General features: G+C 47.3%; 1 long non-coding RNA gene and 2 pseudogenes across 1 annotated transcript; 1 reads left to right on the top strand and 2 right to left on the bottom strand.

Moving 5' to 3' along the window:
* The first annotated feature begins 17,449 nt into the window (after positions 1–17,449).
* On the top strand, positions 17,450–20,688 carry LOC149349195 (uncharacterized). The gene is made up of 3 exons (XR_016289392.1): positions 17,450–17,514; positions 18,610–18,721; positions 20,601–20,688. It is a non-coding gene; the product is annotated as an uncharacterized LOC149349195 (long non-coding RNA).
* Positions 20,689–29,242: 8,554 nt separating this feature from the next.
* LOC149349194 (uncharacterized) lies at positions 29,243–30,162 on the bottom strand (annotated as a pseudogene).
* Positions 30,163–39,536: 9,374 nt separating this feature from the next.
* Positions 39,537–42,186, bottom strand: LOC149349193 (uncharacterized; annotated as a pseudogene).
* Between the last annotated feature and the right edge of the window lie 29,903 nt (positions 42,187–72,089).

Genomic DNA, 72,089 nt, shown 5'->3' with positions numbered 1-72,089 from the left:
TGTTCCTTGACATCTCTGGACATATTAAGCCACCAAAAGCGCTCCGACACTCGTGCGTAGGTTTTGCTGCGACCAAGGTGACCAGCCGTGGGAGCGTCGTGTAGGCCGCGCAAGATTTGCGACCGCAGTGTTGCCGGCACCACTGGCAACCACACGGGTGGTCGACCACGGAACCACTTCACATGACACAAGAGGTTATCCTTCATTTGATAGACCCGGCGCAGTTTGCGGAGACCTGCGCCGACGGCGGTGCCAAGGGGGTGGATTATGGCAGCAACGTCGGGATCCTGCGCTTGCGCAGTCCTGAGGTCCGACAAAGCCGTCACGGAACAAGGGTGGCGGGAAAGGAAATCGGCATCCTGATGTGCAGAGCCGCGCCGATGCACTATGGTGAAATCATACTCTTGAAGTTGCAGGGACCAGCGTGCAATCTTGGCATTTAAGTGTTTGGCAGACTGCAGCCAAGTCAGAGCGCTATTGTCCGTGGCGATGGTAAAGTGACGGCCGTACAAGTAGGGACGGAACTTGTCGACGGCCCAGACAACGGCGAGGCACTCGAGTTCTGAAGAGTGGCGGCGGCGCTCAACGTCGGAAAGCTGGCGGCTGGCATAAGCTAGGACTTTATGGTCACCGGACTCGTCTTCCTGCAGAAGGACAGCGCCGAGCCCATCTTGGCTGGCATCCGTATGGAGGACGATGGGGGCTGATTCGTTGTAATGGGCCAACGTAGGAGGCTAGAGGAGCGCGTGCTTGACGTCAAGGAACGCGAGCTGTTGGGCCGGTGTCCAACTCCACGCTGCATTATTCTTCAGTAGGGCGGTCAACGGAGCGCTTCGCCTGGCAAAGTTGGGTATAAAACGACGGAAGTATGAAGCAAATCCGAGGAAACTTTTGAGCTCCTTGGCAGTAGTGGGAGCTTCGTAAACCGTAAGCGCTTTTAGCTTCTCCGGGTCGGGACGGATGCCATGCCGGCTCACAACGTGACCCAAGTACGTGACCTCTGCGAAACCGAAGAAACATTTCTTTGGTTTTAAGCGAAGCCCAGGAGAGGTAAGGGCTTCGAGGACGAGTTTGAGTCGCCTTTGGTGTTCATCAAACGTGGCCGCATAGACAATGACGTCATCCAGGTAGACCAGTGCCATAGTCCACTTCATATGGCCTAAGACGCGGTCCATGAGGCGCTGAAAGGTGGCTGGAGCATTTGAGAGACCGAAGGGCATACGGTTGAATTGGTAGAGGCCGTCGGGAGTCACGAATGCCGTCTTTTCCACATCATCGGGGTGAACAGGCACCTGCCAGTAGCCCGAGAGCAGATCTAGGGTGGAAAAATAACGGGCCCCCTTCAGGCGGTCAAGTGCATCGTCGAGGCGGGGCAGCGGGTACACGTCGAGACGAGTGATAGCGTTCAACTTGCGGTAATCAACGCAGAAGCGGAGTGTTCCATCCTTCTTGCGCACAAGGACGACAGGGGAGGACCAAGGGCTACAAGAAGGGGCGATGATTCCCTGGTCAAGCATGTCGCAAACGTGCTGCTGGATGACTCTCCGTTCAGCTGGCGCGACACGGCGAGGTTGGTGATGAATAGGCCCACGGTTTTCGGTGTTGATCCGGTGTTGGGCCCAGGAAGTGCACCCGAGTTCACTGGCGCTTAGAGCAAGGCAACTGCGATGCTCGAGCAGCAAGGCCTTCAGAGAGGCGAGCTCCGTGCAGGTCAGGGTGGGCCCAAAGTTAAATCCGTCCCATGATAGGACCGCCGGCACTGGAGTGTGGTGAGATGCGGGAGGTGGTTGGTTCGAAACCCACCGCCGGACACCCACCGGTAAAAATGGGTACAAGCGTCCCCCGGCCTGGCGCTCGGCTTCCTTTAGGGGTAAACGCTTGGGAGAAGCTCCGTAAACCCCGCTGTGCCCCTTGCGGGCCAAGCCCTGTTTCGAACAACCTCGCAGCCTGCTAAAGGTGGTAGGTACCCCTCGGCCAACGCGGTGCGAACGCGAGCAAAGCCCCAACGCTGGCACTGGGCGTACGCACGCCCTAGCGCAATGGCCTTTCACTCTACGTGAGGAGAAAGAAAGCCCTATCTGCAGGGAAAACCTCCCTCAGCGCCACGGTGTTGTACACACACACACCGTCCTGCAGTTCTACCCACAGAACGCCCAACTCTCGCACTGTTCCGCTGGCTCACCGCAGCCGTGGCCATGTGTTTGAGCGCTGGCCTCGGCTTCGGGAGGTCGGGGGTTCGATCCCCGCGGCCGCCGGTCTACCCAGCCGGTGAAACCAATGGGAACAGGCGGTCCCCCGGCCATAGCGCTCGGCTTTCCAGGGGTGCGCCGCATGGGAAAGGTAGCCTGTGCCTCAAAATCCCGTCGAACGTGTGGGCAAGGAACGACTGAAGTGGTGGAACCCCACAGTCGGAGCTCAACTCAGCTTGCAGTCAGCCTCAGCTGCAGACAGACTCCAGGGCTCGAGGAATGCGATGTGTTCGCAGAGAAACCTGGTAGAAGTGTACAGATGTGCCGTAGCACGTACAGTCCTGAGACCCTTCCGAGGAGGAAGGATGCCATTGAGCATTGCGCAGCGGTATTCGGTCACTACCGCGTGCGGCTCCCGCGGCTCACACGGCCCATAGGCGGGTGTGCGTGACGGGCGGCACACAAAGAAAGGCACAGAGAGGCGCAGGAGACCCAGACACAACCAGCCGCGGCGGCTCTCTTTCGTTCTCTACCTCTCGCGCTAGCGCCGCGCGCTCTCCCCTCGCGCTCGCCCCGCGCCTCTTCTTTATTTGTATACCACAGCGCGCTCTTGGTTAGAGTAGGTAGTATGCCGTTACAATATTTCTCCAAGCTGAAAGAAACAGAAATTGGTGCAACAGAGGGTTAATATGATTCCTTCTTCTTTAAAGTTACTCTGCCAGTGATCCTACGCACCTGGTTTGCATCATGTCATTGTGAACATGCGTCACGGATTGATATATGGTCGGCTGCAATTTCCACATTGGCAGCAATACCGTGGTCAAACGTCAAGGAAATCTCAAGACCACTTTTCTGTTGGAAAAAACATGATGCAAAATTGTATTGCTGTAGAAATACCCTCTCATAGGATAACTCACATCGTCGGCTGGTGACATAACAGCATCTTCATCTCCATGGAGTTCAGCTGAATAGGTTGTCCTGCAAGGTGACACCAAAGGTGTCGATCAACCACACCATCCAGAATAGCATGCGTAAATTTCGACACTTTAATCTTGAAATATAATATGAGCACGTTTCATAATGGTAATAAAGTTTTCAAAGATTTCTCATCCCTTAAAATTTGCCTAGAACAATGTTCTGTTTCTGAATTATGGCTTTAATATTAAGTTATTTTTATTAGTACTTTTATTTTATACAGCTCATACTGTTAGTGAAATTTCTGGGCATGACTAAGGGTTTCAAGCAATCTAACAGTGAACAAAGTACAGAGTAATGTGCCTACAGAGGAATGTGTCGCAAGGACCGCTACTGTTTACAGAGGGCTGCGTTCCTACCGGACTGGCCGTAAATCACATTGCAGGCTAAGCGCAACAGCACGTCTAGTAGTGAGATTTCACTGCCGAAAGCTCCTTTTTAACGTGCACTTATGATGTAAAGCTGCAATGAAGTGAAGTAGCAGTCACTGACCATAGTCGAAAAAAGAAAGAAAGACGTTTCGAAACCCATACGGGTTTCTTGTTCACAGTGAGCAGGACAAGAGCGGTGGCGAATTTATATCCGGAGAATGTGACGTAAAGATCGGGCGTAGATGCCTGGCATGGGTCCAGCGTTCTTGTTTAATGTTGCTTGTGTTGTCTGGATGAATAGCGATTCCAGCAGAAGGCGCGTCGTCAGGTTTCTCTCCTTAGATAAGATGGAGGCATTGCCCCAGTCAATCTGGTGGCCAGTGTCGTGAGCATGACCCGCCAGCGCATTTGTGGCATGCTTTTCGTTTTTCACATCACGTTGGTGGTCCTTTATGCGTCTTGAGAACTTCCCTGTCTCACCGATGTAGGCATGATTGCAGTTCAGGCACGGTATTTTGTAGACGACTCCTGGAAACTGCTCATTTGGTAGTCGGTCTTTCACATTCATTAGCTGATTCCGCAGCTTGCTGACAGGCATGTGGGCCACGCGCAAGTCGTATTTTGAGAACACACGAGACAGCGCTTCGCTGATACCAGGCATGTATGGAATGCCTGCTCGTGTTCGATACGTCCTACAATCAGTGGTAGCTGGATGTTAAGCTCGTTCTTGTATCTTTGATATGAAGCGGCTCGGATAACCGTTGGCTGACAGTTCTTCGTGCACTCTTTTTAACTCCTTTTCTAGATCTTCTTGGCCGTTGCAGACACGTCTCGCACGTTTGGTCAGTGATGTGACGACGGAGGCTTTGTGCGCAACTGGATGATTTGAATGAAAATTTAAGTACTGGGCTGTGTGCGTAGGTTTTCTGTACACAGAGAACGAAAGGCGATTGTCCCTCCGCTCGACCAGGACATCCAAGAAGGGAAGGCGGTTTTCTTGCTCAAACTCGGCCGTGAACTTCAAGCTTGGTTCGACACTGTTTAGTTCATGTAGAAACCGCGACGCGTCCTCTTTCCTTAATATGCAAAAACAGTCGTCGACATACCGGTAGAAGACCTTGGGTGCTGGAGTGAAAGCATTCAATACCTTGTCCTCTAGTGCTTCCATGACGAGGTTTGCTGTGGTGACCGATATGGAAGCGCCCATCGCAGTGCCTTGGGTCTGTTTGTAGAATTTTGAATTAAAGGAAAAATACGTATTGCTTAGGCAGAACCGTAGCAGTGTGCTCAGCTCTGGAACGTCGAAGGGCGTACGACTTGCCAGATTGCAGTCCTTCTCGTTGGAGAAGGAAGAAAGGAGAAGGAAGCGTTGGAGAAGGACTGCAATCTGGCAAGTCGTACGCCCTTCGACGTTCCAGAGCTGAGCACACTGCTACGGTTCTGCCTAAGCAATACGTATTTTTCCTTTAATTCAAAATTCTACAAACAGACCCAAGGCACTGCGATGGGCGCTTCCATATCGGTCACCACAGCAAACCTCGTCATGGAAGCACTAGAGGACAAGGTATTGAATGCTTTCACTCCAGCACCAAAGGTCTTCTACCGGTATGTCGACGACTGTTTTTGCATATTAAGAAAAGAGGACGCGTCGCGGTTTCTACATGAACTAAACAGTGTCGAACCAAGCTTGAAGTTCACGGCCGAGTTTGAGCAAGAAAACCGCCTTCCCTTCTTGGATGTCCTGGTCGAGCGGAGGGACAATCGCCTTTCGTTCTCTGTGTACAGAAAACCTACGCACACAGCCCAGTACTTAAATTTTCATTCAAATCATCCAGTTGCGCACAAAGCCTCCGTCGTCACATCACTGACCAAACGTGCGACACGTGTCTGCAAAGGCCAAGAAGATCTAGAAAAGGAGTTAAAAAGAGTGCACGAAGAACTGTCAGCCAACGGTTATCCGAGCCGCTTCATATCAAAGATACAAGAACGAGCTTAACATCCAGCTACCACTGATTGTAGGACGTATCGAACACGAGCAGGCATTCCATACATGCCTGGTATCAGCGAAGCGCTGTCTCGTGTGTTCTCAAAATACGACTTGCGCGTGGCCCACATGCCTGTCAGCAAGCTGCGGAATCAGCTAATGAATGTGAAAGACCGACTACCAAATGAGCAGTTTCCAGGAGTCGTCTACAAAATACCGTGCCTGAACTGCAATCATGCCTACATCGGTGAGACAGGGAAGTTCTCAAGACGCATAAAGGACCACCAACGTGATGTGAAAAACGAAAAGCATGCCACAAATGCGCTGGCGGGTCATGCTCACGACACTGGCCACCAGATTGACTGGGGCAATGCCTCCATCTTATCTAAGGAGAGAAACCTGACGACGCGCCTTCTGCTGGAATCGCTATTCATCCAGACAACACAAGCAACATTAAACAAGAACGCTGGACCCATGCCAGGCATCTACGCCCGATCTTTACGTCACATTCTCCGGATATAAATTCGCCACCGCTCTTGTCCTGCTCACTGTGAACAAGAAACCCGTATGGGTTTCGAAACGTCTTTCTTTCTTTTTTCGACTATGGTCAGTGACTTCCCTTCATTGCATCACCATGCCTGACCAGACGGATTTCCGTCGAACTCTTGACTACATGCTATGCACTTATCCCTCCCCTCCTTTCTTTCTTGAGAGACTTCAACCTGCACTCTTCCCCTGAGGCAGCGCACAAGCGTATCTTTATAGCACCACCGTAAATTAAGTTGTTGCCTTTGCACCAAGCATTCTGAAGAAATGTTAATACAGACCCGCAGCGGTGGCTCAATGGTTAGAGCGCTCGGCTACTCAGTCGCAGTTCCCGGTTTCTAATCTGGCCGCGGTGGCCGCTTTTCGATGGAGGCTGTTATACCGCCAGCGCCCAGCCGGAGGCAAGCAGACGCAGACACGGCTGGCGGGGAATGAGCCGTTTATTCTAGCAGCACAGGCTAATATATAGCGAAAGGTGGAGAGGGGGTTCGGGGAAACAGGAAAGTAGAATGGCTATCGCTCGAGCCATCGACGAAACGCAAACTGGGGAAAAGGGGGTGTACAACTTGGCAGATACGCGATGCACAACAGAGGCGAAACGCAAAAACGCCCGCGCGGTGTGCGATGCCAGCGCACGTAAAGATCCCCAGGTGGTAAACATTAATCCCGAGCCCTCTACTATGACATCTCTTCCTTTCTTCTCTCATTCCACAGGTACTGCGCAAGATACTGCGCCATTTCCTTTCCTCAAAAACCAATTCTCAATTTTTAAAAATCATCACACATTGTCATCTTAATACAAGAGCTGAGTACTCACTTCGCGCGCTCCAGTAGGTTGCTCAGCAGCAACAGCCTTAGGTGGGCCTTTCGTTGGAGCGGCGTCGCAACGAAGCCGTCGGCGTTTGGTTGTGACATTTACGAGAGGACTGGGCGCACTTTTGAAGACACTCTGGTCAAAGTGCAGGGAGCAGACCCTGCGCGCAGTTAGGCTCGGCGCCCCAAGGGCCTCTAACCACAGTCTCCGTTGCTCGCCGCAAGCCGGGAAGCGGTGAAACGAAACTCCCCCAGAATCTTCGGTGCTCATGCAGCCTGGCGCTGCGCACCGCCTCTTAGACATCGCATCGCCTCTCAGACATCGCACGCACACGTAAAGAACCACGTATCCGTGAGCGATCAAAAAAGAAAACGACGATAAGGAAGAGCGAACTGCGGAGGAACCTAACTGAGCAGCGGGGATGGATGAAAAGGGAGAGCTCAGAAGCGTGAATGCATAGATCAATCACCTCAGATACTTTTGAAATGCATAGAGAAATATGTGACCTCTACTGATGGAAGCGCTTGAAGCAAATAATAGATCAGCGCAGGTGAAGTCACTTGCATTTGATTGATTTTTAAATATGTCTTTATCGGCAACAAACGAGCGCTCACGAAGATAAAACAGCCTTTGTTTATTTTTATTTCAATACCTTGCAAAAAGTTAACTTGTAAAGCACAGGGTGTAAGTTCAGCCAATCACTGAGCCAGCGCCCAACTGAAAATTTAACGTCATATCCGCTGACAAAAATTGCCGTTGTATGCCGCACGCGTCAGTGCAAAATGTCGATTTCTGGGTCTGAATACAATATTAAGCGTTACAATTTCGCCTTTCTTACTGGTCGTTGCAGCATCAATATTGCCGCGTCTACAACAATAGCCGCTCGGCGGCTGTTCGGCACGCAGCTCGTGCGCCACGCGGTTCGCTGCTGAAGAAGACTAAGCTCGACGTTCCATCCTGGCCGTCTCGGCGTGCGCTGGCATCATCTCGGGGTTGGCGTTCCTCTGCCGTCTGGACGCGGCGCTACCTGTACCAACTGCTACGTGACACTGGTGGAGGTTGCGGGCTCGACGTCCCATGTCCAACACCTCTTCAGACAGCCGCTCATCGAGTCCCGACCAGCTACCCCTTGTCTGCACGCCCGTTCACCGCAGCAGCCGCCGCCTCCTGGGACTGGTTCCAGAGTTTGGTCTCCTCCCAAAAGAGGCACGCACTCATCGACCTGGTGAGCATACCATCATGGGCGCCGGGATCGTGCGCGACGCCTCCTGGACACTCGCGTCCAAAAGCCTAATGAGGCCGTTGCCATGTTCGCCGAGGACGTGACCCGTCTTTGTCGGCGCGCTGACCCAGATATGGCGGAATCCGCGAAGCTCCGCCACCTGATGCAAGGTGTGAAGGACCAACTCTTCGCTGGTTTGGTCCGGAATCCCCCGCAGACGGTAGCCGACTTCATCAAAGAGGCGACCGCCATTGAGCGGGCCTTGCATCAACGCTGCCGCCGAAATGGCTCCTTGTGCGGTGAGCCAAGCGCCAGTGCGGCTTCTTTGAGCGTGTCCAGCGACAATGCGTCGCTGCGTGAGCTCATACGCGCGGTGGTCCGTGAAGAGCTGCAGAAACTGACCCTTGCCTCGTCTGATCCGACGGCTGCGGCTCTTACCGAGGTTGTGCGCGGCGAGATTCGCCAAGCATTTTTACCGCCTCCTCCAGTCATGCCGGAGCCACGCCCCATGAGCTACGCCGTGGCTCTCCGTTCCGAATTGCCACCTGTGCAACGCTTGCCGTACCACCCACCGCCGCCAACCGCTCCACCACCGTCATTCTACCAGCGGCCTCAGCGAGGACCTGTCATGCGTCCACCGGTCCGGAAGGCGGCTGTTTGGCGCACTTCTGATCAGCAGCCGCTCTGTTACCATTGCGGCGAAGCCGGCCACTTGTATCGCCGTTGCCCATACCGTGAAATCGGCCTCCGGGGTTTCCCACGTGACGCTCCTTGTCCCCGTTTCGGTGAGCGACCCCACGAAATAGAGGAGTACCTTGCTGCCCATGACACCACCTCTAACCGCCGACCCCGATCTCCGTCTCCCGCACGCATCACGTCGCCCAGCCGCCAGGCTTTCTCAGATGGACTGCGGGGCCGCTCTCCAAGCCCGCGCCGGGGAAACTGAAAGCGGCGACCTCAGGGGGGAAGGTTGCTGACAGCGGATATAACGAAGACCCCCGAACGCCGCCGGAGCGCGATGCCGAGATCCCGATGCCGCCGCAGGACGATTCTGTGAACCCGAGTTTCCCTGACACCGACGCAGTTAGCGCCGACCTCCGCATTCACGTTGACGGGCACCCAGTGATTGCTTTAGTCGATACAGGCGCGGACTTTTCGATAATAAGAAAGCACATCGCGGATCGCCTCAGCAAGGTAAAGACAGCCTGGGATGGACCTCAAATTCGTACTGCTGGCGGTCACCTCATGACGCCTGTCGGAAGATGCACTGCTCGAGTCACCATTGCAAATTCTGCTTTTGTTGGCGCTTTTGTTGTTCTGCCGCAGTGCTGCAAAGACCTGATCCTCGGAATGGACTTCTTGCGTGAGCATGGTGCCATCATAAACCTTCCTGATCGTCTGGTAACATTTTCGACCCCTGGAACGATTTCAGCCGACACCGAACCACGCAGAGTAGCCCTGCGCATAATCGACGCCGATGTGACCGTGCCTCCGCGATCCTGTGCCCTCGTTACCGTCATTTGTGACGACCGGTGCAGTGCTGACGGCGTAGCAGACCAGAACACTGCGCTTGTGCTCTCTCGTGGGGTCTGCATCGCCAGAGGTATCGTCACGCTACGGAACGGCCTGGCAGATGTCCTTCTAACGAATTTCGGGACCGAACGGCAACACATCGCCAAGGGCACTGCGGTCGCATACTTCGAGGGCATCGCCGAAATTAACGACTGCCTTGCCCTCCAGAGCGAAACGTCCAATTCTTGCACACCTCAGCTGATCCTCGACGTGAACCCAGGCTTACCCCCAGCCGATAGGGAGAGCCTAGTCGGCCTACTGCATCAGTTCCAAGACTGTTTCTCGTCTACGTCGGCAGTCAAACAGACGCCTCTCGCTAAGCACCGCATCATTACGGACTAGAGTACCCGACCAATTCGGCAAAACCCATACCGTGTCTCACTGCGGGAGTGTGAAGCCATAGCTGAGCAAGTCAAAGAGATGCTGCAGGATGGTGTTATTCAGCCGTCGAGGAGCCCGTGGGCTTCGCCTGTGGTTTTGGTTAAGAAGAAGGATGGTAGTCTGCGATTTTGCGTTGACTACCGGAAGCTTAACCAGGTTACCAAGAAAGACATCTACCCGTTACCACGCATTGACGACTCTCTTGACCGGTTGCGGCACGCGCGCTACTTTTCTTCGCTGGACTTAAAATGTGGTTACTGGCAGATCGAAGTTGACGAGCGGGATCGCGAGAAGACAGCGTTCGTGACGCCGGATGGCCTTTATGAGTTCATGGTCCTTCCTTTCAGTTTGTGTTCAGCTCCGGCAACATTTCAGAGAATGATGGACGCTGTTTTGTCGGGCCTGAAATGGCAGACGTGCTTGGTATACCTAGACGACGGTGTTGTATTTTCGCCAACGTTCGAAGAACACCTCCAGCGCCTCTTGACCGTGCTACAGGCTATACGATCTGCCGGCTGGCGTTGAAGCCCGAGAAATGCCACTTTGGTTATGAGAAGCTCCTTTTCCTGGGCCATGTCGTCAGCCATCGTGGAGTCCGGCCGGATCCTGCTAAAACAGCTGCCGTCGCCAACTTTCCCACTCCTTCGGACAAGAAAACGGTCCGGCGTTTTTTGGGCCTTTGCGCATATTACCGGCGGTTCATTGCCAACTTTTCCCGACTTGCTGCACCGTTGACGCATCTTACAAGAGAGGACGTCCCATTCACGTGGACAGAACAGCAGCAGCAGGCATTTGATGAATTACGGCGACGCTTGCAAACCACGCCTGTCCTTGGTCATTTCGTTTCTCGTGCGGAGACTCTCGTCCACACAGATGCCAGCAACGTGGGTCTCGGTGCTGTACTCGTCCAGTGGCAGGACGGCGCTGAGCGCGTAATAGCATACGCCAGCCGCACTCTGTCTCGTGCTGAATCTAATTATTCCACGACCGAAAAAGAATGCCTTGCCGTGGTATGGGCTGTGACAAAATTTCGACCTTACCTGTACGGCCGACATTTTCAAGTTGTAACCGACCACCACTCTCTGCTGGTTGACGAACTTACGGGATCCCTCTGGCCGCCTTGCGCGTTGGAGCTTACGCCTTCAGGAGTTTGACATGTACATCGTCTATAAATCAGGGCGCCAGCACGACGATGCCGACTGCTTGTCCAGATATCCAGTCGAGGCTGCGCGCGACGACGACGAACCGGACTTCCCTCTCATTGCAGCCGTAGACGCAGCGACTATTTCCAGTCAGCAACGTGAGGACCCGGCGCTGAAACCTCTCATCGACTTCCTGGAAGCACGTACCGAGGAGGTTCCCCAGTCCTTCGCAAGAACCCAGTCCTCCTTTTGTCTGCGCAACAACGTGCTGTACAAAGCCAACTTTTCTCCAACCGGAAGCGACTACCTCCTCGTCGTTCCAGCGAATCTCCGTGAAGAAATCTTGCAGGCGTGTCACGACGAGCCCACCGCAGGCCACCTCGGCTACGCCCGCACTCTGGCTCGGATCAAAAAGAGCTATTACTGGCCTAAGCTTGCGGCGACTGTACGACACTATGTGCGCACGTGCCGCAATTGTCAACGACGAAAAACACCCCCTGTCAAGCCAGCTGGACTTTTACATCCCGTTCAAGTGCCCAGACTCCCGTTTGAGCAAGTTGGCATATACCTTCTCGGCCCTTTTCCAACTTCATCGTCGGGAAACCGGTGGATTATCGTCGCCACTGATTACCTTACGCGCTACGCTGAAACCAAGGCCCTCCAGCGCGGCACAGCAGCCGAGGCTGCGAAATTTTTCGTGGAACGCATCGTCCTCCGGCATGGCGCTCCAGGACTAATTATCACGGATAGAGGCACCGCTTTCACTGCCAAACTCTTGGAATCCCTCATGCGGCTGAGTGGCACTACTCACAGGAAAACAACCGCCTACGATCCCCAGACGAATGGCCTGACCGAGCGCCTCAACAAAACTCTCGTCGACATGCTGTCCATGTATGTTGACGTTGAGCATCGATCTTGGGACGATATCCTGCCATATATTACTTTCGCGTATAACACGGCTCAACAGGAAACCACGCGGAGGACGCCCTTCTGTCTGTTGTATGGCCGCGAAGTGTCGACAATGTTGGAAGCAATGCTGCCCCATGATGGCCGCGACCCCGACGTTGGCGCCGAGGAGTTCACGCTTCGCGCAGAAGAAGCTCGACAACTTGCAAGATAGCGCATCCTGAACCAACAAGACCGTGACGCCCGACGTTACAACCACCGCCACAGACTGATGACGTTCGCCCCGGACGACAAAGTGTGGGTATGGACCCCCATTCGACGCCATGGCCTTTCCGAAAAACTGCTCAAGCAGTATTTCGGCCCCTACCGAGTTCTCCGTCAGCTAAGCGACGTAACCTATGAAATTCTCCCTGATGGGGCTTCCCGGACTACTCGCCGTCAGCAGAGACCAGAGATTGTTCATGTAGTGCGGATGAAGCCCTATTTTTCGCGAGACATTCAGTGACTAAGTGCTGTGCGTTACTCTGCTTTTTTTTGTTTCTTTCTCCCTATTTCTTATTAAAGCATCGGGCCGATGCTCTTTCCGAGAGGGAGGGTAATGCCGCGTCTACAACGATAGCCGCTCGGCGGCTGTTCGGCACGCAGCTCGTGCGCCACGCGGTTCGCTGCTGAAGAAGACTAAGCTCGACGTTCCATCCTGGCCGTCTCGGCGTGCGCTGGCATCATCTCGGTGTTGGCGTTCCTCTGCCGTCTGGACGGGGCGCTACCTGTACCAACTGCTACGTGACAATATGCACCACCCACCACAAATAAAGAATAAAAACTATATGCTTAATCTACGTCGTGGTGCCCCTTTAATATCAGTTTGTAAATTTTTAGGACAAATTTGGCTGACTAGTTCCTCAGACTGAGCATATGTCGCATTAATAGTGGTATCAGGGTTTCCATAGAAGATCAGATTACAACGGCGTGATCGGTTTTCAGAATCATCAATGCGAGCTTCTAACTCTGAAACAAGGCGAGTTGTTTCAGTTGAGGTCGTTTTCAGGGTTTCTATGTCTTGGCGTAGGGACAGGAGGGTCTGACAGTGGACCTCTAAATCGGTCATGCGCTTGTTAAGGTTGTCTATTGTTTTGTATGTTGTTGTCAGCTGTACTTTCAGGTCCTTTATCTCTTCTACAAGTAGCGCTTCGCCTACGATTAGTTTTGCAATTCGGTCAGGACAGTGTCTAGGTTAGTAGGGCCAGCATTTATTTCTACATCACTGGTTAGGATTAGTAGAAGGCGGACAACATGGTCACATTCAGAAGCAATACCGACACAACACTGTGGTCTCAGCAGCTGTACCAAGAAGCAATTCCTCGGTTTTTTGTATAGAGTACGTATGTTTAACTGACCTGCATGGCGAAAGGGAAGCGGTTAGCAAACTGCGCCGTGGCACATTCTCCGAGCCAAAAAAGCTGTGTCGACGGTGGCTCTTCTTTAATAGCTGGCGGATTGGCAGGGCTTGAAGGCGATGAGTCTTTCCAGGGCAGTTTGAGGACAGGCATCTCACGTTCCAGCAGTAAGACTGACGGAAATGGCAATGAGTTGAAACTGGGGAAGGGGTGGCATATGGCCGCCCCATCTTCGTGGCATTGAGGCCCGTCTTGACGAGGCACCCGGAGATACACAAGCCAGGGCGGGAATCAGCAGGTTGCTGATTAGACAGATGACGATCTGCATGGCGCAAGGGAAGCGGTTAGCAAACTGCGCCGTGGCACAGTCTCCGAGCTCATCTGTTGCACTCAAGAAACTTTCTATTCATTGCTTCACTTTGAGGTGTTTTCGAAGAGAATGGTTTAAGAGAGTAGTTATTCTGAGTGTGAACAACAGAATTGTATTAGCAAAAAACAAGGAATGAATACATCGATTGATTCAACCCGTGTGTTGTGCTGTAGAAACTTTCGATTCATTAATTGAATTTGCGCTGTTTTCGATCTGGTTGGTTTAAGAGGTAGTTATTCTGAGTGTGAACAGCAGAGTTGTATTAGAAGGAAAGAATTAATGAATACTTGGATTGAATGCTCCATGTGTTGTGCTCCAGGAACTTCCGATTCGTTAATTGTCTTTCCGCTGTTTTGTATGCCATTGCTTTAAGAAAATAGTTATTCTTAGTGTGAACAGCAGACCTCTATTAGAAGAAAAGAATTAATGAATACTTCGATTTATTGCTCCGTGTGTTGTGCTGCAGGATCTTTGGACTCATTGTCTTTCCGGTGTTTTGTATGCGATTGCTTTGAGAACATTTATTGTTAGTGTTTTGGGATGTCGTTTCTGCTCAAGGACGAATCCCAACATAAAAGCGGAACAACTGCACTCTAAGAAAAAAGGGTGTAAGAAGGGTGCATCTTCACGACTTATGCTATCTGAAGGCGCATGGACTAACGATGCACTTTGCAGAGTGCATCGTTACACCCGTGTGGAGGTGGTGGAGGACGTTAGTCTCTTTCAGAAAACTTACCCCCTTTTTTACTCTTCAAACCAGCTGTGTTCCCTCTGCGCGAAGACGCTGTACAGCAAAGTATGCAGCCCTCACCGCCTCCCCTCCCTCTCGAAGATGGCCCTCTCCCGAAAGCGGGGTGGCGGGGTTATTTTGAGGACAATAGTTAAAAGCTATGCTGGCTCACGCTCCCCCACTGCATTGATCCTTTCACCCGCGCTGGCGACACTGACCGCGCCTCCTCGCTTCTTCAAGGGACCAGAAGCTATTTCTTCGAAGAACACGTACAGCGATCTTCTGCCCATCTCCGCCTGACATGGTCGGCAATAATGGCGGACGAAGCGGCTTGGCGGATGCACAGAACGTTACTGAAAAAAGGTGCATTGGCCGCGATCGGCCACGACAACCATCACGCATGCCAACATGCTCTTGGTTGCTAACGACCAAAATAATCACTAATATTCGGTGCATGTGCTTTCATACTCAGAGATTGGATATCATTTTAAAAAAGAAGTAAGTCAGCAAAGACAGATGGCATGATCGGTGCTGTGTTACTCCTCTGACCAATCGCAGCTCTGAACGAAATCAACAGTTTAGCGCTTCAACACACCAGAGGCATGAAAACTATTGCACTTATAATTTCGGCTTGTGGTTAAGCTTTTATTAAAGAGGTAATAAAAGCTTTAAAAGGAACAGTTTTGCTTCACAGCCAGCGTAAGCTCTATTAGTCCGCGCTTCATTTTCTAATAGCGTACGATAAGTACCAGGGCGGTTAATTCCCTCCGTACAATTTCGAATAACGTGCACTGCTTTTCGAATAACCCCTCGTTGTGGCACATGTTCCTGAGCAAATAACAGACGAATAACAGAAAGGGTTCAGGTTAACATGCATACAAGTTAATAAATCAAAATCAGACGAACGAGCGAGATTGTTGACGCTGTAATTTTATGTTAGCTGAAGATGCAATGTAACGCAAATCCCGAATAAATTGCACTCTCATATTTCTGCTCCATTTCAACAACAAAAAAGAGCCCTACTCGCTGATAAACGCGTGATCTTCACCACTAATACTGACAACGCTGAAAAACAAAAATGCAAGAAACTAGGGAAGGAATAATTCTGCATCTGAACTGAGTTGTGAACGTGGCCTGACCATTCCATATATATAGGTACATTTTTGTTTAGAGCACTTTTACCAAGACACGAGCCAGGCCTCAGAGTCGCACTTTTGCTGGTCTACTATGAGATCACCAGCATTTGTACATCTGCTCAGAAACTCCTCAACGCAGTGTAAAAGACATTTCTGCGTTTCCTTTCCATCAAGTGTACGGATCCTTTCTCTCGGCACAAGATAGCGAAGCCCATAGTAATCAGTTTTCGAGATAGCTGCATTTCCTGATCATGTTTTGGAGCGTACACGTGTTTCACATAGAAGCAATTCAATTTCAGCTTATTTTAAATTGATAAACAGGGAGCGAGATGACCAACGCGATTTAAGTCTATTCGAACTTCTCTTGCGTATGAAATTGTGCTGCACGCCTACAAGAGCAGAAATTAGCTTAAACTCAGTGTACGTGTGCGTAACTTTTAGCTTTTAGGTTGTTCCGCGCAGCTTTAATGCAGTCAAGTATAGTACTGATATTCAGAAATGAAGTTGACTGCCTCCAATTTTTTTTTTCGAACTGTAGCGCTATGGAAGCATCGAATTCCGCAACAAACCGGGTGCCAGAGGAAACAGTAATCAAGGCGCTTATATTGAGGCAGTGCATTGTGAATTCTTATGGAATGGTTCATGCGTCAGGAAATAACTCTTTCTTTTAGAGGCTAATGATAAGCACTAAACAGTACATTGCACTAGATAGACGCAGCCCGAAGACCCAAGCTCGAAAATAAATGAAACTACGGTGTATAAACTGGCAAGTTTTCCTTCATCATCGTAAGTTGCTTCGGATGACTGAGACTTTTGTCTTGTACGCACAAATAAAACTGAGCTAAAGGACACATTGTATCGCACTGACGAACCAATCTTTAACAAAAGCATAAATCCAGCGGTGGCAACTGCCTATATTGAATAAAATGAAAGCGCGTATAATAGTGCTTGCTGGCATAGCGCTGGCAGTGCTCCATTTCTGCTCTGTTGACCCATTTTGAAAATATTTTGAGAACTTCGCGAACACTGGAACGATGAGAGGTGAGAACTGCTGCATCAGCAGTTGTCGACTGTCGTTTGAAGCCCTCTTCTGCGCCATCTTCCTCAAATGTTCAAATGTTGTGAATCCCCTTTGTTTGCCTGACGCTTCTGATCACTCGATGCGGCTTTATTAAATCAATATTTCTACAGCTGTATCTATTTCGATTGAGTTAAACTATTTCTGAACAGAGCGGTTTTTCTTTCTTCGGATTCTCCTCACACGTGCGGCCCCATAAGCACAAAAGAAAGTTGAAATTTCTCGCAGCAATATCACGCGGCAATATCAGTATTTAAAACTGTTACTGTGCCTGACATTGAATCAATAATGCTGCAGCATTTACATCGCTTTTTTAGCCGGTTCTATGACTGATCTAGAAGTACAGGAAGGGCAGTTTATTGATATATATTTCGCAGTGCCTTCTGTACGCGGTAGTAAATGAGAGCTGACGAGAACTTCCGAATGATGCTCGTAACTTTAAGCTGCAGCTGCTCTGAAAACTATTCTGTTGCATACGCCACACATTTACGGCAGCATCTGCGTAATTCATACTGCGTAATAGCTGGCTGCATTAAAAGCTTCAAAGGGATACTGCAAGGACTGACAAGACGAGTCTCGCCGCGCTCGTTGTCTCCGATAACAGAAGAGTTGTGCGCACGCCGAAAGCGCGGAAAAAAAGAACATTGCCGGTCGTCTCTTCAACGCCAAGTATTTGTCCCTGCTCACGACCATTCAGTAAGGTAAGTCCAAGCCGCAGTCTCCGTTCAGAAAGGGGCGAGTAAATTAGGGTGCGCGCTTCTGTGGCACGTACTGCGCGCAGTGCTCACATCTACTGCAGCACTGTATATGTGATTCTTATTGGACCATAATCCCTTTATAATTTTAGCGCTGCAAGGCAACTCCTTCTGCGTGGCCGCTTTCTTTTTTTTTTTTTGCGAATGGACGGCGTCAATTTTTTTTTCTTTATCACGGACTAGCAAGCAAACGATAAAACAGTAAACGTGAAATTTATTTGTGCATAGGCACGAAATTAGCAGCTCATTTGTGCTCTGCGCTTCCTGGCATGCGGCTGTTTTCGCTTACACCTTACAATATTTTTGCTAACCCAGAATGTGACTTATCATGCCAGCAGTTTTACTGCATTCGAATGGCAAGATGCGCTTGCTAATGGTGTTAAGTTGATATGTAACTGGCTCTTCACTCAGGCTGAGAACTAATAGAGAAAAGTGAACTTGTTTAGTTCTTTTTACTAGTGAAAAGGTCGGGGCTAGTTGGTGGCCAAACATTAGCTCACAAAAGCGTACAGTCTATGTCACCTCTTTTTGTGCTCTTGTATTCTCTTGTGAAAGAGGGAGACTTTAGGTTTGATGTCGCTCTAAGAGGTTGAATAGAAGAATACGCTAGTATCTAAGCTTTTCTGTTTAGAACAATAAGGATTTTGGTTGCACTGCTGTAATCTGTCAACGAAAAAAAAATTCTGTAATGAATACTGTCAATCTCGTAAGCAGTAGCAGTATAGTTCTTTCTTTTTTCTGCAGTGGCTGTTAGAAAATATGTTAATTATGTTAGGCACTTAGTGGCAATTCACTGGTAATAGGCCATTGTGCTGTGGAAGTTTGTGTAGGCTTACTGTGCCAGTGCATTGCATCAATTATGCCTCTTATAAATATGTGGCAAGTGCTGTAATGGATAAAATTTGGAATAAAAAGTTGTTTGTTATTTTCAAAATATTCCTGTAGTTTTTTGAGCATGTGTGCTGCCATTACGTGGTTTAATGAACATATAAGTTATCACTAACCATTACACTAACGCTATAAATGACGCCTCTATTGCAGTGCACCTGGGAGAAGGAGGGATGCAAAGGTGCACAACCATTGTCACTCCTAGCACCGAAGTTCAGCCTGGATTCTTCAAAACCGTACAAGTGGCCGGGACTAGATGTGTGTGGTATGTATGTTTTTATGTAATTGGGACATTGTTGCAAGTTCATCATCACTTGATGTCCATCCGTGAACATAGTATGCTATGTTGCACAGCTGCAGCCATTCTATTACAGAGATTTTAGAGCTTTTCAATGTTTTCGAGGACTTAGTTCTGGAAGAATTTCTGAATAATGGTTTGATTAATTGTGACCACTTTTTATGGCATGAAGTATAAATGCAGTTTTTTTTCTGCAAAAGTAGGCTGGACTTCAGCAAAGATTTCATATTGAATTAGTTTGAGAGGCGCTGCCTACAATCCATGTTGCTGACGTCAGAAAAAAATGACACAATTATGGTAATGCTTGGCATGGTGGCATGCTACCAAGCTAATATGACTAGCACCGTTTATGCATGTGAAGCTTAATGTGATATGCAGCTACGTGAGGCTGTTAATCTTCTTTGCACTGTTCACACTTTCTTTTTGAGTAGGAAGGTGCTGTTCACTGATCTGAATAATTTCCAACTACTCACATGAATCCATATTAGTTTTATTTCACATCGGAGTGAACTTAAAATTTAATTAAGCTCACGTTCCCTGCATGTGACAGCAGATATGGAAGGCAACTGTTTTAATAGCCATTCTTGAATGCTGTCAGTCAGTGTTTACAATTTCATTATGCTAAGCATCTGAAAAGATGTGTAAAGGTAACATTCTATTGTGCCAGCAAAATGTAATTCATGAGAATTACTGCTGCTGCATATCCTGCAAGCATTGGATGAAGCAGCACTGTCTAAATAAAAAGACGAGATTTGTAATTTCCTCAAGCAAAAATAGTGCTTTAGAAGGAGACTGTTCTATGCTGCTTGTGTAGTTAATGTAGTCTGTCAGTGAAGGCCAGTCCATAACCAAAGCTTCTTGCACAGGCATAATGTAGAGGTGTAGTATGAAACAGGCTATGAACGTGAATAAAAAGTATCTGTATTATAATGTGGTCCAAATAATTTTTTGGGTATGACGTTACCTCATGCATGGAGACAATTCTTTAGATGTGTAAGTTGCCCTTGCTGTTATTTCACATTTAGCCGAAAGCTTTTCTTTGTTTTCCAGGAGTGGTACACTAAGATTTATAGTGCATAGCCTTTGTGCATAGGCCTTTCACCAGGTATTTAAACTGTATCGAAAGGCTGTGACAATAGAATGCACCCAAAAATGCCATCACAGGGACAAGCTTCCTGCTGTTTGCTAATTGGAAATGAATTCACAGGTAATATATGCAGGGAAAATTACAGTTGGAAGTATCACTCATTGGTGCTCAGATAATCACCTACACTTCCCTTTTAGGAAGAAAATTCACTGTATGGGCAACAAAACATATAATGGCATCAGAGACCAGAGACATATTGTTAGCAAGGGCTGCATGAAACCTTAACCACTCTAGATATGGAGAAATAAAAACACGAGAATGGAGGGAAGGGTTTGTTAAACGGCATTTCATTTTAGTATCACCTTTTAGTAGCTTCCATTTCGTGCACATGTTTTTCTGTTTCTCGATATGACCCTCTTCTTAGTCTGGCATCCGGGATGCCTACAGCCTGACCGTGCAGCTGGGCACAATAGTCTGGATTTTTCCTGAGAAGCCAGTGTGCTTGTGATAATGTCAGCATATGTGAGTGATTAAGTAGCTGCCATTTAGGACATGTTTTGTTTTTCCTGCATATCTTTTCTGATTTTGGTTCTCAATAATAAACAGAAGCCTGCACTTGTGGCATTGTTTTCATGCATTTCCATTTATCCCTGCCTTTTGTGTGGTTTACACTTTTAGACCTGAATTAACTAAGCCCATGGTCAGGTCGTCTGAGCTTTGTGGTTGCAAAATTCATTATATGTTTTCTTCTCTGTGCAGGTCAAATACATGGTACATACTGCCTCCACCTGTATGAAGAAGACTGCCAGGGTCATTGCTGTAATATGGTGTAGCATTTGGCAAAATAAATATGACGGTATGTTTCTTTCTCCCATTCGTTTATGAATTCTTTGTGTACATTCTGCAGTAGTACCTGCACCTGAACACACAATGACACAGACCATCTCACATGAAAGATCCGTCGCAACATTTTGACACTGCCTGCACTTCCAGAAAGACTCGGGCTTCTACCATATGGGTCAACTTTAGTTCTGCATTCAGTAGGCAGGTTTACGCTACAGAAGGGTAATAATGCTCTCGTGTGGACAGTATAAATACACCACCGAGTAGTGCATAGATACCCCTTGCAGTAGGGCATTACTTTGTACCACTAGAAGGGTAACTTTATCCATCATGTAAGGGTATAAGCTTGCACCACAGGGGTGCAAACTTTGCTCTGTTTATGACGGTATAAGTTTAGTCTTTGACAAAGTAACTTTGCACTTCTATACGTAGCATAAATTTACCTGCTAAAGGTGCAAACTTGCACCTTGCATGCTAGGATATGTTTATGCTTTCCTCAGGCTAACATTTACCCCTTTTAGAACGGCGTAATGTTATACCTAACTGGTTTAAAGTTACTCTTCTTATGTCAGTGCAAGTTTAGGCTATTAGAGCGTAACATTACTCTATGTGCGAGAGCATAAATACTTAGTCTCCAAGAAACAGCGTAACCTTACCCCCAAAAAGGTGTCAGCTCAGCGACAAGTGTTTTACCCCTCAAAAAGACTAAGATCACACTTTTTTTTCTTAGAGTGTGTTTTCTCGATTAGTGGTGGCAGCGGACGAGCATACCAACGCTACGCTCGTCTTAGTAGCAGAAGGAAAAGGCCGCCCTTCCCAGCCGGGCAGCCTGTTTTTCTAGCTACTGTTGGCGACGCATGCCTCGGGTGACGCAGCCAAGGCGCGGTGTTTTATCGGTAATGCAGTCCAGAGTGTAGCCGTGTTATGCTGGGCCGGTTGATAACAAGGCCGTGGCTGCGCGGAAATATGCGCAGAGTGTGTCTGCCCCATACTCCCCCACCCCCCCACCCCCCGCGTAGTGGGGAGCCCTCAGGGCTGGTAAAATCTGTACAGCGTACCCGACGTTCATAGTGTGTAGTGACAAAAGCTGGCTGCGACGTCGAGGGTCGTGGATGGACGCCTGTGGGTGCACTGGTATTTCCTGGTTCGACGAAATCAATGTGGGCTGGCTTCAACCTGTTGATAGAGATGCGGACGTCGTTCCCGTTAACGCGCAGGGTGAAGGTTTTTTCGTCGCGACGGAGAACTGGGTAGGGTCCGCTGTAAGGTGGCTAGAAGGGCCTGTGGATGGTGTCGTCGAGGAGAAAAGTGTGCGTGGACGTTGCGAGATCCTTGAAGACAAAAGGGGCAGTCTTACAGTGGTGAGCTGCGGGTGATGGGCGGAGGGCAGCGATGGTGCGTCGGAGCCGGGCGACGAAATCGGTGGGATCTGTCATAGCAGTAGTGGATGGCGGTGCAGCAAGAAATTCGCTTGGGAGACGGAGTGGTTCCCCGTAGACGAGCTCTGCGGGTGTAGCCTGAATGTCCGGCTTGAAGGTGGCGCAAAGACCTAGGGCGACGGCTGGGATGGCTTCGAGATAGGTTGGGTTCGGGCGGCACATGATGGCTGCTTTGAACTGTCGGTGGAAACGCTTGATCATCCGGTTGGCGCAGGGGTGGTAGCTGGTGGTCCTTGAGCGCTCGAACCCAATGGCCTTCCCGAGGAGCCTGAAAAGGTGCGATTCGAACTGTCGGCCTTGGTCGATTGTGACGCGGCGACGGGCCTGAAGCGAGCAACCAAGCCAGCGAAGAAGTCTGAGGCGACGTGTTCCGCAGTGATTCCCTCGAGGGGCCATGCTTCAAGCCATCGGGTATACCGATCGATGGCGATGAGGCCGTAGCGATAGGGTCCAGCTGGGGTAAAGGGCCCTATGATAGCAAGGTGGACGTGTTGAATCCGACCAGAGGGCTGGGGGAATGCTCCCAGTGGTGAAGTGGCATGCCTGGTGACCTTAGCGCGCTGGCATTGAATGCAGGAGCGCGCCCAGGGGCGACAATCCCGCAGCATGGAGGGACAGATATAGCGGTCGGCCACAACCCAGGCAGCACAACAACATTGGCCGAACGTCGCGCAAGTGTTGGCAAAACATGGCACGAACATCGGTCCTACACTGGCATTTGGGCCGAGCGCTACCACTTCACACATTGGCCTTACTTTCATGCCAGTTTTGGGCCAACGCTCGGCCGATCTAGCGGCCAACGCAGTCCCGATGTTCGTTCTGCAGCATGGACCAGCAAAGGTCTCATACTGGCATCCAACTTTCAAACATTGGTAGCCAAGTTTCAAACATTGGTAGCCAGCTTTCGAATAATGGTTTGCAGCTTTCGAATATTGGCATCCAGCTTTCGAATAATGGTTTCCAGCTTTCGAATAATGGCATCCAGCTTTCGAACGCTGGCACATGCAATTAACCCACTCGCCAATGACCGGCACTGTGGATAGATGTACATACATAACATTCTACCTAGCAAATATTCATAAATGAGGGTGCGAAAGAATTCCAGAAAAAAGACCCGTTTATTGCTTTGAGTTACAAGAATCACGCTTCTAGCGCACACAGGATGGTTTGCGCTACCACCAGCCACCCTGGGGAGTAAAGAAAAGGGGCCCAAGAGCATGGTGGCAGAGGCTGTGGGAAAACAATTTATTTTCAAGTTTGGTGAGTGCCGATCAGGTTGGACAAAGCATCTCGGCAAGCTGCTGCGGCACGGCTAAGGCATCCAAAAAGCGCTCAACGGAGCTGTCCTCCAGTGAACTGATCAGTCATATCCGAAGTAATCGTTGCACTCCACTTGCAAGGGGGCTGCTGGACTGCATTCAAACAAATTCCTCGTCCAGTTCTTGCACGATGGCCTCACGAAGTGCCAAGCCTGCAAAGAGATGCATGATGTCATGGTAAGTTCAATTATGGCCATCACAGAACAAAAACAAACATAACAAAGATAACACTGAATTTTGTGAAACACAGTAATCGTGAAGACACTAGCAACATATTTTACAGGATAATTTTTAATTTATTCTTAAGAACCAGCCCCACATTAGTTGCACAAAGTGGAATTTAATTTACTAAACTTCCCTTACACCAAATGGTTTAATTTAGTTTAATGCGTCGTGTCGCACTCCCAGTAAATATACTCAATGCGAGATAAGGAAATTAATGTGATATTGAAAACAGATTAATGTATTATTTTGTTTTAATATCAAAACTTGTGTCTCTAAGTTGCGAGGTAATTTTTTATTCCAGTAAATATGCACAGGTTGTAGCGTCTCTTCCACATGGACGTCAAAACAACATTTTTGATTAGTTTTATTTAATAGGGTCAAAAATGCGGCTTGCGACTTTTGACCAAATACGCTGAACGCAAGGAACTCAGGGCACCTTTGTTTTACCTTAGTTGCTTCGCATGCATGCTATAGTTGGATTCGAAACTGCAACTTGAAAACCACGCAAAAATACTAGTCTGATAGTCCAGAGTAATGCCCTTTTTCATTGCGAGAGAACTTGGGCAAAAGCTTTAACCAGTAATTGCGGATTTTCTATTGAGTCTGCAAGAGTAGAAGGCAAAAAGAAACACTACGGAAGTATTACACATATCCTTACCAACTAGTCTGCAGTGGAAAATTAATTAAGCGGTTCTGATTTCCGTCGTGCATAAGCGGTAAAGGACATATTCCCGAATGCATCCTATCTCAATTCATATGAGTTCAAACCCGCTGTTAGCCAAAGTAGTGAATCTTTAGTGAGTTCATCTCACCAAAGACGAAAAATTAAATTCTCACCATTCGGCCACAATTCCACAGCGCACGACGTCAAGCAAGCCATTTCGCAATGAGAGTGGGTACACAGAAGTCGTCCTCGTGCTTTTTGGCTCGCTCTCTTCTCCTGCCGAAAAAATAAAGGCGCATGTAGTCAAAGCAACATTTACTACAAAAACCACTTTAACTTCCAGACGTATATCAAGATAAAAGAGTTTTAGTACTTACAAAAGATCTTGCAGGCGGTACGAACAGCGTCGGAGCTCTCCTAATATATGAGTGTGGCTTTTCGCGTGCGCAGACTATGAACGGTGCTAGCTCGAGTGTGCATGCATTTTCGTCGCGTTGGTTTGCACGTGGTTGAGCTCCGCCGTGCAGTCAAGAATGTCTTATTGTGATGAGTCGCGCGGTTCCAAGACGAGCAGTGCAGACGATGGTGTGGGGGGGTGGGGGGTTGGCTGGAGGGGAGAGAGGAATTTTCCTTTACACAGGTTTTGCGGATCCGAGAAAAGTCCTCGAGCTGAAAGGTGGAGACAGGGAGGTGGAGGAACAGCGAAGCGCGTAGCTGCGCGCGAGGGAAAACAGGTTTGAGAAAGTGACAACCAGAAAGAAAAAATAGCGCTTCGCGGGGTGGGGTGTTAGCCCGCTACCTGGAAAACGGCACGGCCGGGAGAACAGGTGGGGAGATATTGGACTTGAAGACTTGAAAGAGAAAGGGAAAGAGGCCAAAACACGTGAAAAGGGTTTGGAATTTTTGGAGAATGAGTCACATGGCCACAGGCAGTACAGAAAGGAATATCTACAAGAGAGAAGTGGATGGGAAACCTTCAAGATGCATTTCGCCAAAACGACTTGAGACACTCGCGTATTTTGTGGGGCCGTATGATGTGGCTTCTGTTAGTTCAAGATAGCTTAAAATGTTACCACATAATAACAAAAATATAAAGCAAAAAAAAATATCCAAGCAGAATGCGCGCTCTTTCATAGTTTCATGTACCGTACATGCGCCAAACAAGCTAGGTTAACATGCGTCTAACGCCAGTTGTCAGTCCATTTATTCAGTGGTCGTCGAAGAATCCTCAAATTGTTTGTTGGTGTGGAAGTTTCGCGCAAAAAAGCAAAAACAAACAAAGGCATGTTGAATTGTGGTTCGCAACTACTTTCGACGGTTTTCATCAATAAAGGTCATGTTCGAAAGAAAAAAAAACTTGCGAGTAAATATGCAAGGACGTGAGCAAGAGCTATATTGCCCCCAATGCAAATTACGCAACAGAAGAATAAAATGGTCAAAAACAACAATTTCCAACACAACGATTTGCAGAAAAGGAAGGAAATAGCAAATCAGAAAACACGGGAAAGGCGCAATCACAGGGCACGACGTAGGGAAGCGTAGGAATCGCTTAGCACGTGTCCGCGTGCATTTATGAAGCACCCGCCTAATATTTCACGAGCGCAACGCATAATTCAAAATTACGAGGCGACTGCTTCGTTTCTGGACGTTGCCAAAACTGAGCACAATTTCGGTTTAGCGAATGCACTTGCGCTAATCTATTACGTTTGTATCGCGATCTCCCTGAAGCAGACACCAGCTGCGCACTGCGGCAGTGAATTCCTAGAGCGAATAAAAAAAAGTGATTTTTTATTCCAAAAATTTAATAAAATGAAACTTATTTGATTTTTGTTGAAGGCACCTGTTCACAATTTTTGTTGAAGGCGTCTCGGGTGTAATCAGAACGTTAATTCTGATCAACAGGACTTCGATCGCAATTCTAAACGTATTATTGCTGCTCACTGCGCAACCAGAGTGCAGTTTTTCCAACGGAATCATGGGTAGCTTTGCTCACAAACTGCAAAAGTGTTCGGTTAAAATATAATAATAAATAAAACCAAATCTTTGAACTCGCATGTTTTAGCGCGTTCGAAAATTATGAACTGCCGATATGGTACTCGACAATAAAATTAATTTTGAACCCATTTTAATGGATGACACAATGTTTACCAACGTTTGCCAGTATACTTTGAACACTGGATAAGCGGTGGTAATCCTAGGCCAATATAGCCAGCTCCCGGAAATGGCATAGCCAATTCTGGCAAAGAGTGGAACAACACTGGCTAACATGGCCCATGATAGCCATGATTCGATGATGGCACAGCCAGCAATGGCAAACAGTGGGGCAATCCTGGCTAACCTGGCCCATGATAGCCAGGATCTAATGAGGGCTCAGCCAATACTGGTAAAGCGACGGACAACCAGGGCCATTGTTGGATGTGCTAAGGAGTGGCACAACCAATATCGGATGCTCACTGGCAACTCTGGGCCTAGTTAGGGCCACGCTTTGCCAGTGGATTTCCAATATTGGCCCGCCGTCGTGTGCTACCTGGGAAGGCGTCTAGAGGCGCGTATGCCTGGATAGCTGAGATTATGCAGCTGGTTGAAGAGGCCATGGTGACGGGAAAGGGGCACGTAACGCCGGCGTCGTGCTGGTGATATGTCGCAGTATATAGTCGTTGTCGATCCAGGTATGGGGACTTGTTGCAGCTGTAGTAATGACACGCCCTTACGAAGTTCTTGCAGTTCGACGTCCGTTGTCTGAACCTCGGCGAGGACGTCAGCTGATAGCTGCCACACGTGAAAGCGCGTCGGCGACCACGTTGTCCTTCCCGCTGACATGTTGGATGTCGGTGGTAAACTGGGCAGTGAACGAGAGCTGGTTCTGCTGGACCGGTGGGAGTTTGTCGCGGCGTTCAGAGAATACGTAGGTCAGAGGTTTATGGTCGGTGTAGACAGTGCAGTACTGTACTTCGAGAATGTGGCGGAAATGTTGAACCGCTTCGTATATCGCCAGAAGTTCTCTGTAGTAAGCTGGCGAACTCGACGGGGCGGGGGTCGTGGTTTCATTGGTGGCACTTACCGCAGGAGGCGTCTTTTTCCGAGCTGAGAGTTTCTTGGAGAAGGACGCCAAGGGATGCCAGGTGTTGTCTGCGCGTTGCATAAGGGCGGCGCCGACGGCGAAGTTAGAAGCGTCCGTAAAGAGCCCCAAGAGAGCGTCTGGCACGGGATAGCCCTGCTGAAAAAAAAGTTCTATGATGCAATAACCTCATAGAGGCTTCATCATAGAATATCATACAATTTGAATGATACATCATACATTTTGTATGATATTCTATGCATCTCTATGATGATTGTATGATTTTACAGAAATGTACGACATTTGTATGATAATTTTCTATGATTTGTATGATAAGTCTATGATATTTGTATGATAAACTGTATGAGTTTATTGCATCAGACAACGTTTTTCAGCAGGGAGGAGAGAAGCATGGCGGTGCAGGGAGCAGCTTTGCATTTATCGAAAGTTGCGTTAAAGCCGGTGTCCACGTGGCGGGTTGGTTTCCTCGTAGACCAGCCAAGGCATCAAGGAGGGGAGCCTGGTAGTCGGGTGCGTGTGGCAAGAAACGCCTGTAAAAATTCAGCATGCGAAGGAAACGTCAAAGGTCTTTAGCGGTCGTTGGTTGGGGGTAATTTTGCAGGTCTGAGATGCGCTGAGGCAAAGGTCGAGTTCCCTCTGATCAAACTTCATGGCCGAGGAATTTGACGACTGAAGAGCCGAGCGTGCTCTTTGGGACATTGACGAGTAGGCCGTCGTCATCGAAGCGTTCGATAAGTAGACGAAGGTGCGTGTGCCGTTCGTCGGCGCTACGGGAAAAGACCAATAGTCGTGAAGATAGACGAAGCAGAAGTTGAGGCCGCAGACGACTTCGTCGATGAAGCTTTGAAAGGTTTGTCCAGCGTTCCGCAGGCCAAAGCTCACGAAGGGAAACTCGAACAAGCCAAAAGGAGCAACGAATGCGGTTTTCGCGACGTCGTCCGGGTTGACGGGTATCTGCGTGTAGGCCTTCACCATGTCTAGCACGGAGAAAACGTGGCAGATATAAATCCGATGGGCGAAGTCCTGTATATGTTGGACGGGGTACCTCTCCGGAATGGTGCGGGCGTTGAGGGCACGGTAGTCCCCACAGGGCCGCCAGCCTTCGGTCTTCTTGGGGCAAGGTGAAGTGTCGAGCCTATGGGCCGTGGGAGCGGCGGGCGATTCCCTCATAGAGCATGACTTCGAACTCTGTTTTGGCTATGCGCATGCGGTCCGGGGCAAGGCGACGGGCGTGACAGAAAACCGGGGGGCCTGGGGTGGACTGGATGCAGTGCAAAGTGGTGCAGTGGTGCACTGCACATCACTTGGCAACCCGCTAGGGCGCGTCAAACCGGGAAATTCGGCGAGGATGGCGTGGTACGGTGATTGATTTTCGACACCGAGTACTTTGATCCTTGGCTGGTGGGCAGTCGTTGGCTGTCCTGGCGAAGAATGCCCCGTTGTCGCGTCGATGAGACGGTCGTGGCGGCAATCCGGAAGGACGTTGTAGTGCGCCAAAAAGTCTGAGCCAATGATTGGCTCGATGACGTCGGCGATGACAAAATTCCAATGAAGGCCATGGCGTAGGTTTCTAAACTCGACTTGCAGACGGAGCGAGCCGTAAGTCTTGACTGTGGACCTGTTTCCCGCGCTGAGCTCGAAAGACGTAGGAAGACGGGTACATTGAAGGTGGGCTCGTGGGGAGCAGCAGATGTCGGAGCCGCTGTCGACAAGAAAGCGCTGCTTTGTATTTTGGTCGGTGAGGAATATGCGATGGCCTCCAGTTTGGCAGCTCGCAGCCGTGTCTACGAGCAGCCGCGTGCGCTTCCCTGATGTGCAGCGGAGCAGGGTGGTCAATATTGTCGTGCTCTGTCTGTGAAGCTTCGATGGTAGTGGCACCGGTCGTCGTCACCAGGCTGCTGCCACCGGGTGGTGTTACGGTTACGGCTTTGCAGGTGGCGCGTCGGCAAGTGTTGATCCAGGCGTCGTTGAACGGAGCTGAACTGTCGATTGATATCGTCGATGCGGCGCGCAAGCTCTGTGGTGTTCAGCGATTCGGCGACAGCCTGGACGGCGGGCGACAGCTGCAGCAAAGAGACCTCGATGACGCGATGAGCGATCTCGGCAAGATGGTCGAGAGGTAGCGTCAGCTGTGCCTGCAGAATTGCCTCGACGTGCGGTGGAAGTCGTTGAAGCCAAAGTGCTCGCAGTAAGGAATCCTGGACTGCCATGTTTCCCGCGAGAGCACGCATGTGGCGGAGGAGCTGCGAAGGCTTGCGTTCGGCAAGTTCTGCGGACTGTAGTTGTCGCACCTTCTGGTCCTCCGAGAGTGATAGGCGGCAGATGAGTTCCATCTTGAGGTGTCCATAAAGGATGGCCGTAGGTGGCTTGCAAGGATATCCCGGACCTGGTTGGCGTAGCGGGCATCGAGGTGGGCGACAACATGATTATAGCGGGTCCGGTAGGGAGTGATGTGTGCGAGGGAGAACTGGGCCTCGACTTGGGCGAACCATACCTCGGGCGAGTCAGCCCAAAACGGCGGAAGCATGCCAGCGACACGCCAGAAGTCATGCGGGGCAACGTGCAGGATGCCGTCGACCGAGGTTTTGACGTCCTCGGCGGAGCCGGCGGGATGCTGCTGCACGGAAACATTGAGTTGGCCGTGCTGTTCCGGAAGCTGTTGCTCTTGCTCATTCATGGCGATGCGTTCTTGTTCGTTGTCCAGGTCACGAGATGCGGGGTGTCGTTTCTGCTGAAGGACGAATACCAACATAAAAACGAAAAACTGTGTATTCGATTAGAGGTGGCAGCGGAGAGCACACCAACACTACGATCGTCTTAGTAGCGGAAGGAAAAAAATTGGCGGGGGCTTAGCTTTGGTTAAGCCTGGTAGGTTGCGAAAGTGAGCGCAGCGCCTTTAACGGAAGGAACGCGGCGCGCCGCGCCTAAAGAAAGAACGCAGTGCGCCGCGTCTACTGCCTACAGGACGAATCCGGTTGGGTAGCCTATCTTTCTCCTCGCTTATGATGTCGCACCACCTGTTAGACCGCAGCGCACCTAGTGGGAGAAGCGCGTGACGCCCGGCGTGGCTACGAGCAACGCTACGCTGAAGAGCTGACTTGGTAGCCCATCTTTCGCCTCGCTTATGACGTAACACCCCCTGTTAGACCACTGCGCACCTAGTGGGAGAAGCGAAAAAGAAGAAATGAATGCATCGATTGACTGACCACGTATGTTGCATTGCAGCAACTTTCGGTTCATTAATTATTTTTTCAGTGTTTAGATGCGATTGGTTCAAGAAAGTAGTTATTCTGAAAGGGAACAGTAGACTTATATTAGCAAAAAAGAAGGAATGAAGACTTCCATTGATTACTCCGTGGGTTGTGCCGCTGTAACTTTCGATTTATTGTCTTTCCAGTGGTTTGCATGCAGTTGCTTTAAGAAAATGGTTATTCATACTATGAACAGCACACTTGTATTACAAGAAAAGAAGGTGTGGCGTGATGGCCCTTGCCGGAAGCCAAGCGCGGCCGGGCAGCGGGCAGGAAGGAACTGTGGACTGGCCCCGATCCCGGCACGATAACAACCCTTTATTTCACGCAAGCAGCATCTTTATATAGCAAGCACTCATGTGACAAGGGACGTCACGGACAGACAACGTTTCAGGCATCCGATAACGCAGACACATGACACCCGGCACAGGCGCTATCAGCACATCTCCACTTTTCTCTGAAAAGATACACGGCATTTGCAACGAAACTTAGCACTGCAGCCAAGAAAGGATGAACACTTTTTCATGGCAGTAACCAGTGCTCAAAACAAAATAACGGTCAGTTACTGAACCCATATCGGTCTGGCGGTCGGGCATGACGGCCAAATCACGTTCTATATCCAGGAGGGTCAGTCCGTGGCAAGGGAGTATTAGATGGATCGGCAGGTGCCTTGTTTTTAGGTGGATCAGTTTCCCGTTCCATTTCTACCCGACTATCATATGCCTGCTGAAACTCATAGCTACCTCCTTTTCGGTTTGGTTTGGTTTATTGGGGTTTAACGTCCCAAAGCGGCTGAGGCTATGAGAGACGCCGTAGTGAAGGGGTCCGGAAATTTCGACCACCTGGGGTTCTTTAACGTGCACTGACATCGCACAGCACACGGGCCTCTAGAATTTCGCCTTAAAGAAATTCAACCGCCGCGGCCGGGATCGAACCCGCGTCTTTCGGGTCAGCAGCCGAGCGCCGTAACCACTGAGCCACCGCGGCGGGGCACGTCCTTTTTCCTCGCAGTCATTCTGCTGGGAAACAAAGTGAGCCGGGAATTTCCTGTTCCTTTCTAAAACTACACCCGTAGAAGTTCTAAGTACATACGACCTCGGACGTTGTGCAAGACGTAAGACTCGCGCTTTCACTTTGCAGTCTGTCACCCATACTACCGCTCCTGGTTTGAGGACTGGCAGCGGAAGAACCCTATGGCGACTATTGAAGTACCTACGCTGCCGCTGTCTGATAGTTACATCGCGATCTCTGAACTTTTTCAGGCTTACCCTCTGGGGCAGAAGGCTCTTGGAAGGGACAGGGACTGTTGTGCGTAGCCGCCTGCCCGCCAGAAGCTCTGCAGGCCTTTTTCCCAGGGGCCCTGGCGTGTCCCTGTGCCCTAGCAGCGAAAGATAGGGGTCCTTAGCTTTTATAATCAGCCGTTTAATGCTCTGGACCATCTTTATACTTCCCTATTTGCCTGGGGGTATCTGGGGCTCGTCGTCACAGTGCGGAAGCCATACTCGCGAGCAAAGGACTGAAATTCCTGAGATACAAATTGTGTTCCATTATCCGACATGACACCCTCTGGTATGCCATGTCTTGCGAAGAAACTTTAGAGGTGCAGAATGACAGTGACACTTTTTGTCGAAGATAGCAAGGCTACCTCTGGGTATCTAGAAAAATATTCTACGACCACCAAATACCATTTTCCCTCAATATGGCAGAGATTAACATCTAGCTTTTGCCAAGGACGCTGTGGAGTGGTTGTCGGAATCATTGGTTCCCACTTTTGTTGCCTGCGCTCCGCGTACACTGGGAAATCGGTCACCAAAGCTCTGAGTTGGCAACTCAACCCAGGCCGCCATACGGACTCTGGCTCGAGCTCTGCATTTCTTAATTCCTTGGTGACTCTCGTCCAAGCGCATCAAGACCTCTGCGCGTAAGTTTTGTGGATCATCAGCCGCACACTTTTGACTAGCATGCCTTCAGCGACTGTCAGCGTTGCTCTTTCTTGCCAGTATGGACGCAAGACCATCGACAGCGATGAGAACTTGAGCCAGCCTTGCAGGCTGAAATTTACGAGAGCTTGACAGACTTCATCGGCTACTTGTTCAGCTTTGACTCGTTCAAAAAGGCTGGCCTCGACGGCATTTGTCAAATAGCCCGAAACGAATTTGGCGACTTCGCCAATATTGAGCGCATGAGCATCAATTTGTTTTTCCTGAATCGGTGCTCGCAGCCGGAACGGCGGGGAGCTCGCCTAGCCAGTCAGCAGCCCAGGCGCTGAATCACAAGCACTGTGCTCCCGCGGCGCCCCGGCAAGCCACCGCAGCCACGATCGTCATGAAATTTGCGAACCACCTCAACCTCGGCAACACTTTATTCCCTGTGCTCTGTCGGTCCGTCATGGATTCCGCCCGCCTAACCAAGACTGAACGTGACAATACCTACATCAAACTCCGCACCTCGCAAAACATCCTGGCCATCGATACCCACCGCCCAGCCGCTGCTGACAAGCTGCTCCAACTCAAGCAAGTTTCACTGAACAACACGCAGTACGAAGTCACCTCGTACGTAGCTAACGACCCCCTTAACGCCCGTGGTGTTATACACGGCATCACCATGGACTTTACCGAAGACGACTTTGCCGCTAACCTTCGTGTTGACGGCACCCGACTCCTAAGCGCCCGCCGTCTAGGACGTACCAACACACTTCTGCTCACCGTCGAAGGGCCCCGTCTACCACGCTATGCCGTCTTCTACAGCGGAGTGTACCGCGTCTACCCGCAAAAGCCGCACAGCAAACAATGCACGCATTGTCACGCCATAGGACACCGTGCCAACGTCTGTCCTAACAAGCCTAGCCTTGTTCGGTGCTCGATTTGCAGCCAACCGTTTCCTCGTGACCAAGACCCAACGACTACCCCACACGAATGTGAACCAGACTGCTGGAACTGCAAGGGCGACCACACACCGTCTCATCCTGAATGCCCCGCAAGGAAAGACGCCGACGCTGCAGTCCTAAAGTGGCACCGCGCCCAACGACGCCATCGCGCCCGCGCCGCCCCTCCACCCCCTAAAGCCGACGCGACCAACTGGCCGCCCCTGCCTACCTCGAACCGCTACGAGGCCCTTCAGCTCTCCTGCAGCAGCAGCAGCAACAGCCCGGGGCACGAGACCGCGCAAAGAAGTCAATCTCGAACCAAGCCCTCTGCCAAGCGGCCACCGTCCACCACTTCTGGTGCGGCAACCAGCACCTCCACCTCCTCTACTAAACCGCAAGCTTCCGTGATGCAGTCACAGACTCCACCAAGTCACCAGGTGAGCGGTGCATCTCCCACATCCATTGCACCCCCTCCCCCGTCCTTCCAAAACCGGTTTTACTCACGTACCTCCACACCTACTCCACTTTCATCCCTCCCTACCGACAACGCTATTGCTCTCATACAGCAATCCCTTGCTCCCGTCCTATTGGCCTTACAACAACTGACGGCTCGCGTCGAGCAACTAGAGCACCATCTCCTCTCCCTCGCGTCCTCTGCCCCACCCTCTCCCGACGCAGACTCCAATGCTCCCCCTCGAAAGCGCGCAAGCGCCCCTCTAGTGCCTCACCTCGACACAATGGAGGAAGACCGGCATGATGAGTGATATCATGCGACACAGATCCCCACCCCAAAACCCTCTAATTATTTGGCAGTGGAACTGCCGCGGTTTTCGTCGCAAGAAAAATGCCCTCTTGCAACACATGCGGATTACTGGCGTTAACCCAGACGTCATCGCACTGGAGGAAATGCACGGTGCCTTTTCTCTGCCAGGTTACGACCATTTTACTCAGCCAAGTATAGTCATGAAGAGAAAAGGACATCAAACGCCCCCTCCTCCGCCGATTTTGACGGTTACATACATACGGCGCACGATACCCACCATTCAGGAAGATACATCCCACCTCAACTCCGGGACGAAAGAGCATGTCCTGACACACTCCACCTATCAGGGTCACCGTATCACGATTTTAAACTGCTACTGGACTCCCTCCGACTCCAAAACCAGCATCCCACCTTTGCATACGGCCCTTCCTGCCTCTAATGTCCCTACTACTTTCGTCCTTCTTGGTGACTTCAACTGCCCACACCCTGCATGGGGATACGACCGTACTTCAGTCTCCGGACGAAAACTCGACCGCTTCGCCAATATTCATCACCTCACCCTCCTGAATGACACGTTCATGCCTACACGTCTAGGATGTGGAGCACAATCCGACACAAACCCCGACCTCGCATGGATTCGCAGCGATCTCCGCGCTTCTTGGAGTAATACGGGTGACACGATGGGGAGTGATCACTGTATTCTTCAGATAACGCTCACGTCCCAGCGACCCTCCAGACCACCCGGAACACATATACCTCCCACTATGCTCGTAGACTGGCCAAAGGCTCGGCCGGCCCTCGACTCCTTATCAGTCTCACTCGAGGATCCCGAAAAATGGTGTAGCGCCATTATGGAGACCGTCTCCCAACACACCAAACATATCCACCGATCTCCCGACTATCCATACATTGACACACACCTACTTGGGCTATGGAAACAACGTCGCCGGGCCATAAAAGCTTGGCGCAACTGTAGATCTAGCCACGCATTGAAAAGAAAAGTTGCTGAACTAACGCAAGCAGCCCAAGAATACGCTGACGAACTAGCCACGAACAATTGGCTTCAGCTCTGTGATGACATGGTCGAGAGACTCCACACTCCAAAAGTCTGGCACATTATGCGCACCCTACTTGGACAGGGTAAACCTCGTAACACACTTCAAAAGCTACAGTTGGCCCTCTCCGTCTCACAAGAAGAGCTGGTTGAGCAAATCCGAAATCAATTTTACCCATCCTCTACTTCTCCTGCCAGCTCCCCGTCATACCCTTACACCGAAGAAGAAGCAGACGAACAAGGAATGAATTCCGACTTTACATTCGCCGAACTTCAGGCTGCTCTACGCTCCATTAAGCGAAACACAGCACCCGGCCCAGATAAAATTACCTATGGTATACTCCGTAATCTCCCCGATTCAAAACTAGACGAACTTATTCAGATTATTAATACTGTTTGGCGCTCCGTGAAAATTCCCGCTGCATGGAAAGAGGCACACGTAATTATGATTCCGAAACCAGGAAAATCCTCTGCGCTCATCACTAACCTCCGACCTATATCCATGACTTCTTGCCTAGGGAAGCTGATGGAGAAGATGGCCCTTACCCGCCTCGAATGGCACCTGCATACCAATCGCTGTCTTGCTCCCACTATGGTCGGATTCTGCGCCCACGTATGCACACAAGACATTGGACAGCAAATCTATGAGGATTTGTACGCCTTCCCAAGCAGCGCACAGCTTCGAGTTTTGACCGGCGTGGATATCAAAAAGGCTTTTGATAATGTCGCCCACTCCGCAATTCTCACCAACCTGGCAGACACTCGCCCTGGGGTCCGCATGTTCAACTACATCAAAGACTTTCTTACAGACAGGACCCTCCGAATCATTGGCCCCGACGGCACACCTTCCGCCCCCTTTCCCCTCACCGCAGGTACACCACAGGGATACATGCTTTCACCTATGCTTTTCAACTTGGCAATGAAAGAACTGCCCCGAAAACTCGCTGAAATTCCTGGCCTACGCCACGCTATATATGCGGATGATATCTCTCTCTGGTCTACCACAGGAAACGCCGGGGAACTAGAATCCACTTTGCAGCAAGGCCTCGACGTCGTCATGCACGCCGCATAGGTATGAGTTGTTCCGCCGAAAAGTCGGAATACATCGTGGTTTCTAACGCTCCTCAAAAAACCGCTTCTTCCTACCGCGAACTCATTCAATTCTCTCTCGCGCAAACCCCTATTCCCCGACAGAGCCACATCAAGATCCTTGGCTTCATTTTTCAACAAGATGGCAAGTGCAACGTGTGGCTTAGCCAACTCCTGCAACAACTGAACCAAATTCGCCACATGCTGTCCCGCATATCTCGTCAAAAGCATGGACTCAGAGAACACGAACTCCGTCGAGTTATAGAAGCACTCGTTTATTCGAGGGTCATGTACGCCTACCCCTATCAACGCCTCACATCCTCTCAAGTAAGCAAACTGGAAGCCTCTCTGCGTCGCTTCACTCGATTAGCCATGGGAGTTCCCATCTACGCCGCAAATGCTCTGATCGCAGACGCCGCCATTTTCAACTCCCTCGAAGAACGCGCAGCAGCACACCACCGAGCCCAGATACACCGTCTCTCTACCTCCGAGCAAGGCAGAGACCTCCTCAGCCGTTTCGGACACACCATTTCCCAACTACCACCGCTTCAACCATCTGCTCCCCTGTGGAAAAGCCTCCCGCGTCTTACTGTAAAACCCATTCCACGCCACATGTCTCCAATGATAAATCCCGGGCGGCGTGAAGCACTGGCGAACCATTTACCCGTACTGGGCCACGACACTTACTATACCGATGCCCATATCATCGAGCACCAAGTAGTTACTGCAGTAGTCGGCCCTCGAAGCACCTCCACACATCTCCACACAGGAGTGCCCTCCTCAACCGACGCAGAAACTCTGGCCATAGCAGAGGCGATTACGCTTCACGACCACCTGTCCTCCACCATCACCATACGTGCAGACTCTCAGGCTGCCATACGCTCATTCGAATCTCAAAAACTCCCTCCCCATATCCTAGACACTTTGCTGCAATACCTAACAGCCCACCCTACGCTCCATGTCCGCCTTGAATGGATTCCTGGTCATCAAGGTATACCGGAGAATGAGCTTGCTCATGCTCTGGCCCGTGAAAAAATACCACCGGGCCCTCCGACTGCCTGGCCAGCCCATTATAATCCCAAGGCAGACAGCGCTACACACCGACAGGACCGCCGCGAACACCTTCGCAATTTGCGGCACATGCGACGAACCCTTCCGTCACCCTCCCATTTCCTTTGCCGTGCTGACGCCACTCTAATTCGACAGGCACAGACTAACTCCCTTCCCTGCGAACTGTATTCCCACTATATCCTTCATAAACCGGGCAAACCCGCCTGTCTCGTGTGCGGAGAGCATCCCTCCAACATTCATACATATTGGTTATGCCCCCGCGCAACTAACTTTCCCACCATACCTTCCTCGCATACCTTGCCTCCCCCCTTTCACCTCACGTGGGCCCGATGGACCGCTCCACCAACCTCTCTGCAGCCCACCCTCTGGCCGCTCCTCGCCGCCCACATCCGACGCATCCAAGGGACACGTGGCCCTACTCTGCCACCGCCGATAAATAGCGCCCACCAAACGGGCAACTAAGAAGGCTCGGACTTGAGCTGAAAAATAAAAGTTATCTCTCTCTCTCCTGAATCGGGGCTCTAGACAATACATCTGCAGTAACGAGGCTCTTACCCGGGACATGCACAACCGCAAAGCTGAACCGCATAAGCCTCATGCGAAAGCGCTGAATACGAGGTGGCAAAACATCCAAAGGAGGTTTTCCCAACAACGTTACAAGTGTTTCGTGGTCGGTTTCAAACAAAATTTAAAGACCTTTGATGTAACCTACGAATCGTTCTGCCGCCCAAGTCATAGTCAACTCTTCCTTCTCAATCTGACAGTATCTAGTTTCGGCAGGCGTGAACGAGCGTGACGCAAATGCAACAGGTCTTTTTTCACTCTTTGGTTGAACTTGTATCAATACAGCCCCAAACCGAATAATGACGTGTCAGCGGAAAGAATCGTAGGGTACTTTACATCATAGTTAGCCATGACGCGCGTCGAGAAGGTAACGTCTTTGACGTACGACAGCGCTTGCTCTTGGGCTGGTCCCCACGTCCATTCGGAACCCTTCAAAAGCAAGTGGCGTAAAGGCGCCGTTTTCGAAGCCAAGTCTGGTATGAATCTTGCCAGATGATTAGCCATACCGAGCAGCCGTCGAACGTCAGACACGTTAGCTGGCGTCGCCAGTTCTTTGATAGCACGAACTTTTTCAGGATCTGGCTTGATGCCATCTCTACTAAGCACATAGCCAAGAAATTTTATCTCAGTTACCCCAAAGGAACACTTTTCTTTGTTTAGCGTAACGCCGGCACTAGCGAGACGATCTAAAGTTAGACGCAGGCGCTCGTCATGTTGAGCCTTGTCGTAGGCAAAAATGAGCACATCATCCATCAGCTTTATCGCGCCTGGGATTCCTTCAAGTATCTGCGACCTTTTCTTCTGAAAGATCTCGGGTGTTGACGTTATTCCCAACGGCAGTCTCTGAAAACAGTATCGACCAACTGGCGGTATGAACGTAGTTAACAACTGGCTTTCGGGCGACAACTTAAGTTGAAAGAAGCCAGAGTTGGCGTCCAACTTCGAAAACACAGAGGCACCACCTAAAAGACCGAGGCTATCATCCACTGTCGGCTTGACACAGGGCTCGCGAAGTACACTTTTGTTTAATTGCGTCAAGTCAACGCAAATTCGAACCGCTACAGATGGTTTGAGCACTGGCACAATTCCTGCACACCATTCTGTTGGTTCATCTACTTTGCGGATCACGCCATCTCGCTCCATACGCTCGAGCTCCTGCTTAACTCGGTCACGCAAGGGTAACGCTATGCGACGCTTAACATGAATTGCAAAAGGTATCGAGTTCAGCTTTAGTCTAATTTTGTATTGTCCTTTTACAGCTCCTAGACCACTGAAAAGCTGCGGGTAGGAAGCTTCGATGGCTCTTGAGCTACTGACCGAGTCCGCGAATTTATTAACTTCCATAGCCTCTAGCGCTGGGAGACCCAAAAGTACGGAGTGTAATGGTGAAACCACGTACACGATTTGCTGGACAGTGTTTTGTTTCCACTGGATAGTGGCATGAAACTTTCCCAAAACATTCAGTGGCTCATTCGACGGGCCTGTTAGGATTAGGACGCACTTTACTAGGCAAACCGAGAAACGTTGATGGCACAACGAAAACTTCGGCACCGGAATCTACTTTAGCGAACCCCTGAGTGCCGTTAATGACGACCTGTGCATACCGAGAATTAGAGTACTTCCCGTTCACCACGCCAACGAAGTACGCCCGCTTGTCCATATGGAGAGATAAAAGTGGCACCTTGTTTCCATCACGTGCAGCCTTTTACCGACATACAGCTGCAAAGTGTCTGGAACAACCGCAGTAGTTGCATTTTGGCTGCTTTTGCTGGGAACGAGGCTCTGGGGTGCGCTCCTTGACCACAGTTGGGGCACGACCCGGGGGTACCTGGACTCTGGGGCGCGGACCTTGTATTCCAGGTGAACACTTCTTTGACGAGCTGCCCGATAGCTGTCCTGAAGAATACTTTTCGGGCTGCCCTTGCTTGCTAACCGCGTCAAGATTGCCGGTCGCCGCTACCAAGGGTTCATCGTCGGTTTCTCGCCGTTGCTGCTGCTGTCGTCGTTGGATGGTGTCCTCTAAGCGCGCTTTTGCCAAAGCGCTGGCGAAAGTCAAATTCGCATCCATTTGAAGCGACTCAGAGAGTTTAGCATCCCTGAGGCCGACCACGAACCCGTCGCGAATCCTACGTTCTTTTTCCTAGTAGTCGCACCAGTCCACCAGCGTGTGCAACGAGGTAAAGAATTCGTCGACTGACTCTCCAGGTTCTTAAGTGCGATGGTGAAAGCACGCGCTCTCATACGCAAGGTTCCTTGCGGCGACGAAGTGCTTGTCGAACTTCTTTTTGACAACTTCGTATTGCTTCTGTTCATACTGAAAACTGCGCAAAAAACGAAGACACAGAACGAGAAGGCACGACACGGGCGCAGACTATCAACTGAATTTTTATTCACATGAAGAGGCCTATATACGTATCTTCTACCCACAGTGAGACAAGCACAAAAAAAAACACAACAATCGCGAAAATCAACCAGAAACACAATCACGCACTATCCCTTCGCGTGCACCGTGATGCAGCCGTCAATTACATTTCCAAAAAACCGCGCACAAACAAAATCACGACAACTTTAACGGTCACGCTGATATCACGCCAAAGACCCATATCGCCTGCTCGTCTTAAGAAAATTGGCCAAAAAGGTTATCTCCCTGTCAAGCAAGGCCACAGATGGTGATGCCACACAGGAATCCGAGTCTTTCTTGATTAGGTAAGCCTCCACCATCTCCCTGCATACCTGATCGCTATGTTTGAACAAGACGCTGGTCCTGTTCAAATGAGGGTAGCACTTTTCGCAACCCTTGCAATGCATGGCGAGATTGGAGGAAGCCGCTCCCTTCAACGACCTACGATGCTCCGCCATCCGCTCGTTTACACAACGACCCGTCTGGCCGATGTACTTTTTTCCGCACGAGAGCGGCACTTCGTAGACAACTCCAGTGTTACACTCTGTGAACCTAGTTTCCTTCCTGTGCGCTACCAAACAACCAGTTCCAGCACGACTGCCCTCAGACTCTAGCTTTTTACGCACAGCACTACAAATCCGCGCAAGCTTATTTTTGGCCGTGAAAATCACGTCCACTCCGTACCTCGCCCCCACTTTCTTGAGCCGGTGTGAAATTCCATGGACGTACGGAATTCCCACCACACGTCTCCGTCCCTCGTCCTGCTTGTTATTGGAACCACTACTTCCCTTCTTGGCCAGGATCCTTTCGGAGATCTGAGCCAACAACTGCTCCGGAAACCCGGCTTCCTTCAGCCTCTCCACCTGTGCCAGGAAGCTAGCCTCAACTTTGTGTTTACAGGACTTTGCTAGGGACGCTTTTAAGCAGGACGTGGCTATACCAGCTTTGACTATTTTGGAATGCCCCGAGCTAAAGTTCAACAGTGGTTTCTTCGTTCTAGGGTGATACTCCCAACACACACCATTATCCAGGTACTCGATACTGAGGTCTAGAAACTGGAGGGTATCCGAGCTGGGCATCTCGAAAGTGAATCTGAGGCCACCACCAGCATCCTTGAACATTTTAACGACGTCCGGAATCGCCCTGGGAGAGTTTGACTTCAAAATGATCAAGAAATCATCGACATAGCGGAAAACTTTTAGCGCTTGATCACCAAGATCCTCCGCCAGTTCCTGATCCATCCTGCTCAGATAAATATCGCTCAATACAGGTGCAACCCGGGAGCCGATGCAAACACCCGACTTCTGGACGTACACCTTACCGCCCCACCCAACAAAGGTCGATAGGCCTCTTCATGTGAATAAAAATTCAGTTGATAGTCTGCGCCCGTGTCGTGCCTTCTCGTTCTGTGTCTTCGTTTTTTGCGCAGTTTTCAGTATGAATTCCTACCAACTAGCCCAGTTTACCGTTCTTATTGCTTCTGTTCTTCGGGTAATGCAAAAGGAGAGAAGATTTCCCTTGCTTGCCTGCCCATCGTATAAAGTAGTGTCCGGACCTGCGCTTCTTCACTCCGCTCATTTCGGCCCGAGGCGAAGCGGTAGTCATCAAAGAGTTGGATCAAAGAAGGCCATTCGTACGTCCGGTTGAAGTCAATCCTTGGCGGAGCTGGATCCGCGAACATGCCGTGAAGGGGCTTTACTGCGTTGTCCTCTGACATGGCGCCGCTTGACGAAGTTAAGGCAACGCCCCTCGAATACCAGAGGACCTTCCGCGGTGGCTCAGTGGTTACGGCCCTCGGCTGCTGACCCGAAAGACGTGGGTTCGATCCCGGCCGCGGCGGTCGAATTTCGATGAAGGCGAAATTCTAGAGGCCTGTGTGCTGTGCGATGTCAGTGCAGGTCAAAAAACCCCAGGTGGTCGCACTTTCCGGAGCCCTGCACTACGGCGTCCCTCATAGCCTGAGTTGCTTCGGGGCATTAAACCCCAATAAACAAACCAACCAATCAAACGCCAGATGATCGCACTTCTGACACCATGTGGCGTTATGGTCCTTGCCGGACGCCGAGCGCGGCCGGGCAGCGGGCAGGAAGGAAGTCAGACTGGCCCCGATTAAACAACCCTTTATTTCACGCAAGCAGCATCTTTACATAGCAAGCACTCATGTGACAAGTGACGTCACGGACAGACAACGTTTCAGGCATCCGATAACGCAGACACATGACACGCGGCACAGGTGCTATCAGCACAAAAGGAATGAATGCATCGATCAACTGACCTCGTATGTGGTGTTGCAGAAAGTTTCGATTCATCAAATGACTGACTTTGCGCTGCTTCCGATGCGATTGGTTTAAGAGAGTAGTTATTCTGAGAGTGAACAGCAGACTTGTATTAGCAAAACAGAAGGCATTAATACTTTGATTGCTTGACCCCTTGTGTTGCACTGTAGGAACTTCCGATTCATTAATTGTTCTTGCGGTCTTTTTGATGCGATTGGTTTAGGAGAGAAGTTATTCTCAGAGTGAAAAGCAGAATTGTATTACCAGAAAAAAAAGGAATGAATGCATCGATTGATTGCTCCGTGCGTTGCGCTGGAGAAACTTTCGATTCATTAGTTGTCTTTCTGGTGTTTTGGATGCTATTGCTTGAAGAAAACAGTTATCCTTAGTGTTAACAGGAGACATGTATTAGCAAAAAAGAAGAAATGAATACATTGACTGACTGACCCCGTGTGTTGCACAGAAGGAACTTCCAATTCATCAATTGTTTTTGTGGTGTTTTCGATGCGCTTGGTTTAAGAGAGTACTTATTCTAAGAGTTGAGATTGATTATTAGAAGACTGATTGCTCTGTTTGTTGGGCTGCAGGAACTTCCGATTCATTAATTGTTTTCCGGCGTTTTAGATGTGATTCTTTAAGAAAATAGTATTCTGATTGTGAACAGCCGACTTGTATTATCAAAAAAATAATGAATAAATACATCATTTGGTTCAACCCGCGTGTTGTGCTGCAGGAAGTTCTGATTCATTAACTGTGTTTGCGCTGTTTTCGATTCCATTGGTTTAAGAGAATAGTTATTTTAAGCGAGAACCGCAGACTTGTATTAGCAGAGAAGAAGGAATGAATACTTCGATAGATTTCTAAGTGTGTTGTGCTAAAAGGAACTTTCGATTCATTAATTCTTTCCCCCGCAAGGGCACCTTGTGTAACGAGGTGTTGGTGCTTGGCGCCACCACGGACCCTTAGCCCCCATACCGAAGCTGTCATCCGTACCGTGGCGATAGGTTGAAAGGTGGAGGGAAGAAACCTTGAACGGTGGCGGTCGAGGAAGTGGTCAATCCTCGGCCGATGGGCTCCTCGTCTGTCTACCAGGCGGGGAGTCCCGGGACCTTCCTCTGTGTATAAGGGTGAATCAGAGGCGACAAAGTATGAGGAACCCTTAGCCAGTACATGCCGTATGGAAAAATTTGCAAAAAAATCTGATCGGCCCCCAAAAAGGGGTCGCACCAATGCGAAAAAATTGATGCCACAGAAACCAGAAACGTTTCCAAAGTTTTTCATGGTTCACTCAAATACAGATGAACCTTTAGCAAACTTGTCTGCATTTGTGATCGCCAACACCCTAAAAAGGTGTGTAGGCAAAGACTACAAAGCAAAAAAGCAGCGAACCGGAGATCTCCTTGTAGAAATTAACACAAAAGAACAGAGCACCAAACTGATGTCGTTACAGAATCTTGGAGAAACAAGTGTACAGGTAACCCCGCACCGCACCCTGAACCACTCAAAGGGCGTCATATCTGAATATGAACTCCTACAGAGTACCGATGCGGAAATGGAAGAACTATCTGAACAAGGAGTTATAGCAGCCAGACGAATAACCATCAGGAGAAACAATGTTGAAATCAAGACAAAACACATTGTCTTAACCTTTAATACCACAAATCTGCCTGACTCCATCCACGCCGCATACCTCCATTGTAAAGTCCGCCCATACATACCGAACCCGAGACGATGTTTCAAGTGCCAGCGCTTTGGACACAGCATGTTGGCTTGTCGCGGTAAACCAACTTGTGTCACATGCGCAGAAGACGCACATACAGACGAAAGATGCGAACGCACACCAAAATGCATCAACTGCAATGGCGCACATGGCGCGTACTCCAGGTCGTGCCCAGTCTGGAAAACAGAAAAACAAATCATAACTTTGAAGACCACAGAAAACCTGTCCTACCTTGAAGCAAAAAAACGCGTCTCTTTCTAACAGAAAGGGACATATTCTGAAGTGGTGACGCGGAGACCGTCGCCGCCTTCAGTTTCTGTCGGCACACAGGTCGATCCGAAGGACCTGGGGTCGACAACCAAGTCCCCACCACAGAAGTCGGTGACACAGTCCACAGGGCTGAAAATTTCGCGGGAAGACCACGCGATCCTTGCCGGAGGCCCTCAGGCCCCACTTTCAGCAGCGGCATCCTCGGCGACAGACACCCAGAACAGCTCTGCAGAACTAGACCTGTTGCCCCACCCCTCTAAGAAGGCAACTGCTGGCCCAAGAGACTCTGCCGCTGGAGCAGGGACTAGTTCAGCGGTGCCAACAAAAAAGACGAATGCGAAGGCCACGGGCCATCGCAACCAAGAAGCATCTTCCACGTCCACCGTGGAGGAGATGGATGTCAGCGAAAGTCCGCCGACATCTAAAACACACGCACCCGCGGCGTCTCCGCGGAAATCCAGCGCCACGAAAGTGGCGATGGATTCAACTCCTGGCTCGCCACCGCTGCAGCGGCGGCGAGACTCCCTAGAGAAGAAAGGGAAACCACGAATCACTGCTCCTGAGAATAAATAACTTTCCCCAATCCCCAGCTTATCACAATGGTGTATATAATACAATGGAACTGTATAGGTCTACACAGAAACTACACAGACATAACCGAAATGCTGAAAACAATGGCACCTACAGCAGTGTGCCTGCAGGAAACAAACCTTGGGCCACAGCAAACAAACATCTTTAAAAATATAATATTTTCCGGAAAGACCGAGTGCAAGCTAGCCGACTCTCGGGAGGCGTCGCTATCATAACGCAAAGCGATGTCCCTGCAAGAGAGATATCATTAAAGACAAACTTAGAAGCGGTCGCAGTAAACATCATTAGCCATAAAACGATAACAATATGCTCTGTGTACATACCACCACACAACACAATTGCCATGCGTGATCTAGAAGAACTTCAAGAGCAGTTGCCTGAGCCATATGTGATAATTGGGGATTTTAACGCACACTCCTCATTCTGGGGAAGTGAGCATACTGATTCCAGGGGTCAGCTCATCGAGGATTTTATTCTTTCGAATAACATATGTTTAATGAATACGGGAAAAGCCACGTACTGTTGCCCCAGCTCTGGAAAAATGTCCTGCCTCGATTTAGCATTTGCATCTCCATCGGTTTTTAATGATTTTATTTGGGATGTTTTAGACGACCCTCGGGGAAGTGATCACTTACCTACGGTTTTAAAGCTAACATCAACTACAGTCATCCTCTCTAGGAAGCCACGGCGATGGAAAATTCACCTCGCCGACTGGGCACTTTTCAGAACGAAGGCCACACTAGAAAAAGAATATGCCGAAATCCTTACTATAGAAGAAATAAATGAAAAATTTGTCACATGCTTAATATCTGCAGCAATAGAAGCCATCCCACAAACGTCTGAAATTGCATGAAAAATACATAAAGTTTGGTGGTCAACTGAATGCTCATTGGCTAAAAAGCAGGAAAACAAGGCATGGGGCAACCTTCGTAGATATCCCACTGCAGGAAACTTGCTCATCTTCAAAAGGGCTAGAGCCAAAGCACGATACATTAGACGCGACGCAGAAAGGTCATCATGGCAACAGTACATATCCTCCATAAACAGCTCAATATCATAAAAGAAAATGTGGGAGCAGGTGCGGAAATTCACTGGAAATTTTACCCCATTCACATTTCCAATGCTAACAACACCCGGTACTCAAACAACATTAGAAGAACAGGCCAACATATTGGGTGAGCATTTTTCCACAGTTTCAAGGTCATCCAACTACACACAAACATTTCAAAAGCACAAAACAATAGTAGAAAAACAAAAACTTCCCTTTGGAACATGCATACACGAAGACTACAATCAGCTTATTACAATGAAGGAACTAAACACAGTACTAATATCCGGTAAAATGACAGCACCAGGCCCAGACAATATACATTATGCCATACTTGCTCACCTCTCTGAGACTGCCATAGAGGCTCTCGTAAAATTTTTCAATAAAATATGGATGAGTGGAGAAATCCCCCAAGTATGGAAAGAAGCAATCATAGTACCCTTCCTAAAACCTGGCAAACCACCAACTAGTCCCACCAGCTACAGGCCAATAGCACTCACTAGCTGTATAGCAAAATCATTCGAAAGCATACTAAACATCAGACTAACCTTCATACTTCAGTCCCAGCAACTTTTAGATATACACCGGTGCGGTTTTAAAAAGACATGTTCCACAACCAATCACCTCGTTCGCTTTGAGAACACAGTTCGGGAAGCGTTCATCCACAACCAACACTGTATCGGGGTCTTCTTCGACATGGAGAAGGCTTACGATACCACGTGGAGGTTCGGTATCCTCTGTCACCTAGCGGACCTAGGTATCCGCGGCAGGATGCTGGGCTGTTTGAGCGACTTCCTAAGCAACCGTACATTCAGAGTCCGCCTAGGTGCAACCTTCTCCAACACTTTTATTCAAGAAACTGGCGTACCCCATGGGTGCATCCTCAGCACAACCTTATTCATCATCAAAATGAACTCCATAGGAAAAGTAATCCCAAAATCCATAATGTACTCAGTTTACGTAGACGACCTCCAAATAGCATGCACGTCATCCAGCATACCTACCTGTGAGCGACAGATACAAATAACAATAAATAAACTGGCTACCTGGGCAGATAGAATCGGATTTAGATTTTCCCCTCAGAAAACAGTAGCGGTTCTGTTCTCTTTGAGACGAGGCCTACAGGCCGACCCCACACTATATCTAAACGAAACCCAATTACCTGTCAAACAAGAGCATAAATTTCTAGGGATAACTTTCGATAAAAAGCTCACATTCTTGTCACATATAGACAGCTTAAAGAAAAAAGGTTCTCAGGCCCTCAATGTACTGAAACTACTGTCAAGAAAACGCTGGGGGTCTGATAGGGCATGCCTGTTACATATATATCGTTCTCTGGTTCGCTCTAAGTTAGACTATGGGTCCATAGTATATGGCTCAGCAAGACCGTCCTACATAAAACTACTGGATCCTATAAACAATCTTGGTTTAAGGTTGTCTTCCGGTGCTTACAGAACTTCACCAATAGCAAGTCTGTATGTGGAAACGAATGAACTTTCCTTAGAAGATCGAAGAACTGCACTAACTTGTACATACATCCTCAAAATCCTTTCTCAGCCAAAACATCTCTGTTATCCAATTGTCACGAAATGCCCATCCCGAATACTCTTCAACAGCAAGCCTCACGCAGTTAAGCCGTTGCTCTTGCGCTTCGAAGAAAAATGCCAAGCCCTGAACATACTGAATGAAATTAAAAATATTGCCCCAAGACACGAAGCGTTACCACCGTGGTACACTCTCCCCATAGTGTGCGACGTCACACTAACACGCCTCAGGAAAACCTGTACACCACATGACCATATAATACAAGAATATCTAGCACTACAAGAAAAATACAGAAATTACACTGCATTTTATACTGACGGGTCAAAAACTCATGCTCATGTAGGAAACGCAGTAATACAAGGAAAAAATGAACATGCAGTACGACTTCCCTCATGTGCTACAGTTTTCACCGCAGAGTGTTATGCTATTAGTGTTGCGGTACAGAAAATAACAAATGAAAACATCAAAAATAGCATCATTTATACCGATTCACTGAGCGTCCTTTTAGCATTAAACTCCAAAAATGCCACGGAGCCAATGATTGGAAGCATCATACACAACATAGTAAAGATCACAACACAAAAACATGTTATAAAATTATGCTGGGTTCCCAGTCACGTTGGCATTAGGGATAATGAGAGAGCCGATAGGTGTGCTGCACAAGCCAGAACCATGGAAATAAAACATGCGAATTTGCCTCCTAGGGACTACGTGAAGTTAGTGCATAGCAGACTAAGAGCCAAGTGGCAAGCTTCTTGGGATAAGGAAGGACACAACAAGCTGCATACCATAAAGCCCATTTTAAAAGAATGGAAATCATGCCGCCATAAAGACCGTTTTATCGAAGTAATTTTATGTCGTTTACGTATAGGTCACACACACATCACCCATAACTTCTTATTAACCAAAAAAGACAAACCTCTGTGTGAAATGTGTGGTGAGGAGCTCACAGTAAATCACATTTTAATTTCTTGTTCGCAACTGGAAGAACTTAGAAAAAAATTTTTTACGGTATTTTACAATGAACACATTCCATTTCATCCCGCATTGCTTTTAGTCGAACAAACACTTGTCGAGTTTTCACTTGTTTGTAAGTTTCTAAAGAAAGCCAATGTTTTAAATCTATTATAATGTAACCTCTATACACTTAACAAAACATCATCTAACCTTGTGTTTGGCGCATAATAGCCTTAGTTGCTTATGCGCCATAAAACCCCATATAACTAACTAACTAACTATTAATTCTTTCCAGTGATGTAGCTGCGATTGTTTTCAGAAAATAGTTATTCTTAGTCTGAACAGAAGAATTGTATTAGCGAAGAAGAAGGAATGAATACATCATTTGATTGAACCCTTGTGTTGTGCTACAGGTACTTTTAATACATTAACTGACTTTGCGGTGTTTTTGACGCAATTGGTTTAAAAGAATTGTTATTCTGAGTGCGAATAGCACACTTCCATTAGCAGAAAAGGAGTAATGAAAACTTCGATTGATTGCTTCGTGTGTGTGACGGAGGAACTTTCTATTCATTAATTGTCTTTGCGGTGTTTTGGATAGTTTGAACAGAAGACTTGTATTTGCAAAAATGAAGGAATGAATACACTGATTGAATTCGTGTGTCGTGCTGCATGAACTTTCTATTCATTGACTTTGCTGTGTTTTCGACGTGATTGGTTTAAGCGAGTAGTTATTCTGATTGTGTACAGAAGAGTTGTTTTTGGAAAAACAAAGCATTGATTTATGGACCCCGTGTGTTGCACAGCAGAAACTTTCAGTTCATTGTTTTTCCTGTGCTCTATACGCGATTGGTTTAAGAGATGGTTATTCTGATTGTGAACAGTAGAGTTTGTTAGCAGAAAAGAAGGAATGAACACTTGGATTCATTGCACCATCTCTTGTGCGGCAGGATCTTTCGATTCATTATTTCTCTTTCCGGTGATTTCGATCCGATTGTTTCCACAAAATTGTTATTCTTAGTGTGAACTGCAGACTTGTATTAGCAAAAATAGAAGCAATGAATGCAATGATTGATTAACTACGTGTGTTTCATTGTAGGATTTCACGATTCATTAATTTTCTTTGTGGTGTTTTTGATGCGACTGGTTTAAGAGAGTTGTTATTCTGAATGTGAACAGCAGACTTGTATGAGCAGAAAAGAAGGAATGAATACTTCGGTTGATTGCTCCATGTGCTGTGCAGAAGAAACTTCCAATTTCTTAATTGTCTTTCCGGTGTTAGGGATGCGATTGCTTCAAGAAAATAGTTATTCTCAGAATGATAAGCAGACTTGTGTGAGCAAAAATGACGAAATGAATACTTCGATTGATTCCTCCGTGTGTGTGCTGCAGGAAAATTCAATTCATTAGTTGTCTTTCCGGTGTTTTACATGCGATTGCTTTAAGAAAATAGTTATTCTGAGTGTGAACTGCAGATGTGTAATAGCAGATAAGAAGGAATGAAAACTTCGACTGATATCTCCATGTTTGTGCTGCAGCAACATTCGATTCATTAATTGTCTTTCCGGTATGTTGGACGCGATTTTTTTGAGAAAACAATTATGGGTGTGAACAGCAGACTGGCGTTAGCAAAAAAGAAGGAATTAGGGCATCGATTGATTGACCCCTTGTGTTACACTATAGGAACTTCCGATACATTGTCTTTGCGGTGTTTTTGATGCGATTGATTTAAGTGAGTAGTTATTTTGAATGTGAACAGCAGACTTGTATTAGGAGAAAAGGAGTAATGAATACTTCGATTGATTGCTACGTGTGTTTTGCAGCAGGAACCTTCGATTCGTTGTCTTTCCGGTGTTATGGATGTGATTGTTTTATGAAAATAGTTATTTTTAGTGCGAACAGCAGACTTTTATTAGCAAAAAAGAGGAATGAATACAATGATTGCTTGACCCACTGAGTTGCACTGTTGGAACTTCTTAATGATTAATTGTCTTAATGATTAATTCTTAATGATTAACTTCTTAATGATTAATTAATTGATGCGTTTGGTTTAGGAGAGTGCTTATTCGAAGTGTGAACAGCAGACTTGCATCAGCAAAAAAGAAGGGATGAATCCTTCAGTTCATTGCTCTCTGTGCTGGGCTGCAGGAACTTCCTATGTCTTTCCGCTGTTTTGGATGCGGTTCCTTTAAGAAAATACTTATTCGGAGTGTGAAGAGCAGACTTGTAGTAGCAAGAAAGAAGGGATGAATCCTTCAGTTGACTGCTCCCTGTGCTGGGCTGCTGGAACTTCCTATGTCTTTCCGCTGTTTTGGATGCGGTTACTTTAAGAAAATACTTATTCCGAGTGTGAAGAGCAGACTTGTAGTAGCAAGAAAGAAGGGATGAATCCTTCAGTTGACTGCTCCCTGTGCTGGGCTGCTGGAACTTCCTATGTCTTTCCGCTGTTTTGGATGCGGTTACTTTAAGAAAATACTTATTCGGAGTGTGAAGAGCAGACTTGTAGTAGCAAGAAAGAAGGGATGAATCCTTCAGTTGACTGCTCCCTGTGCTGGGCTGCTGGAACTTCCTATGTCTTTCCGCTGTTTTGGATGCGGTTACTTTAAGAAAATACTTATTCCGAGTGTGAAGAGCAGACTTGTAGTAGCAAAAAAGAAGGGATGAATCCTTCAGTTGATTGCTCTCTGTGCTGGGCTGCTGGAACTTCCTATGTCTTTCCGCTGTTTTGGATGCGGTTACTTTAAGAAAATACTTATTCCGAGTGTGAAGAGCAGACTTGTAGTAGCAAAAAAGAAGGGATGAATCCTTCAGTTGACTGCTCCCTGTGCTGGGCTGCTGGAACTTCCTATGTCTTTCCGCTGTTTTGGATGTGGTTCCTTTAAGAAAATACTTATTCCGAGTGTGAAGAGGAGACTTGTAGTAGCAAAAAAGGAGGGATGCATCCTTCCGTTGATTGCTCTCTGTGCAGGGCTGCTGGAACTTCCTATGTCTTTCCGCTGTTTTGGATGCGGTTCCTTTAAGAAAATACTTATTCCGAGTGTGAAGAGCAGACTTGTAGTAGCAAAAAAGAAGGGATGAATCCTTCAGTTGATTGCTCTCTGTGCTGGGCTGCTGGAACTTCCTATGTCTTTCCGCTGTTTTGGATGCAGTTCCTTTAAGAAAATACTTATTCCGAGTGTGAAGAGCAGACTTGTAGTAGCAAAAAAGAAGGGATGAATCATTCAGTTGATTGCTCTCTTTGCTGGGCTGCTGGAACTTCCTTTGTCTTTCCGCTGTTTTGGATGCGGTTCCTTTAAGAAAATACTTATTCCGAGTGTGAAGAGCAGACTTGTAGTAGCAAAAAAGAAGGAATGAATACATTAATAGACTGACCCCATGCTCTGCACTATAGGAACTTCTGATTCATTAATTGTATTTGCGGCGTTTTCGATGCGATCGGTATAAGAGAATAGTTATTCTTAATAAGGACAGCAGACTTGTATGTGCAAAAAAGAAGGGACGATTTTTTCACGCCGTGTGTTGCTCTGCAGAAACTTTCCGATAATTAATTGCTTTTCCGGTGTTTTATACGGGATTGGTTTAAGATAATAGTTATTCTGAGCACGAACAGTGGAGCTTGTCGACAGAAAACAAGGAATGAATACTTGGATTGATTTCTCCATGTCCTGTGCTGCACGAACTTTTGATTCATTAATTTTCCTTCCTTTGATTTGGATGCCATTTGCGTACAAGAGTAGTTATTCTCAGTGTGAACAGCAGGCTTGTATTGGCAGAAAAGAAGGAATGAATACTTCAATAGATTGCTCTGTGTATTGCAGCACGATGGAACGAATACTTCAATTGATTGCTCTGTGTGTTGCAGCAAGACTTTAGATTAATTAATTGTCTTTGCGGTGTTTGGATCTGATTGTTTATGAAAATAGTTATTCATAGTTTCAACGGGAGATTGGTATTAGCAAAAAAAGAAATGAATACAATGATTTATTTGACCTGACGTGTTGCACTGTAGACACTCCCGATTCATTAATTGTCTTGGTGGTGTTATTGATGGGATTGGTTTAACAGAGTAGTTATTCTGAGAGTGAACAGCAGACGCATTAGCAGAAAAGAAGTAATGAAAAATTCGATTGATTGATCCAGTCATGTGCAGATTCCTGCCTGATGAGTTGAACTGCAGCCCGTCGGGCAGCTAGATCTGCAATAGTCGAAGAGTTGAGATAGGCAGTCCTCACCTTCATTAAAATAGACCTGGCCGGTACCACCACAGACCCAGCAGGGCTTGTTGTAGTCACTGAGCCATCTGTATAGACATGCATGCAGTGTTTATGGTTAAAATGCAGATGATGCGGTGTCAGTTGTTTGAGAGCAGGCAATGACAAATCAGATTTCTTAGTAATTCCCAAGGAATTAATAAAATTATTGATTAACCCCGTGTGCTTCACTATAGAAACTTCTGAATCATTAATTGTCTTTCCAGCGTTTTTGATGCGGTACTTCAAGAGTAGTTATAGTTAGTGTGAACAACAGACTTCTATTAGCTGAAAAGAAGGAATGAATAATTCGATTGAGTGCTCCATGCTTTGTGCAGCAGAAACTTTCAATTCATTAATTGTGTTTCCGGTGTTTTGGATGTAATTGCTTTAAGAAAATAGTTGTTCTGAATATGAACAGGAGACTTGTACTAACAAAAAAGAAGGAATGGATACATTGATTGACAGACCACGTGTGCTGCATGGTAGGAAATACTGATTCATTAGTTATCTATGCGCTGTTTTCTACATCTGCGATGCGATTGGTTTAAGAGAGTTGTTATTCTAAGTGTGAACAGCAGAATTGTATTAGCAGAAAAGAAGGAATGAATACTTCGATTGATTTCTCTATGTGTTGTGCTGCAGGATCTTATTAGCAAAAAAAGAAGGAATGAATACCTTGATTGATTGAACTAGTGTGTTCTACTGCAGGAGCTTTCAATTCATCAACTGCTAAAAGAGTAGAAAACTGAGCTCGTTGGTTCATACTTCTTGGTAGGAACAGCCGAAACAACAAAACGCGGACACAGAAAGGAACACAAAGAACGTAGACGAAGCTGACTGTCAACTAAAATTTATTGGAAAACCCGCGCTTTTTGTTTCCTTGTCAAAATGATCTTGCTTTTATCTCCCGTGCGGTTCATTCAAGAAGGAAATCTCTTTTCTTGATAGAGAGATTGATGGTGCACTGCTGTCCGGTTTCCCGTATCGCCAATGCTTCAAGGATCTCACGTGTTACTTGGTCTGCATACCTTTCCATGACTTGAACTTCATGCAACTTGGGCTCACACTTGCGAGCTTTTTTGCCTTTTTTGTTTCCTTTACAATGTCTGCAATGCAGGGCTAGATTGCTGCTTGGGGCACCTGATAGCGATGATGCATGTTCTCTTATCCTATCATTGAGGCACCTTCCCGTCCGCCCTACATATTGTTTGCCACAGGCCAGAGGGATATTATAAACCACACCTTTAACACACTCGCTGAATCTTGTTCGGTGTGCGATCTGGCATTGCTGCTTCTTTTCCCTGTTGACTCGAGCACACATGCTACTTGCCTAGTTCGGTGCAGAGCAAACAACCAGGACCCCGTGCCTCTTTCATGAGGTTGTGGGTCATGAGGTTGTGGGTCTTCATGAGGTTGTGGGTGAATCCATGAACGTACGGAACCACTGCTACTTTCTCCCTTTCATTGCATTCTTCAGGTCCACCTATTCTTCCTTGCACTCCTTTTACTCTCCGCAGCAAGCCTTCAGCTACGCTGCTGAGCATCGAAACTGGGTAGTCCGCATTTTTTAGCCTATCAATCTGCCGGCGAAAACTTGTCTCCATCTGATGCTCACACAATTTCTTCAGAGCTGACAAGAGAGCAGCACTGGAAATTGCCCTTTTCACGGTCTTTGAATGGCTTGACGAAAAAGGGAGAAACTGTTTCTTCGCCCTAGGCTCGTACCTCCAACATAGGCGTCCAGGTTGGAACTCAAGGCGCAGGTCCAGGAATTGCAGCGAATCTTTGGCTGGAAGCTCGTGGGTGAATTTCAAGTCTGGGTAGGTATGGCGAAAGGTCTCCAGTACGGTATCCTTGAGTCGCTCAAAGCCTGTTAAATCCTCTGTTCTGCACAGAACCAAGAAATCATCCACATGACGAAAAATCCGTGTGATGCGATTTTCTTTCACATATTCTTGTATTCTCTTGTCGCATGCAGCCAGGTACGGGTCACTGACTGAGTAGTGGTGCTACTTTAGAGCACGACTACTCAGTGCTACTTTAGTTTGAAAATGCGTATGCAACACCAGAAGAAGCATGCTACGACAAGCAAGAACCACGAGCTTACAATAGGAGCTGTGCAGCTTTCACGTCCTACAAAAGAAGTACTGGAACTTTGTCCAAAATTCGCCTTACCTCCAAAACTTCACGCCGCAGAGAAGCTCGCCATTATGAGACGTGTCGCAACAAGAGCGAATGAAGAGGACGCTAGCCGGGTTGTGGCTGAAGGTGTAGACTTGCCCGTTCGAAGGAACGCGGACGCTGGAAGCATAGTTTTGAAAACAATGTAAAGGAGCTTAAGAAGAATAACTTAAAGTTATGTCTTTCAGATAAAGAGGGTAGCTTTGTAGTGCTCGATTCCGGCAGCTACAACACAAGAGCATTAGAAGCCATCAACAAAAATTTCCGCAAGGTCTAGAAGAAAGAACTGAAAGAAGCTAAAAGAAGAGTCAAGGTGCTTCTTGAACAGAATAAAAAATTCAGGGGGCACTTTGACTGTCTAAAGTGGGTAGAGGCGGAAGCGTTTTCCGCACCACCTTCGCTGTTTCTGTGGCACCTGTGGCGTCACATATAATTGGGTAGTAATTACTAAGTGATGACAAATCAATAATTAATGGTTAATTACTGATTAATGCCTGAATACTAATTAACTGCTAATTAATTACGCTTAAGCTTCGCCTTTAGGAGTGGAACGCGAAAGCGCGTGGTAGCGCTGCCAGGGAGTCCACGGAACACCACCCGTTCAGCGCGATGCCTTGCCCTTTGAACTCAACGCTTTTTGAGGAAAGGAAATGGCGCAGTAATTCTCTCTCATCTCGGTGGACACCTGAACCGCACCGTAGAGGAGCCGTAATGAAGAAAATGAAAATTGTATTTGAGGAAAGGAAATTACGCAGTAACTGTGTCACAAAATTCAGGGGGCACTTTTTTTACCTAAAGTGTGGTCACTGATGCCCCTAAGAGTGGAACGCGACAGCGTCTTGCAACGCTGCCAAGGAGTCCATAGAACGCCATCGCCCATTCGGTTCTACGCCTCGCTCGTCAGTAAATTGGTTTTTGAGGAAAGGAAATGTACCTGTCTCTCATTTGTCGGTGGACACCTAAACCTCGCGGGAAGGGAATGGAGGAGGATGAGAGTGAGTGAAGACACCGTATTCACTAGACGCGCCTTTGTTCATTCCAAACCATCGAGCTGGCATGGCGAAGTGGATAGTATGCTCGTCTCTCACGCCGAAGACCGGGGTTCGATTCCTGAGCTCGACCAGTTTCTTTATCGGTGTTATTTATTTATATGGCCTGACTAGTAAAGCTAATTAGGCTAATTGGTAATTGAGCAATTAATTGAGCTCAGTACCATTTAATTGGAGCATCACTATACGATCCCTCCAATTGGTTGCATGGTTACTAGCCGAAGTACAATTGGCGCCGTTTGAAATTCGCGCACAGTGACGTCACGACCGTTTCCACCAATTGAAAAGCGTGACATTTTCTGTCGACAACTGCTGCTTACAACGATGAGACATCAAAGGCTTCCGCCTTAATATGAGCCGATTGTATACCAAGGTAGAATCTACCAAGAATTGCACCTTGTCGGTGTTTTTCAACGCAAAAACAGGCAAAATCGGCACCCCCTTCCGCGCCATCGTTTCAGAAGCAGACACGTGGCAGAAATTGGTTTCAGCGCACCTGTTCAGGCAACTTTTCGTGTTGAGGGTAGAAAATCCTTTTAGAATCCGGAAGTCGGAAGGAGTAACGTCTGAGATAAAAGGGTTCAAAACGAGCGAAATGTACGGGTTCTCGTTTGACATCGAAGAAATGTATTATTCAATTCCGCACAAGAAACTGATGACCATACTTAGAGGAACCATTGAAGAGCAGGGAGTCGTTTTATTTCAAACCTTGTTTAGGTTTAAGTTTGGTTTATGTGGTTTAACGTCCCAAAGCGACTAAGGCTATGAGAGACGCCGTTGTGGAGGGCTCCGGAAATTTCGACCACCTGGGGTTCTTTAACGTGTACTGACATCGCACAGTACACGGGCCTCTAGAAATTCTCCTCCAAAGAAATTTTAGCCACCGCGGCCGGGATCGAACCCGCGTCTTTCGGGTCAGCAGCCGAGCACCATAACCGCTGAGCCACCGCGGCGGCTATTTCAAAACTCGGCCGGAGTGTCGGTGGAAGGGTTCCTAGAGCTGCTGCGCGCCTATCTTGGCTCTACAATCGTCGCTCATGGGGATTCCGTGTTCGTCCAAAAAAGAGGGGTCAGCATCGGGTCTAAAGTAGCACCACTACTCAGTCAGTGACCCGTACCTGGCTGCATGCGACAAGAGAATACAAGAATCTGTGAAAGAAAATCGCATCACACGGATTTTTCGTTATGTGGATGATTTCTTGGTTCTGTGCAGAACAGAGGATTTAACATACTTTGAGCGGCTCAAGGATACCGTACTGGAGACCTTTCGCCATACCTGCCCAGAGTTGAAATTCACCTACGAGCTTCCAGCCGAAGATTCGCTGCAATTCCTGGACTTACGCCTTGAATTCCAACCCGGACACCTATGTTGGGGGTACGAGCCTTGGGCGAAGACACAGTTTCTCCCTTTTTCGTGAAGCCATTCAAATACCGTGAAAAGGGCAATTTCGAGTGCTGCTCTCTTGTCAGCTCTGAAGAAATCGTGTGAACATCAGATGGAGACAAGTTTTCGGCGGCAGATTGTTAGGCTAAAAAATGCGGACTACCCCGTTTCGATGCTCAGCAGCGTAGCTGAAGGCTTGCTGCGGAAAGTGAAAGGAGTGCAATGGAGAAAAGGTGGACCTGAAGAAGGCAATGAAAGGGAGAAAGTAGCAGTGCTTCCGTACGTTCATGGATTGGTCCACAACCTCATGAGCATTGGCAAGAGGCACGGGGTCCGGGTTGTTTGCTCTGCACCGAACAAGGCAAGTAGCATGTGAGCTCGAGTCAACAGGTAAAAGAAGCAGCAATGCCAGATCGCACACCGAACAAGATTCAGCGAGTGTGTGAAAGGTGTAGTTTATAATATCCCTCTGGCCTGTGGCAAACAATATGTAGGGCAGACGGCAAGGTGCCTCAATGATAGGATAAGAGAACATGCATCATCGCTATCAGGTGCCCCAAGCAGCAATCTAGCCCTGCATTGCAGAGATTGTAAAGGAAACAAAAAAGGCAAAAAAGCACGCAAGTGTGAGCTCGAGTTGCACGAAGTTCAAGTCATGGAAAGGTATGCAGACCAAGTAACACGTAAGATCCTTGAAGCATTGGCGATACGGGAAACCGGACAGCAGTGCACCATCAATCTCTCTATCAAGAAAAGAGATTTCCTTCTTGAATGAACCCCACGGGATATAAAAGCAAGATCATTTTGACATGGAAACGAAAAGCGCGGGTTTTCCAATAAAATTTTAGTTGACAGTCGGCTTCGTCTACGTTCTGTGTGTTCCTTTCTGTGTCCGCGTTTTGTTATTTCGACTGTTCCCACCAAGAAGTCATTAACTGCCTTCACTGTGTTTTCGAGGTGATTGGTTTAAAAGAGTAGTTATTCTGATTGTGAACAGAAGACTTGTATTTAAAAAAAAAAAGGACCGATTGATGGACAGTCTGTGCAGCACTGCAGAAACCTTCGGTTTATTCATTGTTTTTACGCTATTTTAGACGCGATTCGATCAACAGAATAGTTATTAGAGTGCAGAGCAGACCTGCATTAGCGGAAAAGAATTAATGAAAACTTCAATTGAATGCTGCGTGTTTTTGCAAGCAGGAACAGTCGCTCATTAATTGTCTTTCCGGTGTTTTGGATGTGATTGCTTTGAGAAAATATTTAGTCCTAGTGCGAGTAGCATACTGGCATTAGCAAAATAGAAGGAAGTATTACAGTTATTGACGGACTCCGTGTGCTGCACGGTTGGAAATTCCGATTCATTAATTGTCTTTGCGGTGCTTCCGATGCGATTGCTTTGAGAGAGTGGTACCTCTAACTATGAATAGGAGACTTGTGTTTTCAAAAAAGAATCATCGGTTGATTGAACCCGTGTGTTGCACTACAGAAAATTTCTGTTCATGAATTGTTTTTCCAGTATTTTATGCGAGAATCGTTTAAGAGAATAGCTATTTTGAGTGTGAACAGGAGACTTTGTTAGCAGAAAAGAAGGAATGAATGCTTCGACTGATTGCTCCATGTGTTGTGCTGCAGGAACTTTTGATTCATTAATTGTCTTTGCAGTATTTTTGGTGCGATTGGTTTAGGAGAATCATTATTCTGAGTGTGAACAGCAGACTCGTATTAGCAGAAAAGCAATAATGAATACATCAGTTGATTGCTCTGTGTGTTTTGCAGCAGGAACTTTCGATTCATTAATTGTATTGCGGTATTATTATTTGGATTGGTTTTATACAGTAGTTATTCAGAGGGTGAACAGCAGACTTGTATAAGCATAAAAGGAGGAATGAAACTTTCGATTGATTGCTCCGTGTTCTTGCAGCAGGAACTTTCGATTCATTAATTGTCTTTCCGGTGTTTTGGGATGTGATTGCTTTAAGAAAATAGTTATTCTTAGTGCGAACAGGAGACTGGTATTAGCAAAAAAAAAGGAATGAATGCAATGATTGATTGACCCCTTCTGTTTCACTGTAGGAACTTCCTATCTATAATTGTCTTTGTGGTGTTTTGGATGCGATTGGTTTTAGAGAGTAGTTATTCAGAATGTGAACAGCAGACTTCTATGAGCAGAAACGAAGGAATGAGTACTTCAGTCGATTGCTCAGTTGGTTGTGCTGCAGGAACTTTCAATCCATTAATATACATTCCAGTGTTTTGCATGTGATTGCGTTAAGAACGTAGTTATTCTCAGTTTGAAGAGCAGACTTGTATTAGCAAAAAAAGAAGGAATAAACACATTGATTCGCTGACCCCGTCTGTTGCACTGTGGGAACTTCCGTTTCATTAATTGTCTTTGCTGTGTTTTTTACGCAATGCGATTGGTTTAAGCGAGTTGTTATTCTAAATGTAAACTTCAGACTTGGATTAGCAAAAAAGAAGGAATAAATACTTCGATTGATTGCTCCGTGTGTTGTTTTGCAGGAACTTTCGATTCATGATTTGTCTTTCCAGTGTTTTTTGATGTGATTGCTTCAGAATATAGTTTTTGTTAGTGTGAACAGCATACCTGTATTAGCAAAAAAATAAGGAATTAATTCATGGATTGACTGAACCCGGGTTTTGTGCTGCAGGAACTTTCGATTCATTAGCTGATTTTGCTGTTTTCGACGCGATTAGTTTAAGAGAGTGGTTATTCTGAGTGTCAAAAGAGGACTTGTTTTAGCAAAAAAGATGGATCGATTGATTAACCGCGTGTGTTGCACTGCAGAAAATATCGGTTCATGGATTGTTTTTCCGGTGTTTTATACGCGATTGCTTTAAAAGTATTTATTTTGAGAGTGAACAGCAGACTTGCATTAGCAGAAACGAAGTAATGAAATCTTCAAATCTTCAATTGATTTCTCCCTGTTTGTGCAGCAGGAACTGTCGTTCATTGCCTTTCTGGTGTTTTGGATGTGATTGCTTTAAGAAAACAGTTATTCTTAGTGTGAACAGCAGACATCTATTAGCAAAAAAACGAAGGAATGAATACAATGATTGACTGACCCCTGGTGTTGCACTGTAGGCACTGCGGATGTAGTAATTGTCCTTGCGGTGTACTTGATGCGATTGCTTTAAGAGAGTTGTTATTCTGGCTTCGATCAGCATACCTGTATTTGTAGAAAAGAAGGAGTGGATACATCGATTGATTGCTCCGCGTGTTATGCTGCAGGAACTTTAAATTTATTAATTGTCTTCCTGGTGCTTGGGATGTGATTGCTTTAAGAAAATAGGTATTCTTAGTGTGAACAGTAGACTTCTGCTAGCAAAAAAGAAGGAATGAATACTTCGATTGATTGCTCCGTGGGTGTGCTGCAGGGAGTTTTGATTTATTAATTTTATTCGTGTTATTTTGGATGTCATTGCTTTAAGAAACTAATTATTCTGAGTGTGAACAGCAGACTTGTATTAGCAAAAAAGAAATAAATGAAGGCATCGATTGATTTACCCCTTGTGTTGCACTGTAGGAACTTCCGATTCAATAATTGTCTTTGCAGTGTTTTTGATGTGATTGTTTTAAGAGAGTAGTTATTGTGAATGTGAACAGCAGAATTGTATTAGGAGAAACGAAGAAATGAACACTTGGAATGATTTCTCCGTGTGTTGTGCTGCAGGAACTGTCGACTCATTGTCTTTGCGGTTTTTTGGACGTTATTGCTTTCAGAGAATAATTATTCTTAGTTTGAACAGCAGACTTGTATTAGCAAAAAAAAAGAAGGAATGAATATAATGATTGATTGCCGCCGTGTGTTTCGCTGTCAGAACTTCCCATTCATTAACTGTCGTTGCGGTGTGATTGGTTCAAGTGGGTAGTAATTCTGAGTGTGAGCAGCACACTCGTATTAGCAGAAAAGAAGGAATGAATACTTCGATTGATTGATCCGTGTGTTGTGCAGCAGGATCTTTCGGTTCATTGTATTTCCGGTGCTTTGGATGGGATTAATTTATGAAAATAGTGAACAGCAGACTTGTATTAGCGAAAAAGACGAAATGAATACATCGATTGATTGCTACGTTTTTTGTGCTCCAGGAACTTTCTATTCATTAATTGTTTTTATGGTTTTTGGGATACGATTGCTCTAAGAGAGTAATTGTTCTGAGTGTGAACGGCAGAAATGTATTATGTTTAGTCCTTGCAGTTTGCAGCAGCCGTGTTCCGCTATTGCCTCCTCTAGAAAAATGCATGCCGTGTGCGACAAAAACCTGCGGTCCTTACCTTTTCCTTTTCCTCGTTTCCACTTGAGGTGATAGCTAGCGATACTTGTGGCGACCGCTTTCACCAATTGCGCGCATGCGTACAGTGCAGCGCGGTTAAGGCGCGTGTGTGCCGTTGCTGTAGCAGACGACGCCTCTGCGGCGGACGACCCCTTCCGCGCGTTTTAGACTGTTTATGCAGACGAAAACATGAGCATGCAGAGCTGGAAGGAAGAAGTTGCATATTAGCTGATTTTTGCTCTCTTATAGTTTGCTTAAACCCTCTTTAAATTAAGTTTAAAACTTCTGTGAAAAGTACTGTGGCAGACCTATTAGCAGAAGAACTGTTTAACACGTCTGATGACTGCTGGCGGTCGCTGCTTGCTACTGTTTCGGTCTTTTGGCACTGCAGCAGCACTTTTACTTACTTGTTGTGCGTATTGAAAAGAGTTCGGTTTTGCAGAGCGCGACGTGGTGTTATTGCTTCCCACGCTGCACCTCAAGCGAACGAAGAAACCAGCCCGGAGTCTCCTTACATGAGCTACCATCCGACAGCGCTACGCGGGACCGCGACAGCGCACCACCCCTGACCACCCACTCGCATTGGTGCAGATAGGGAAGTAGCTAGCGCCATCTCTTAGCAACCACTCAAGGCACAGCGGCTACAATGGGTGAGCGCGTGACGCCGCAGGCATCTTTCTGGAGGAGGCAATGGTTCAGCGTGCTTTTCCGAGTTTTTTTTATGAAAGACCCCGAGTAAGTCAACGGTCGTTTCTGGCTCGATTTCGAATATGCCAGGAATAGCTTTTGTGGTGGAATCAGAGTAGTGTGGTTTGTGCGAAAATAATGTTGGTTGCGTTTTGTTTCCATTAATTATCTGGTGGTTGTTCTCGGACCATTCTTTAATCAACTGTAACGCTAGATTTTCCGAATATATCATTTTGCTTAGGCCTGTTCTAGATGGCCCGGACGTGTGTGAGTTCTGTCACCTGCCCGCCTCTCAAGTGCTTCGTAATTTTCTTTTTATTTTCGCAGCTCCACTCGGCACTTCATCTCTAAAGCATGTCTTTACACCCACTGCACTTGCGTGAGAAACGAATAGTGCCATCAGGAGAGCACCGAATGAAAGATAACTTGTGTGAAATGATACCTCCCCTGCAACGTCTCAAGTAGTTGTCTTTATTCATATTTCTTTTATGCGCACAGAAAGACGACACAATAAGACAAGGTAGACAGGACGGAGCGCATCTGAGTACGAACCAACTAGCCCCGCAACGCATATTACTAGTTGTCTTTATCTCTTTGCATTTCTGCGTGAAACACAAACATCATTTCCTTCCGCGGTTCAATCATCCATGACTAATCGGGGTGCAAATAGTTTTGCTTCTCAGGATTTGAGTAAGGAATGGACAAATGTATGATATGAATTTAACATGAAAATTATTTGCACATACTGCAGATGTACAGGGTCTGTTCTGAAAGTAGTAGGACTGGTTTTTTCCTGGGTGAACGGGCGGACGAGAGGTGGTCTGCGCGCGCAGGATCGTTGAAGGGGGATATTGGGAATGCTGAGGAAAATCGGCAGTCGGCTCTCAGCCGTTGAAGAGAGGAGGTCGCTTGTACTGTGAACCCCTGTTGAAACGTCTCGTCACGCAGAATCGTCGAGCGTTTACTGGATCAGCGATAAAACGGGCAAAAAAACGGGCAAAAAGACTCACAACATGATTAAGTAGGCCTACGGTGACGCTTCCATGGGTAGATCAGGTGTTTTTTGAGTGGCACATGCTTTTCCGAGAAGGTAAGGAACGTGTGGAGGAAGACGACCGCTCCAGACGCCTTTCGACCAGCAAGACCAACGAAAATGTGTAGCGAGTGAAACATTTACTTAACAGTGATCGTCGAATGAGTATCAGAATGATTGCTGATGACTTGAGCATTCCTCAAACCCAAGTTTTTGAGATCGTGACAGAAAACTTATCCATGAGGAACGCGTGCTCGAAGTTGGTGCCGGGAGTGTTGTCAGAGGAGGAAAAGGCCAACCGGTAGGCTCTTCTTCATGTGAATGAGGACCCCAATTTTTTGCCCAGCATAAGGCGGCAACGCTGCCTCAGCCCCTCTACAGCCTCGACTTGGCACCGCCAGACTTTTTTCTATTCCCGAGAATAAAATCTACGCTCGAGGGGAAACATGACGGGTCGGTACAGGTAGTTCAACAGGCCGTGACGAGGGAGCTAAACAGCATTCCGGTCCAGGCGTTCCTGGAGGCGCACGAAAACTGTAAAACTCATTAGCAGCAGCGTGTAGGTGCGGAAGGGTGCTACCTTGAAAAATTGTAATCGTTTGTACTATTTTCTTGAATAAATTTTGTTTTAAAAAATGAGTCCTACTACTTTCAGAACAGACCATGTATGTGCAGTACTTTGAGTGAAGGGGCCCTTTTGATATCTGAGCCACTCTAGAGAATGTTGCTTGGCACAAGCTTGATTTGTCGCCTGTCACTCTCTGTGTACTATATATTTCACACACTTGCTCAGGTTGTCTTCCAGCCTTTGCATGAGCTGTTGAAAAAAAAAAAACAAAATAAAAACAGTGAAAAATTGTTAGCTCTAAATGATACATTATTATAACACAATTCTCCAACCACAAACTTCTAGGTGTTTGGTGCAATGAAAACCTTTCATGGAATGGGCATGTTTTAAATTTAGTTAAAGATCTCAGTAAAACTCTAGGATGTCTTAATAAAATTACTAACTTAATACCGGCTTCGCTCAAGATTTCATTGTATTGTGGTCTTTTTTATTCCAAAATATCATACTGTATTCTTGTTTGGGGAACTAGTAGATCTGGTAACTTTAATAGGTTGCTTGTTCTCCAAAAAAAGCTCTAAGAGCCAATGAAGGCTATTATGGGAGACCGCGAGGTTTGCCTGCAGAACCCTTATACAAAAAATATGCTATTCTACCAGCACAGTCAATTTATTATTTTCGTTTAGGTTTGAAGGTTGAAGGTTTATTTCCGCAACTAGGTGTTGCGAGAACAGCCAGGGAAAAAGCTGTATAGACAGCTTGATAGGTCCTGTCTTCCTCTTACAGTGCAGCATTGACGGCGGCGGAATAGGACATCAAACAAAATGTAAGAAAAAAACACGTATGTTCTGTACATAGAATGACACATGTACGTTCAGTAAGCAGTACATTCTGCTTGTAAAGGAAAAAAGAACTACATTAGTTCAAATAGCCTATAAAGGCAAACACCGGGAGGAGAAAATAAAGGACAGCAGAACTGACAGGGACACAAAATGGTAATAGCAAGAAAAAAAGAACTACACGAACATTTGGGGCAATTTTTTCAGAGAATATTGGAGACATCAGGATTCTTGTGGCAGTACAACTGGTTCCGAAGTGTCGGTAAGGTATGCAGCAACATTTGTTTGCCATAGTTTGTGCGGCATTTCCTAACATTCCAAGGCTCTGCGGCGCGTGTATCATACACAGTTCTGCTTTGCTCTTACCTAGCAAGTGTAAGTAAGAAGTCATCATTTTTCATTATAGCGAGTTTATATTTATAGCACAGCCAATAGTTATACATGGATTTCATTGGAATAACGTTGGTCAAATGTTTAGGGGAATCCCCCAAGGTGGAGCAGATTTGTAATAAGGGAGTAATTACTCATTGGCATCCACCCGAGCGCAGCCATACGGCTACAAAGGAAAGCTATAAAGCTTTCTCAGAAACTTCGTAATTAAAGAAAAATTCATCCTGGTCCAGGGTTCGAACCCGGGACCACCGGGACTGCTCCGGTGAAGTGGTGGTCCCGGGTTCGAACCCCGGACCAGGACGAATTTTTAACTACGAAGTTTCTGAGAAAGCTGTATAGCTTTCCTTTGTAGCCGTATGGCTGCGCTCGGGTGGATGCCAATGAGTAATTCCTCCCTTATTTGAATAACGTTGTGTCGGTGGAAAAGGCTCGCAGTGTGGAAGAAATACGGCACTTTACATGCAATGCGTATAATACGTTTTTTAAGACTGTGAGTCTGTTAATGTTTTCAGTTGTTGTTGCCCACACCATACATCCGTAGCTGGCTATGGAAGAGAACAAAGAGTGATAAAGTGACATGTTGACTGACGTAGAAAAATTAAAGCAATGGCGGCGCATGATACCAACTGTTCTGGAAAGTTTCTGAACGACGTAATTAATATGGTCATTCCACGACATATCTGCTGCAAAGTAAACGCCCAGAGTTTTCACAGACTGCACAAATTCTATTCTGGTATTGTTTAATTCAATTAGAGGAAGTTCAAAGTGTTTGTGACGTGGGTGAAACATGACGGCTGCAGTTTTAATGATGTTAATTCTTGAGTGGTTATCAGCAGTCCAAGTATTTATTTCTTTTAAGGTTTTATTAGCTCGATTTGCGAGATCAGTCATTGAAGTACCCGAAAAAAACCGACTAGTGTCATCTTCGTAAATTATGTACTTAGCAGTGCTATCGATGCGAACAATATCATTGATATAAAGAACAAAAAGAAACGGACGCAAAATGCTCCTTTGCGGAACGCCAGAAGCTACTGCTTTCAACTAGGAGCATTCACCGGCAATACTAACAAACTGAGATCTATGTCGCAAGTATGAGGAAATTAGCATATGGGATATGCCTCTAATACCGTAGTGATCTAATTTTTTAAGCAGCACAGAGTGATTAACAAGGTCTAACGCCTTTGAAAAATCTAAAAATAAACCAAGTACCACGTTTTTGGCTTCAAAATGTTTTAGAATGAATTCTTTCTGAGCAAGGAGAGCTAACTCAGTCGATCTATTTTTACGAAACCCATATTGAGCGGTAGTGATAATGTTACATCTTTCAGTGAAGCAGGATAGCCGTTTAAGAATAACTTTTTCGAGGCCTTTGAAAAACACAGGTAAGATTGATATCGGGCGATAGTTTCCCATTTCATTTTTGTTTCCTTTTTTATACACTACTGTCACTTTTGCCCTTTGCATAAGACGCGGAAAAACACCGGAAACTATGGATAGGTTGAAGATATGGGCGAGGGAAGGTGCAAGAATGTCGATAGTAAATTTTATGGGCTGTATCTGAAAACCTTACGCATCTGTAGCTTTACTCTTATTAAGCGCTAAAAATTCTGTAATTACTTCATTTACTGTAACCGGTGTTAGAAATATTATTTCACCATTTCTGGCACTCATATAGGACATATTTACGTCGCCGCTTGATGTGTCAGCAAAGGAAACAAAGTAATCATTAAAGGCATCTGCTAGATCAGAACCTTTTAATTCAATCCCTTCATGAATAACTTTTGTGGTCGGTTCGGAAGAATTACTGAAGATAGATTTTAAAACCTTCAAAACTTTTTCAGATTGTCCACCAGTTGAATTAAATCGGTTATAAATATATTGCTTTTTAGCGACGCGAAGTTGCTTTGTGACGAAGTTCCTAAATTTTTTTAACGTTTTCAGCGCTTCAGGACATCTACTTTGTAACAACACTCTGTAAAGTTTATCGCGTCTTCTTATCAACTGCAACATGTCTTTGTCGATCCATGCTTTCTTACTTTTCTTTGACTGGGAGAATTTCTTCAGTGGAAAGGAAGCATTATAAATGTCAGCAAGAATCTCTAAAAAATTTTCGTATGCTTCATCAGGGTCGCTTTCCTTAAAAACATGTTCCCAGTTAACAATAGATAAGCGTTCCTTGAACTCGCATAACGTGTGATGATTTATAACTCGATAAAATGACATTTGGTCGGGTTGTCGTTGAGAAATTGGAGCAAGATTGACAGATATGAATATTGGCGTGTGATCACTCAGAGCATAAGAAATGGTGCCTGATTTCAAGCTTTCTGTTTTGGAGTTTGTTATGAAAAGATCTAAAAGTGTTTCTGATTCTGTCGTAATCCGTGTAGGTGACATAATGACATTTTCACAGGAGGGGACGTTAAGTAAAGTATTGAACTCGATTGTTGTGTTATTGTTGGCCAGCATGTCAATGTTAAAATCGCCACCTAAAATTAACTGATATTGGTTCATATTAACAAATTCTAGGAATGAATCAAGAAATAAAAAGAGCTCAGCAGAACTGCTACCCGGCGGACGATAGCAGACACAAAATATCCTTGTGCCAGACTTGACTGCCAGGACTTCGTAATGGGGTGTAATACAACAAACTTCAGGCACCATTTCTGATTTCATAATATTCGAAACTAACATTGAAACACCACCTCTCCTTCTTATGGATCGGTTCATATAGAAACACTTGTACGTCGGAATCACAGACGTCACCTTCACAAGTAAACCACGTTTCAGAAAACATAACATTGAAGCGAATTTCCACTTCTCTGAAAAAACAGTCAAGCTCTTCTTGCTTATTTCGACCAGATCTGAGATTAACATGAATACAAGACCAACAATGAGGATTATCAGGCTTAATGAAACTGTTGAGGTCAGAAAGATTAACTAGATCAGTAGAAAGAGCCATTGGAAAAAAAGTGCCGCGTATTGCTGCACATTACTGGCATTACAACTGGTCCAAATCTGCTGGGCAATGAATGACAATCGCAGGATCACGTTGTTTCCTTCTAACGAACACTTTCCCATTCCGGTGCCAAGCGTACTGGTAATCATTTTCACCTGCCCAAGCCTTTGCATAGCGCAACAGCAAGCGGCTTTGACGCGTCATGTTTTCGCTGACTGATACATCCGAGTGAGCATCTCTTAAAGCTGTACGCTTCTGAAACCACATGTTACGAGTTGAGAGCTTTGAAAACCGTACAATGATCCCGGGCACCTTTCCTGGCTTTGAAGGAAGTCTGTGCACAACATCGACGTCATTCAATGTAAGCTCTGGCAAATCCACAGATTTTGCTACGTCATTTACCTTTTCCATCAGATTCTCATCATTTGTCACCGGTATGCCGTGCACCTCAAGGTTCAGCTATCTGTTTCGCCACTCAAGGTCGTTGACAGCCATTTTCAATGACTCAACATCATCAGCGTCGACTCTGGTCTTAAGTGCACTAACACGTTTCTCTAAGGTACAGATCTCTTTCTCATGTTTTACCTGTTCAAGTATATCATCGTATTTTTTTTACATTAGTTCAATGGACTTCTTCACTTCATCGACTTGGTCAGGCAGGCCAGCAAGAGCATCAAGTTTTTGACATATGCCGGCTAAACAGCTAGCAAGGTGAGGTTGCGTACTGGGTGTGTCAGAGCTTCCTGCGTTTGTTTTGCGACAGTCTGGACATCGCCACGCTTTGCGACCTTTCTCGCCTTTTCCCTTATATGTTGACGCGGAAACACCAGCGCAATTGCCGAGATGGTAGGTGTACTCACATTCGGCGCACTTGATAGCGAGTCCGTCATTTGGCAGACATTCTTCGCAGGAAGGGCATGTCCCCGGCATGTTAGCCTTGGTATAGCTTGTGCAACATGCAGGTTTAAATTCGGAAAATCTTTCTCCTAACACTACAACTGAGAGCACGGTAGAAAACAAGGCAGCAACGAGCAACAAGGCATCAGCGAGCAACACGGCAGCAGCAGCGGTGGTGAAAGAAAAAATGTCAAGTAGAAAAGTAGGTTTTTCACCAACCTGTAAGGCGAAAACAAAGCAGATAAGGGGGCGTCCGATCACCACCGTCGCTGCTGCTCGTGTGACCCGTTTACAGCTCGGCCGGTAGAAGCGCGGTGGCGCAAAAGTCTGTGACGTCACACTTAGTGCTGTCTTGAGTCCAGTGCAGCAGGGTTCGTCGTTGAAATCTGTAAGGCGAAAACAAAGCAGATAAGGGGGCGTCCGATCAGCACCGTCGCTGCTGCTCGTGTGTCCGTCGCCGCTGCCCGTGGAGAATATACTGCAGTATATTCACCGTAACAGATTGTATGCCACTCTACCTGACAGGCCTGACATATTGTACCACCTGAGAACACGAAAAAAACTTGTACCCATCACTCGTACTATTTAGGGGAAACAGAAATTAACTTTCCAGGTGCCATTTTTCATCAACAAAATTTCACTAGAACGTGAATTCTTGTCATCAACTAAGGTATTTAAAAAGTGTATAAAAACATATTTAGAAGAGAATCCTGTATAGTTTTGTGGACTATACTCGCTGTAATATATATTTTTGACTACTGCCTTTGTTTCCATGTATATATTCTGCTGCATAAAATGTGTCACTTACTGTCTTCTCTCTACTGCTACTTTATTTGTATTTTCTGATTGAGATATCAGGTGATATATTCAATTCATGCTTGTTTATGTCATACTGTTGTTATATTGTGACGAAGACGAAGCTGGCAGTGGCGCGGGACGGAGCGCCCGTGCTAGGCCAGTGGCCATTAAATCATCGCATAGCCATGGTTCACCACGTCTCATTCTTCGGCTGGCCGCCGCGTAACATTTGGTGTGAGGTGCTGGGGTCCCTTCATCGCCATCCTGGTCACGGAGCTTCGGCGTCCTGGGCCTGCCGTGGGCGTCGGCCGTGAGTACCTGGTCAGCGCCGCACGGCCGTGCCAGACGCCCGCCCGACCTGAACCGACCTCGACGCTCACCCCAGCCCCGTCCCCCGCCCGGACCACACTACACGACGACCCAAGACCCGACGGACCCAAGACCCGACGGACCCGACGGGCCCAAGACCCCACTGACCCAAGACACCACTGATCCAAACGGGAAGACACCGTCCCCCTGCCTCTGCCGTTCGGTGCGTCCAGAGACCTCGGCCGTCAGCTCCTGGCACCCTACGGCCCGGATGCTTCGTGGACCGGGACTCATTCTCTCATCTTTCTCATCGTGGCGGCCAGCACTGCACCATCTTCTACATATTGTTCGATCCTTCACTCAAGACCATCGCCATTTTGCCGTCTGTTCGTCACCGATCGGGACGATCGCTCGGAGGCCCGGGTAGTGTGACGAAGACGAAGCTGGCAGTGGCGCGGGACGGAGCGCCCGTGCTAGGCCAGTGGCCATTAAATCATCTTATAGCCATGGTTCACCACGTCTCATTCTTCGGCTGGCCGCCGCGTAACAATATTATTTGGTGTCAGTGATGTATTCAATTCATGCCTGTTTGTATCATACTGATGCTATATTATTTGGTGTCATTGTTTGTCCTACATAGGCGCTAAAGGTGTGTGCTGCCTCCTGTATCAGAGAGCGAAGGCCTAGTCAGGCCTACCGCCTTTTACTTTGCCTTCCCCTTTCATTTTGAAAGAAAATAAACACCAAACCAAATCAAATAGCACTGCTGTTCGTAGAAATTACATAAAAATAAAATATGAGTGAAAGTCTGAGCAAACAGTGAAGATGTATAACCTGTCTGTTTTCAGGGTCGCATACAAATTCATCAGCTACAGAAAAATGTTGGCAGGTGAAATCTCTTAAAAGCCGCCGCGGTGGCTAAGTGGTTATGGTGCTCGGCTGCTGACCCGAAAGACGCGGGTTCGATCCCGGCCGCGGTGGTTGAATTTCTTTGGAGAAGAAATTCTACAGGCCCGTGTACTGTGCGATGGCAGTGCACGTTAAAGAACCCCAGGTGGTCGAAATTTCCGGAGCCCTCCACTACGGCGTCTCTCATAGCCTTAGTAGCTTTGGGACGTTAAACCCCATAAACCAAATCAAACCAAATCTCTTAAAAATTTTCTTTCATTTCCTGACCAACAATCTGTGGCGCTTCAGAAATGCAAAACTACAGACTATGACCCCGAGGTGAACGATGAAGAAAATCGGCTTCTTTAAGCGTGTGTATCATCGTAGGTCGTCAAAAGGTAAACCCACTTGCGAACACCTGTTCATTGGCGGGATTTTCACCAGTACGCCTTTGTAAGCAAGAGCTTCTGGGGCTACGCTCGGCAACTAATTGAGGACATGGTGTCAACAACACGCATAAAAAAATTGTAGGGCAGATTGCACTCTCCTTGTAAAACTGATGCCACAGCGATGCTGTTTGAGTTTGTTTGTACTAAGTTAACCATGATTTTACTCGTCATTTTTGTCTCTTGTCGTCTATGGACCTCACCCCCCCAAGATCAACGAACCCTCAGTCATCAGTAGGTGC

This window comes from Amblyomma mixtum, chromosome 3, assembly GCF_055824585.1.
Source record: "Amblyomma mixtum isolate Tamu chromosome 3, ASM5582458v1, whole genome shotgun sequence".
NCBI classification, from domain to species: Eukaryota; Metazoa; Arthropoda; class Arachnida; order Ixodida; family Ixodidae; genus Amblyomma; species Amblyomma mixtum.
This window is presented reverse-complemented; position numbering and strand designations above follow the sequence as displayed.